This window comes from Protopterus annectens, chromosome 3.part1 (genome assembly GCF_019279795.1).
Source record: "Protopterus annectens isolate FY-2018-M chromosome 3.part1, PAN1.0, whole genome shotgun sequence".
NCBI classification, from domain to species: domain Eukaryota; kingdom Metazoa; phylum Chordata; order Ceratodontiformes; family Protopteridae; genus Protopterus; species Protopterus annectens.
This window is the reverse complement of record NC_056732.1, coordinates 785,105,220-785,177,308: the sequence shown is the minus strand read 5'-3', so window position 1 is coordinate 785,177,308 and position 72,089 is coordinate 785,105,220.

The window sequence follows — 72,089 nt, the reverse complement described above, 5'->3', positions numbered from 1 at the left end:
ACTACTGACAAAAATAGGAGCATTAAGCACTACAAGGACTTCATTGGCTTCTTAGGACCAAGCCTGTAGTGTTCCAGCCTTTGCTGAGAGCAGATGCTCCCAAGCCACAGCTACCCAAGCTTGGGTTCCAGCAAGGGATTGGACTGCTTGATTTTGATTGGCCAGTTTCTACAGGGATGTTCACTGAAATTTGATTGGCTGCCTTCTGCAGGGGCAGATCCATACTAACTTTAAATACCAGGAGGCTTGCTCAGTTCAATGCTCTTTAGTACTATACTACTCTGAAGACAAGAGTACAGAGAAGGAGAAGATTACCGAGCCCTTTTCCATCTGGGATCCTGCTGCTTCATCACACTACAAGGACTTTATCAGCTTCATAGTTCTGGATCTGCAGTATTCCAGCTATTGGTGAGAGCAGAGGCTTTCACATGATAGCTACCTGGGCTTGGGTTCCAGTGAGGGATTGGAGTGCTTGATTTTGATTGTCCAGTTTCTGCAGGAATGTTGGCTGCATTTGATTGGCCAGCTTCTGCAGGTGTCTTTGGAGCCTTACGTACATTAAATACCAGGAGGCTTTTCAGGTTCAACTCACTACTGTGCTTTCTCCTGTTAGATATCAAACAAAATAGCCTAGTCTACAACAGGTAAGGGAACATTTCATCTTTGCTCTATATGATATAAATTTCACTGCCTTATTTTTCACAACCTTGTTGTTCTAGTGTGACTGATTTTATTTTTTTATTTGACAAGGAAATCATAGGTTCATAGGTGTGTACTAAGCTAATGGCCCTGGGGCCTTTACAAGCCTAGCCATAGGATTACCCTAGCATAGTGCCACCTGACCTTAGTTCCAAGTGCCTCTGTCTAGTAGAGCCACTGGAGTTATCCCCAGGGTGAATTTTGTTTCCCATCCACTCATCAAGATTTCTCTTGAAGAGGGTCATCGAGGTGCTCTGCTTGACATGTATGGGAAAGTCTGTTTCATAGCATGGGTATTCTCTGGGTTATGAACCTGTCTCTCCAGCATGTTCTGTTGGTTGTGGTAATGAGGTTGACGTCTCTGGAGCATGTGGTGCTGAGGGATTGGGATTTCTTTAGATGTAGCATTTCTAACTGAGCTGGATCAGAAATGGCTTTGTAAGTCAAGCAGAGATCGCCTCTAAGTAGGCGATATGAGACAGAGAATAGTTGGAGTTTTTTTAGTCTGTCCATATAGGACAAGTGTTTAAGGCCTATGATCATCTTTGTGAGGTACTTTTGCAGCCTCTCCAGTTGTTCAGGTGTATAGTGAGGTACATGACAAATAGGGCATTGTACTCGATTGGCTTAATGAAGGAAGAATAGAGAAAAACAATAACATCTTTCTTCCTGGATGCAAAACCCTTAGTAATGAGATGTGCCACATAGAAGGACTTTCTGACCACAGTGGCAATGTGGTGATCAAAAGAGAGGATGCTGTGTTCCCAGATCTCTTATAACGCCTTCTGGGTTCACTGGACTACCATCAATGTGGTAATTCATGGGAACCAGGTTTTTCCCAAAGGGGATGACAACACATTTTGTGGCATTGAGCTTAAGGCCATAGTTCTGACACCAGTCGTTGGTCACAGTGAGGCCATTCTGTAGGATGTCAACATCACTTGGGGAGTTAATAATAGCTCCCAACTTGCAAACGTCTGCTAACTTTGTCAGCCAGAGTCCCTTTGTGTTGGCCTGGACTTCAGAGAAGTAGATACCAAACAGGAGAGGATCCAGGACCGAACCCTGTGGGACTCCACTTGTGACTAATCAACATTCTGACTTGGAGTCAGTTACTTTCACACTGTGGGTTTTATCTGTGAGCCAGTTTGCAACCCACCTAGTGATATAGAGGTTGATGCCAAGCTTAGTGAGTTTTTCTATGATTCCTGAGTGGGGAATGGTATCAAAAGCCTTAGCCAGATCAAGGTAGGCTGTTTGAACCACCCTGGCTTCATCCACAGCTCTGGTGAGTGACTCAAAGAAGTTGACCAGGTTGAGCAGGCATGATCTACCCTGCACAAAACCAAACTGTGTGAGTTCTAGAGTTTGGAGATTCCCTATATCCTTGTTTATTAGGTCCATGATGATGCGTTCCATAGCTTTGCATATCAGACTCATCAGGCTAATGGGGAAATAGTTCCCAGGGTCTGTAGTCGCTCATCCTTTGTGGAGAGGGATGACTGTAGTAGTGCGCCATTCAGCAGGGACAAAGCCTAAGGTGAGGCTGTGATTGAACAGGGCACACAGGTGAGTTACCAGTTCACTCTGTAGTTCATGAAGAACACAACCAGGGATATTATCAGGTCCCATAGAAGCTGATTCTTGGCATTGGACAGTGCTGTTTTAACTTGTGCAGCAGTGGTGCCTTTGGGGGGGGGGGGGTAAGGTCGGCATTGGATCTGTCTGCCAGTATACTAGCAATATCTGTTGGCTCAGTATAGGAGGTACCATTGTGCAGTAGCTCAAAGCAAATCTGGATATTGCTGTGGAGATTCTTTACATAACTATAAAAGGCCTTGTGATTGTCTTTACTATCTGCTGCAATTCTGTTTTCATACCTAACTTTAGAGGATTTGATAAGGGATCTCAGCTTTTTGTTGAGACAGATAAGGGAGTTTTTCCAGTCTTGGGACTTCACTTTATTTTGCATCAGTTTCCTCTTTCTGTTGTAGAGTTTGTTTATGGCAGGGGACCATCAGATTGGCTTCCTTTTTTTGGAGGAGAGAGTCTTGGTTCTATTGGGTATGGCGAGATCCATGCATTTGTGTACGTGTTCATACAGTGCATTGGTGTATGATTCTGCAGTCATGCAACTATTCTTCATTTGCATGGGTGCCGTGAGGTTTGCACCTCTGTTTTTAGCATCCCAAAGTTAGCTCTGGAGAAGTTTTTCATGGTGGTTACATTTGCTGGGGGGGGGGGGGTTGGGGGGGGTTCCAAGGTGATTAGTTTGTGTTCGGATCTAACCTGGGAGGAGCTGACTATTGGTGTAGAGCAATGGTTGCCCATGTTAGTAATGATCAGGTCAATGATGTTGCTACCTCTAGTGGGGGTAAAAACAAGCTGGTCCAGGGCATTGGAATTAATGAACTCCAGGAAACATTGGGCAAGTGTATTGGTACTTTAGTAGTTTACCCAGTTAATGGAGGGGTAGTTAAAGTCTCCTAGTAAGAGAATGTTAGGTTGGACCCTAATATTCTCTAGGGTGCTTAGGAACATAGAGTGCAAGTCTTGGGACATGGTTGGGGACCTATAGCAGGCTATGACCTGAATCGCTGTCTTACCCAATGTTAGCTGCACCTGAGGTATCTCTGATGCGTTATGTTGGGCTACCAGTCTGGAGGTGTGGGTATCCTTTATGACTATGGAAACACCACCACCTTTGGAGCTTCAGTCCAAGTTCTGGAGCCTGGTAGTGCAGGGGTGCTTTGTGCTGCCTTGAACCAGGTCTCTTTTACAGCACAAATGTCGATGTTCTCCATTTTAATGAGTGCCTCGAGTGAGTGTATTTTGAGATTTAGACTTCTAGCATTGAGCAACATGACCCTCAGATTCCATTTGTAGCTGTTACGGTGGTAATTTGGTCTTTGGAACACCACCTAAAAAAGGGACTATAGGGGTGGCAAGAGCCTTGGCCAGTATCAGGTAGCCCAGGGGTGACAGATGCAGGCCATCTCTGGCAAAGCATTGAGGTGTGTCAATCATTTCATCCAAGGCAGACAGATACTGGATCCCCCTAATATGACACCAGAAACTTAGCCAGTTATTGAAATCAATCATGATGACATTTGTTGCTCACTAAATTCACTCTCGTGGACACATTGCTGAAATTAACACTTTTGTTTTGCTGTTGCCTTTTTGAGTTTAAATGGCATTGCTCTTTTGTGCCTTGTTATTTTACTATTGCTCCTTTTTTGATTTGCTGGCTGTAGTGTTATAAAGTTTAATAGTGCACTGTTGTGCCTTGTTACCTTAGTACTGTTTCTCACCACCAGCATTATTTAAGATAAGACTCCATTGTTGTTTGTTACCCATACTATGTATATACTTATTATCTCACTTACTGACAGCAAATTTTGATTATTGGTGTTTTTTGCATTTCTGCTTGTAACATTACTATAGTGTTACAGTATTTAAAGCTACTGCTCCACAGAGTGCAAGGTTACCTTTGTGACATTCCTTTATTACTTTTCTAACTGCTATACTGTTATTCTACATTATAAATGCTAACTCTCTTTTTTCACAAATAGTTAATCGTCTTAGTAGAGGCCCAAATATCCTTTATCTCATCCTCACAAATATGGCCACTTCTTGCACAGCTCCACATGTATCATCATGTGTTGTTAAATTAGACCATAATTTAGTAACCCTTTCCTTTAAAACTGGTTGTTCTTCCTCTGTAAATAGATATGTGTTTAGGGAATTTTCAAACAGCACATTCTTCAATTCATTGATGACTTAAATAAATTCTGCTGTAATCTTTCTCTGAAGCATCCCATTGCCCAAGCTGCTACCTATACTTTTGATTTCTACTCCCACTTAAACAGTTATAATAATAAGGCAGTTCCTATCTGCACTAAATATAATAAGAAATTTAAAAACAAATCCCTTTATTGGAATAACTGTATAAATAAACTATACAACAAGAAGAAGAAACTGCTTAATAAAAGGTCTCATTCTATCTGCCTTAAGACCACACTTAAGCAAATTAACAAAGAGCTTAAGGGCACTATTAGGAAGCTCAAAGCTGAGTATGAACTTTAAATATCCACTAAAACCAAAAGTAGCTATTAATCCATCTTTAACTACAAAAATAACAAAACGCCACACTGAAAATGTCCACAGCTTCTTTTATTGTCAAAACTAAGCTCTTTCATTCTTGAAATTAACAGAACTTCCTCAACGTTAAAAGAAATTACATCACTGCTGTTTAAATACAACTTTTGGCACCAAAAACAAGAACCAAATTTAAAGGGAAGTGTATGTTTAAAAGCAACTTACTTCAATAATTTAACATTAACTGTAATAAAAAAACAATAGACAACATTGTTAGTAAAAACATTTCATAAAGAAAGATTTTATCTTCAAAACAAATGCTATGGAAACAACATCAATAATGTTTGGGGTATTTTCAGTGTTAAGAATAATATGCCAATAAAGTTCCCTTTCCTCCAAGGAAAGCCTCAATTCTCCCTCCTGACTGGGGGGAAACCTTTTCCAGTACACAAATAGAAAAATTTCTAAAGTCAGTACAGACCATATAATGTTTATAGTCCTTTCCCTAAAGGACCCCTCAGTCTTACCTACATAAAATGTGGGCCAGATGGCACAAAGTGCCAAATACACTGCCATTTTGGTATTGCAATTGTAACTCCCCTTAAGTGAGATCACTTCATAGAAGCTGGTTACTGAAAAATGGGTACCTTGTAAAATATATCTGCACTGTTTACATACCCACAGTGCCTCATACCCAGTTTCTTTGTAGAATTCGTACCACTACTTTGATTTATTTGAAGTATTGTCTTTACGTTAAAACTAATTTTGTAAACAAACCTATGGTTTGGATGCAATTTGGTCACAGGATCGAATGCACCAAAAATAGTGACCAAGTGGGAACTAATAATCTTTGTTAGGGAAGTTATATCCTTACTACACCATGGCCCTGGACTGTTGTTGTTATCAATTGTTCTCTCTGCTACTATGCTCTCCCCATAACATAACAAGGATTTGTAGCATACATGCCTCTTTGTTAGGGAAGTCATATCCCCACTACACCATGGCCCTGGACTGTTGTTATTGTTCTCTCTGCTACTATGCTCTCCCCATAGCACAACAAGGATTTGTAGCATACATGCCTCTGACTTTTCACCCACTCCCTTAAGTTCAACAACATATCTCATGGGTAGCCTCAGTCTAGGAATATGTCACATAGAATCATAGTCTCATTGTTGAAAATTTGGTTGTTAGAAATAAGCCTACTTGACATAATCATCTGCCCCCTCACCAAATTTTTCTTCTGCCAAAATGTATGTTGGCTATCATAATAACACTTTCAATTAGCAAGGAAACCAATTACATCCTAGGCAATTAAAATGTTGGCACACTACAACCAGTACCGACTCTGTTTACCTAAAAATAACTCCTTGCAAATACTGCATGGTCTTACAACTGAGTTCAGTCTTACAACTGTTTTGAAAACTGTATTTCTTTATTTTGACAAACTGAATCACACTGTTCTTACTATTATTATATGCTGGTAAGTCATCTCAAACTGTAGTATTTTTGTTAATATTATTATTAGTTTAGATTACTATACTGGATGTACATTGTACAGTGTATACATTATTAGTATTTGTTAATTTGTAAATTTTGTTCAGTATTGTTCATTTTTCTCTACTCTATGTCAGGACCTTTTCTCCCTGGGTCTCTGCTGAAAATGGGACCTGTGCCCAGTCGGACATTACCCGGTAAACAAATGACATAAATAAATAAAAATAAATAATTGAGAAAGCTATTAGAGTATGTCTCCTTCTTAAAGATGGTTGATTCAGATTTACTGCTCTCAATATTTTTAATTACTAAATCATCCAGGAAAGATATGGAAACCAAATTAAGTTGGTATGTAAACTCCAAAAAATTAGTTGTGCCAATAATATAAGCTATAAAGGGCTCCAAATCTTCAACATCTCCCCTTCTGCAGAATAAAAATATCATTTGGGTACCTAAGGTATAACTGGATTTTAGACTAGAAAGGTGATGTAAACACAAAATTGCTCTCCCAAGACCATAAGACCAGATTGCCAAACATTGGCACGGAAATTGCTCCCATGGAAACCCCTTTCAACTGCTTAAAATATTTGCCTTCAAAAAAGTTAAAATTAGATCATAGCACAAAGTCCATACAATGGTAAACAATATCAATCTCCTTTTTATCAAGGGTAATCCCCATAGCAATTCCCTCAAAAAACATTCAAGGCCCTGATCTGGGGATATTACTAAAAATAAGTCTTTGATATCTATAGTCACAAACCAGACATCGTCAGAAAAATCAGTTCTTGAAAGAATTTCCAAAAGTGCTATGAGTCCTTCAAAATATGTTCCTTGTCGACCCAAAAATCTTTTAACTTGTGGTCAACAAATTTCACCAGTGTTTCAGTTTTAGAGCCAGCTGAGGCAACTATAGGCCTTAATGATGGGTCCTCCATAGATTTATGAATCTTCAGTATCCCAAAAAATGGCTGGAATTTTCAGCTTCTTATCCACCAGATACTCACTCAGTTTTGGTGCCATGCCATGGGTACAGCACATCTGCAAGCCAAATGTCATTCTGCTTATAGGAAATACTAATTTCATTAAGGGATACCTTAGAAAAAAATGCACTTAATTGCAATTAAGTAATCCAACATTTTCTGCTGGTATACGTGGCCATCCGTAACCACCACCACCCCTTCCTATTTCTTATATTTTTATCATTGGTGATCTGGCTCAATAGTAGCCTCTCTTCTCTAGAGAGGTTGTAAAATATATATTTTTTTTCTTTTAGCTACACCAACTATGAATATCATTCTCACATATACTTTCAAAAAGAACAATGGGGGTAACATAGTAGGGTTGAAAGTACTAGTTCTACACAACACTCCACCTGCCTCAACAGTGGCCCTTGGAGCATGAAAACATTCAAGGTTGAGTTTCTTAGTAAAGAATTTTAGCTTGATAATCAAACCAATGGCACTACAGTTGTTTGAAAGGGCAAATTTGAAACTCTTCTTGAAAACAGAACCAAAAACTGGAGAAATGTCAAAGTAGGAATAGTTATAAACCTTAAAATCCCCAAATCAATAACAGTACCTTGAAATGGGCATAAAGCTTTCAAACACTTAGGTCCTAGTTCCTCCATCAAAACTGTTGAGGTAGAAGTTCCTTTGGTGGTTCCTTCTCAGGCTGCTTGAAGGGCCCCTGCCAGCTTTGTCTCATTCCCTGTTCCTCTTCTCCTCAATTCCCCTCAATCTTCTTTGGGTACACTTGTCCAGAAAATCATCATTGCCTCCTTCAACATCCAAGTTGTCAAAACTACTGCTAGTGTCAATCCTTTTATCATAGGGAACTCTTTCCTTCATATGGCTATAATTGGGATCCAGTTAGGCTGTCTTATTGTTATATTCCATCCCATCCTTGTGAATTTCTTTTAAAGATAATAAAACCATAATCTTCCACATGTCAGAAAATGTTGTGCAAGTCCACTGCAAAATCCAGAAACAGTACGTCTTTAATCTCTTCGTTGATGCATTGAATTTGTTGCTCAAGGGTCAATTGTTGTTGAAGATTGTCATGGACCATAAATTTCATAGGTCCGGTCCCTGTTCTCTTAAAAAGCTCCAAAAGCTCATGGTGTAATACTGATCCTGCACTTAACCCATTTGTGAATCTGCAGCCCCTTAGGGATGCGCTCATGTTTAATACGATAATTAAGAAAAGAATTGTCCAGCTGTAGAGGTCGATGCTTTTTCAATAATTTTTCAAAGCTATTAAGTTTTGCTCTGAGGACATTATCATTAACTGGACTATTCCCATTAAGAATAGCAGTCTCAAAATTATACCTGTCGGAGGGCCATGGTTTCAAGTCCAGCTGTTTCCCAATCCCTTTGTTGGGCTTATTCCTCGACACTTCATCACTTCTGTTATTGTGTAAGTTTCTGGTGCAAACCTCAGCATGGGTAGTGTGGTCTTAGAGCCTTCAGCAGATTTACCATTTTTGAGTTCAGCCAAGCTTGCAGAACTGGAACTTCTCAATGCTGCAAAATCATTGTCAATATGGCTCTTTATCATTCCCATACATTCCAGGAGCTGTGTAAGGTCCTGTGGCTCATCTTGACCATTAGCACCCTCCTTATCTCCAGAAAAAAGATCAAGCTGTGACATTCAGGAAAGTACAATACCAAATAATCACAAAATCATCCAAAAACATTACAGGCATACTAAGAAAACATAAAAATAACAAAATGCTTCTCCGAAAATGTCCACAACTTCTTTTATTGTAAAAACTAAATGCTTTCATTCCTGAAATTAAAAGAACTTCGATAGAGTTAAAAGAAATACATCACTTCCTGCTATTTACATACAAATTTTGGCTCCAGAAACAAGAATTAAATTTAAAGATAAATGTATGTTTAAAAACAACTTACTTCAATAATATTAACTGTAATAAAAATAGACAACATTGTTAGTAAAAACATTTCATAAAGAAAAAGATTTAATTTTCAAAACACGTCCTATGGAAATAACATCATTAATACCTGGGATATTTGCAGCATCAAGAATAATCTACCAAGAAAGCTCCCTTTCCTTCAGATAGCTCCCATCCTCCCCCCTTGATTGGGTGTGTGGGGGGGTCTTTTTCCAGTACACAAAATGAAAAATTTCTAAAGTCAGTACAGACTATAGAATGCTTGTATAAAACATCTCTACTGTCTTTTGTATGGATAGTGTAAGTGTGTTTGTAAATCCTTTTCCTAAAAGGCCCCTTGGTCTTCCCTATATAAAATGCGGGACAAGTAGCCAAAGTGTGAAATATACTGCCCCTTTGGTATTACAATCATAACTTCCCTTAAGTGAGATTACTCCAGAGAAGCCGGTTACCAAAAAATGGATACCTTGTGCAATAAATCTGCACTGTTTACATGTCCCACAGCGCCTCATACTCAGTTTCTTTGTAGAATTCATACCCATACTTTGATTTATTTCATGTATTGTCTTTAAGTTAAAACTATTTTTATAAACAAACCTAATGTCATAAGATCGAATCACCAAAAATGCTGGTCCAGTAGGAACTAATAATCTTCTTTAGGGAAGGTATATCCCTACTATAACTTAACACCATGGCTCTAGACTAGTTGTTATTAATGGGTGTCTCTTTTATTATGCTCTCCCCATAACACAACAAGGGTTTGTATCATACATGCCTCTGACTTTTCACCCACTCCCTTAAGTTCAACAACATATCTCGTGGGTAGCCTCAGTCTAGGAACATGTCACATAGAATCATGGTCTCTTTGTTGAAAACTTTTTTGATGAGAAATAACCCTACTCAGCCTAATAAACTGCCCCCTCACCAGATTTTTCTTTAGACAAAATGGATATTGGCTATCGTAATGGAGAAAGCTATTAGAGTATGTCTCCTTGCTAAAGATGATTGATTCAAATTTACACTCTCAATGTTTTTAATGAGGAAAGTTATGGAAACCAAATTAAGTTGGTGTGTAAACTTCAAAAAATTAGTGGTGCCATTAATATAGGCAATACTCCCACTTAAATAGTTGTATTGATAAGGCAGTCTCTATCCGCACCAACTATAATAAGAAATTTAAAAACAAACCCCTTTAGTGGAATACCTGTACAAATATATTATATAACAAGAGAAATAAACTGTTTAATAAAAGGTCTAATTCTATCTACCTTAAGATCACACTTAAACAAACTAAAAAAGAGCTTAAGGGCACTATTAGGAAGCTCAAAGCTAAGTATGAACTTAAAATAGCCATTAAAACCAAAAATAGCTAGTAATCCTTCTTTAAATATGTGAGGAAATTAAGAACTAACACCCAACAATGTTTGGAGCTAGTCCACAATAATACTACTCTATCTGACCCAAAGGAAACAGCTAATATGCTAGCTAGCAAATTCAGTGCAAATTTTCCTCCAATCAGAGTTACAGCTATTCCAGTGGTTCCACAGTCCCAGCTACCCCCTTTAATTACTATGTAACAAATTCTCACAGTCTCTAAAAAACTAAGAATACTATATCCATGGACCTTGACAACATGCCAGGCTGCCTGATTATCAATGCCAAATATGGCCTTTCTGAACCCCTACATAACCTCTTTAAACTAATCCTTTTCTGGGAACATTCCTGAAGCCTGCAAAACAGCTTTTGTAATGCCATTACACAAGGTTGGCCCAACCACAGACCCTGACAACTATAGACCATTTAGTCTCACTAGCCTTATATATAAAGCTATAGAATTTATTGTCTCAGACCTCCAGGGCATTACATATCTCTTATTCCCTGGACCCTCATTAATTTGGCTTTGTCAAAGGAAGGTCTTGTCTCTTTAACCTCATTAATTTCTTGAAAAAGTAGCTAAAATAGTGGATGGGGTGCTATGCAGTGCATACAGCATATCTAGTCCTGGCCAAGGACTCTGATGCTATTCCTCATGCAGGTGCTATTGACAGACTTGTACATTTTTATACTGTGCAGTGGATAGATAATTGGTTGTCTGGCAAAATCCATGTGGTTAGAGTAGCAGGAGCCATTTCTGAAATCAAAACAGATATCAGTGGTGTACTACAGAGCTGAGTTTTGGTCCCTCTCCTATTTGGCATTTATTTCTGAGACGTTCAGGTCTGTAGTCCTGTCCTATGGTTAATTAGGCTTGCAGATTTTTGTAAATTGGGTCTTGTTTTTGATCTTCTACTGACACAATTGCTCCAACATGGGTTAGACTATGCTAACAACTGGTGCAAGGACAATGATCTTATAATGAATCTAAAAAAAAGTGTAGCATAGCTTATTTTGGTAAACAAAACTGTTTCACTTACTATATAGGTGATGCACCCCTCAAATCAGACACCATTGTAGGGGATTTAGGCACTCTTATTGATAATTCCTTATCATCTGCCCAGCATGTCTCCGCAGCAGTTGGGAAAACCTGTTATCTGGCTCATCTCATTTCCAAAGGTATCTTCACTAGATCCAAAGAAGTCTTAATATCCCTTTACTTACAACTTATTAGACCCATTATTTAATTTAACGCACCTTCTGACATATATTTCTAAGCATACCACATAATTGGAGAGAGATTCATAACTGAAAAGATCAGTGGCCTCAAATTCTTAGTTATCGGGAGAGAATGTCAGCCCTCTCTCTGTACTCAGTCTCTTTTATACTCGTCCGTGGAGATTTGTGCCTAGCATTTTGAGCCATGAAAGATCCAACCCAATTTGACCTCCAGTCTTTCGCAGAACCAATGGTACCTCAAATACTTGACTAAAGGAACAAAGCCTTCATCAGCAGATAAGTAAGATGCTGGCATGATAGATTCATATCTCAACGTATTCCTCAGTTTGGGAACAAAATTCCACTACATGTCAAGCAGAGTAGCACCCTTAGACCAATCAAAAAAACAGTAATCAGTGTAGAAAAAAAAAACAAGAACCAATAAACACTGAATGCAACAGAGAAGAGACTCAAAAATGAGTGTAAAACATTTTAATCCATGCTTTTGTCAATCAGACTTTTTCAGAAATACAAACTTTAGTAAAACTTCCATGTGTATATACATACACCCTTCACACATACACATCCACTGGATCTTTAATTACATCAATTCAATGAAACAATTCAACAATAAAATGTAACTCTTAAAAGAAACTAAAACAAGTGAAGCTAAAAAAACAAAGGGGGGACCAAATCCACCTTTATGTGACTGTTTTCCTATCCAATAAAAAATAAATTTATGTTGACAGTGTCATTAAGCCCAGGAGGGCTATCTGCTCATAACCTTAATTGCCACAGAGTCTCTCTCCTTTCTACCAGACTAAGACTAGACTAGAGTAGCACCCTTGCTATCTTCAATGTCAACCTAGAAAATTGGATAGGCAGTCTCAAATTCTTTCTCGGTCTACCTTGTCTTTCCTTCCTTGAAGTTAGAAGTAACTTTAGAATAGGGTTTTTGACTAGGCTTGAATCATCCACAGACTGACTGCCTAGTACTTATCTATGAACCTATGAACCTAAGTCCAGGGGGTATCCACACATTCAGCCTGATTTGCCACATAAATTCACTGAATTTGATTTTTAACTTTCACAGTCCACCCCTGTGTCCAACAGGTATTTGCTCTAAAACCACAAACCATAAACATACATTTTTTGTGTACCCCACAAACTTGCGTGTGCGTATATAGCACATTATTCTCATTGCTTTTTTTTTCATATCATACACGTTTATAAGTATGTTTCAAGAGTGTATACTCTGTCTTATTGACATAATAACAGTGACATGGATCACAGTAAGCTAGGTACCGCTAGCCCCATATAGTTACAATTATATTTACTGGTAAACTTAAAATTATAATCAAGTTTTAAGATGGCAGTGATTTAGAAACGTAAAAAGAGTATGCATGGTAAACACCAGTATTAATGAATACAGTTAAGTCCTCATGTTATTGCTACAGAACAGTGAAAAAGGTTAGGGGCTGCCACAGCATTATTTTATGTGTATATGCAAGAAGATCTTATTGCCACTGTGAACCACATATTGTCACTCTCAGACACACCAGACACACTGTGTCATCTGACCAACCTTAATATTTTCTGAACTCCATAACACCAGCATTGTAGACTGGAACCATGTGAATAGGGACATCATGCAGAACCTGGTGGGCATGTGTCAGCTTCATCTTCAGGCCTGTTGGAGATGTGGATTACCTATTCCAGTGGATACCAAGGTATGTGTGGCCTTATATGTATTAGCTAAAGTGACCTTTCAGCAGAGTCACTGTTCTTGTCTCTCATCTGTAGTAGGCATTGTTGTGTAGGCATGGAAAACAGTGATATCAACATGGCAGTAATGGCTACTCCAGGCAACCCACTTAACACACAGCCATTCCCCTTGTCTGTATACCATCCGAGTTTGTGCTGATAGTCATATGTGTCTGTCCAGACAGTTCCTCTAACATCAGGTTCATACCACTACTAATAAAATTTCCCTGACCACCCTAAACCCCTAAGATTTCCATTTATCATAGTGACATGAGTGTTTTCTCTTATTGTTCCAAATAATTGCACATGTGCTATAGTTGCTTGCCATAGAATCATACTACAAGGGCAGCCTGAAAGTCTTCATATCTGTTCTGAGTACTTGCTGATGGGGGTTTTTCTAATTAATCTTAGCAGTCCTTCACCACAACAATTGTCCTACCCTTCTAATACAATTCCCCTTCCCCCAGCTCAATAACTCATAAAAGTAAGGTCACAATTAATTTATGATTTAACTAACTCAACAGCTTTACTTGGAAAAGTGAAGCTGTAAAAGTAGCACTTATACAAGCTGTGATCTAGATTCTCTAAAGTAATCAGGTGGTGGAATCATTTGGAACAGCTTTTTACCTTCCAGCTCTGTGATTTCTTCCATAGCAGTGAAGCTCGCTGGCTTTCCTCGTGTTTATATCTTGCACATTTGGGTGTGTAGACGTGGCAATTATGTGAATGATGCCACAAGTAGTTATTGTCTCTGAATCACTCAATTAACAAATCACACTTACTGCCAAAACTTCACATCCACTTCTACATGGTATTGTGTGCATGCCTACATACCCATAGGCATAACTGCATGGTTTACGCTATGGCTGCATGGCATACATGTAATTCCACATCTAACCTCATGGAAGTGGAATTGCTATACTACATGCTATATTTTTGGTTTATAAGCAGAGACAGTACACACACATTTCAGATCTAATAGTCCAATGTACAAATACTGGAATATTGGGATCTATATCTGTTCATTGAATAGCTATTCAGTGAATACCCATTCTTCAAACAACTATTTATCGAAGCCGCTCTTCAGCAAATGGGGGATTTTCACTAGGGCAAACAAGCGGTTGTCCAACCGAGTGACTGCAAAAAAAATAAACAAAATAAAATTTAAAACCTGTCAAGGTGGGGGGGGCTCTGGCATCCCCCACACCCCCCTGACTAAATATACCAACTCCAAGATCGCACTAGAGTGGGGAAAAGGGCAAATTCCAGACGGTGGCCAACTGCTGGTTTGCCCTAGTGAAAACCCGCCATTCAATGAAGAGCGGCTTCGATAAATAGGTGTTTGAAGAATGGGTATTCACTGAATAGCCATTCAACGAACTAATATAGACCCAGAATATTGTACATGTATTTGACAGCCCCACCACAGGTCATGCAAAAGAGTTATGTGGCACAATAGCTTGCAAACTGAATTACTGGTATGGGCACAAAATGATGGCAATATTTCCGTTATTTATGTGACAAAATCAAGTCTGTTTAAGTTAAGAGGAAGTGTACCTTGCAGGGCTCAGCGGTGTTATACACAGGAAAATTAAATCATTCCTCTACCTTCTTCACCATGACCACAGACAATGCCTACTGCAAGAGGGGTATGAGGGTCCCTAATATAAAAGAGGCCTGTAATGCTGTGTCAAGTCTGTAACAGGTATGATGGGACTCCTGCATGGAAGCAAGCAATGATGCTATCATTAAAGTGACCTGAAATGACATCATCCTTAATTCCTTGGCCAATGGAAAGCAAAGGTCACAGCTGCAGTATCACAGATGTATTGTAAGTAAAATGTTTCTCACCTACACATGTATACTGCCAGTGTGTGGTATCCATATCATATACATTTCTGTTTCTCTCTCCATAGGGAGGGCCTCATCCTTCCTGCTTCCAACTCTTCTATGCGGCACCCCCATTCTCACTAATCTACAGTCCTCCTTAAAATAAAAACTAGACTCTTGCTACAACAAAGTCACCACATTTGTTACAAGTGCAAAATTTTCTACCCACTACTGCTCCTCTCTGCATCAATTAGATTGGCTATAATCCCGTCACCATCTCACTTACCTACAATTAAGTACAGCCCTCAAGATTTTCTACCACCCTGAAACTTGCCCTTCCCTCTCCTTCATACTGACCACGTACCATCCTATTCAACACCTCTAGTCTGAAAACAAAATGCTACTGTCTGTTGAGAAACCCAAGCTGTCCGCCGGCCAAATGTTGTATTCTTATACTGTCTCTAAGCCATGGAATACTCTCCCTCCTTTACTTAGGACTATCCGCAATCCTGCCTCCTTTAAAAAAATCCCTCAAACTTCATCTCTCCTCTCATTGGCTATGCTCCTGCACCCCAACAAATAACCCCAACACCTGACTTCTCTCTCTGGAATCAACTTTAACCATTTAACTACTAACAACTCCTCTCCTTCTCTCTACCATACTTACTCCTTTGCTGTCACCTTAGCTCGACTCTTCCTCCTTTAGCCCTTCTGTCCCCTCCTTTCTTACCCAGAAGTCAACTCTCCTCTGCTAATACTTCTGCAGATACATTTATACTTGTGTCTCATTGCATGTATGCCGTCTGTTACTCCTATATGTATACCTTGATTGTACACCTCATCACTGTTGTTGCTATTATTTTCATTGCATGTGACAGTACTGCTCCACATACTTTGTTGTGTGTGTTAAATGTCTTTGTATGTAATTAATGTGGAGCTTTTCTCCTGGGGCCTCCACTGAAAATGGGTTCTTTCTAGGCCCAGTGAACCTTCCCAGTTAACAAATGCAATTAATAAATAAATATAAATGTGCAGATGTATAAGAGGGGGACTGATCATCTTACAAGGCTTTAGGGTGAGTACAGCTGCTTCAAAGTGTAGAGGTTAAAGTACTGACACAACAAAGAACAGGTATTCCTGTTACAGGCAGACTTGTGAGTATGTTGACAGCTTATAGCCATAATCTGTCACTGTAAATTTTGTCCTTTACTGCCATTTATGTTCTATGATCCATAGCTCAAAAGTGGCAGTATGAGCGGTTTATTCTTTTACTGCTTGTTTAACTGCCAGCTTAATTTAGATGGTGCAAGTAGCTCAACACAATAAAGCATTTATTTTCAGACTGCATATACTGGTTATGTGGGTTTGATCAAACCCTTGGTTGTATATTGTGTTATAATTGATACACTGGCGCAGATGCTTGTTGTAGTGGTTGAGTACATAACAGTACAACAGGAAAGAATACATATGAGGTATATTTTTTTCATTATATATGTCCTTTTTTTCTCCTACCCTCTTTCTTTCTATCCTTTCTCTTACATGCACTTGTTTTGTTTTGTTTTATTTTATGTTGTTTTTCCTCCATTTATTTTACAATTATATTCAGCAGCATCTCAACTGGCACCCATCACTCCAGCAAACGCTGCCAGCCTCTCATACGTGACATACAGCCTGACAGGGTCACTTCTCCAGCTCAAACAACAGCTGTAGGAGGTAAACCATCCAACCCTGCAACAGAGGTTGGAGTTGTTGTTCCCACTGTTTGCAATGATTGTGGGGATGAGACCATTGTGACACATAGCCAACTGACACAAATTGTGAAGGAGTTGATTGACCAAAGGCTAGATGCCTATAGTGTCCATATAGAGACCCTCTTCCAGTGGCTCATTGAGTTACATCCCTGCCTTGCAGTGGCTCCTCCCTTTGAGCCAGAGCCCAGTGGTGAGGGAGCCTAGTGTGGTGCTTAAGATCTTACTGGGTCATGGCTGGCAGGGAGGTCAACTATGCAACTCCCTACTATCCTCCATCATGATGTTAGTCTCCCTTTTGTGCTCATTCCCACTCTTGTTTGTAGGTTCACAGGTTCATAGGAGGTGACTAGGCAAATGGCCCAACAGCTCTTACAAGCCTAGCCATATTTACCTCCAGTTACCCCAATTATCAATAGTTACATCTGAGAGGTTTGCAGAATTATGAGCCTATGTTTTGTTGTCTAATCTTCCCAAACACCATTGTCTAGCTTCTGTCTGTCTGATGTCTCTTTCTCCATTGGTCTCCCCTCCATCATTGTGTCAGCAACTCATCTGTCAGTCTTGCCTGTCTCCTTTGTTTATTTATGTGCCCCTGCTATGTGCTGTAAGCATCTTACCTTCTTCTTGCTTTCCTTCCTTCCCCAACTTACCTCCTCTTCAAGTATATGAAATGAGCCACAACCAAGTCAAAAAAGAGATGAAAGCGAACCAAAATACCACGAATAAACAACCAGAAGTTTGCTGGAAACTCCAAATGAAGGCTCGCAGCACAAACAGTTGAAATAGTTTATTAGATAACGCTCACAAATTCATACATTTTCGACACACTTCTTCAGAATCTGATCCAAATATAATGGAAATTTGTTATGTTTTCGTGTTGCCTTCCTGAACTAGCAGTAACGTATTGTGGTGCACCACCAGGGTGGTTTGTTTTTGAATTCCCATTATATTTGGTTCAGATTCTGAAGAAGAAGTGTGTCGAAAACGTATGAATTTGTGAGCGTTATCTAATAAACTATTTCAACTGTTTGTGTTGCGAGCCCTCATTTGGAGTTTCCAGCGAACTTCTGGTTGTTTATATATGAAATGAGCACCTGACCCACAAAAAATATTGCCCCCTTTTCATTACTTTCCAAAGATGCAATTTCTACCCTTTATTTTGGTCAAATATAGATAAGCTCACCAATATACTGTCCATTTAAGGCCATTGCATGACTTCTTTTTATGACAGTGTCTGTGCACACATGATTGCACTGAGCCAGTTCAAGGTACATGCATAACCAATGTTCACTGCTTTTTCTTTTCTTTCCCTGTGGCCATACCCCAGTGCCACACGCTCTTCCCACAGACCCCGCTGCAGCCATGAGTAGGATATTTTGTAAGTTTGTTCTCTCCCACTGATTTTCTCCTCTGTTAACTGTCAATGAGCTTGGGACTTATCATGCACTGAGACAGAAACAGGCAAGACAGCCACAATTGCACCAGCCACAGCTGTGCCATCAGTATTGCTGAATCCCAGCCTAAATTTTATGCTGTAGTATTACATTCAGGTCTAATCTTGTTCTCGTGGAATGTGTGGATGAAATATAAATAATGTTAAGGAATTAACAGTAAATGTGGCATTATGTGTGCTGTAAATCAATGTGCACAGAATGATGTTGTTCATAAAACATTTTATATGAAGCTTTGACCATTTGGTCATTATGGCCGACAGTATGGTATGATACAACTCTTGGCTCAAGTACTGACTCTGACAATATCATGTCAGTTTGTATTTGTCTTCCAAGCATTAGTTGTGAAGGGATAACTCCAGTGGTACTTTGTGGACTGGCTTGATGCTCCATGAGAGCTTTTTGAGGATCTGATTGTGTTAGTATTCATTTGGCTATTTATACTGGTGTCTCTCACCTCCACCATTTCATTGCAGATGGTGGGGACTTGAAATAGTATTGGGGAACCATAGTCAGTAACAAACTGTTGGATCTCACCGGACATAAACTATGCAATTGTCTTCAGACAGTTCAATAGGCAGACCATACCATGAGACCATAGTCTTGAAACTAGCTATTACTTGTTGCTAGTTGTGCTTGGTACATGAACTATTTCTATGTCACAAGAGTAATAGTCAACAACAAGAAGTTACTTTTGGCTTCAAAATAACATAGGTCCATGGCTATCTTTTGCCAAAGCCGTGAGGCAAAGGAGTTGGCATCACTGGTTTATGCCTTTGTGATGGTTTGTGCACAATTCAAAACTGACACTTTTACACAAGGGTAGCAATGTCTTGATTAAAGTTTGTACATCAGACTGACATTGTGGCTTCTTTACAGCATTTACTGAGGTTGTAATGACCTTGTGCATTTGACGTAGCTTTTCTGTGCATTGAGTTAGGGAGAACTATGATTTGGTCTTAATAAAACTGCAGGCCACCATGATCTGATAGCTGCACTCTTACTATGTAGTATTCATGGAGTTCTCTTTAAAGATTACATCCTCATGATTCTTTGCACATAGGCAGTTATATCATCTTTGGTATTTGATAATGGTTGGTCACATATAGGATTTTTAGAAACCACATCTGCAACAACTAATTGTTTGAACCTTTTTAGTCTCATTAACAGTCTTTGGTACCTTGGTGGTACTTTGTCTACTTCACATGAAGTAATTAAGAGCTAGTGGTTTACTTTCAGTCTGGAGCTAGAAACCCTTGAACCCTAATAGGTATACGGTGAATTTCTCACATGCTCACCACTTGCAAGCATACCTTCCAACTTCTTTGCTCAAGAATTCTGAACAAAGCCAGAAACAATGGGAAACAAGGGCCCAAAATCAGGGTCAAGTTTTAAATATTACTCTAAACTAATAGAACAAAAGGTATAAAATGTTAATCCTTAACATTACTGACTATAATCCTCAGGGATTTAATAGAAAATAATTTATTTTTGCAATGGATAGGGCAAAATAATGAGGCAAAATTAGAAGCATTCTGTAAACTCAGGGACAGTAGAAAAGTCTGCTTGCAACACATTCCTTATGGATCTGTAATTATCGCTCTTCAGTGTTTGGTAGCATTCTGAAGCAATAGGCAACAGGATATAACTTTTATTCATCCCTTTTAAGTAATGATTCCACTAGGCCATACCAACTTATATTTCAGCAATGATTGTCTGTTTATTGATAACATAGTAATCCTAGCATTGGGGCTGTTGTTAGCATTTCTTTTTAACTTTGCTGAATGCTTGAGCTTGATGATGTTCCCAGGACCATCGCACATTTTCTTTAACAAGTCTGTTAAAGGCCAAAGTATTTTGGAAAGGTTAGATAGACACTTGCCCAAATAAGGAATTAAGCTTGAAGTTTGTTTGAACTTTAGTGACATAAGATAAATTTTGGAACTCAGCTATTGCTTGGAAGTTACTGGTATCTGGTTGAACACCACTTACTTGTATCTGGATTTTGAAAACACAAACACCCCATCCAGGGGTGGTGTTCAGCCATACTGGATCTGATTCTCACTAATATGGGAGAGTGCTGCATACCCCCTACTGTAATGCCTTCACTGGTAAGGTCAGATGACATAATGATCACCATTGAAGTAAAAATAAAACCAGGACACCCCCCCCCCCAGCTAAACCTGGAATATTCAGGAACTATTCTAAGGCTGCCCTCCTGCTATTAAGTGAGAATCTGGCAAAATTTCAAGTCCCCATAAACCCTGACAACAGTGCTCCCTATGCAGAACTATTCACAGAAACCCTGTACAAACATGTTAATAGCTGCATAGAGGTAGCTGTACCCACCAGGAAGAAGCACAGAACTAACTCAAAAAACAAGCCACCCTGGTGGAATCACAAAATCAATAGATTGTATAACAGGAGGAAGAAAACCATGGCAAAAATTAGGAGGTGCAGCACCCAGCAGGATAAAAGCATTCTTATCAAACTAAACAAACAGCTCCAAACAGCTCAGAGGACAAGTAAAGTCTACCAAAGCCAAATTTGAGGTAAGTTTGGCCTGCCAGGCCAAGGACAACCACAGAGCATTCTTTAGCTATGTCTGCAACTTCAAAGGCAATACACAATTATGTGCAGAGTTCATTGTAAATGAAGCCACCTATACTGAGCCAGAAGACGTAGTAAACCTCCTGCCTGATAAATTCAGCTCCAACTTTACCCCTCTCTCCTCCTCAACCTTCCCTCAGGAAATATCATCAAATATAACTCCCCCTACTATCACTAGGGAACAAGTCCTTAATGCTCTCTCTAATACTAAGAACAATTCATCAACGGGCCCAGACAATATCCCAGGATGCCTTCTAAATAGCATGAAACATGACCTATCAGGGCCTCTGGAATTACTATTTAACTGTAGCCAGCAAACAGGCTTTGTGCCTCATGAATGGAGAAAGCAACAGTCATCCCTCTGCACAAAGGTGGGCTATCTACAGACCCTGGAAACTACAGACTCATAAGTCCCATGGGTCTTATATATGGAAAGAATTATCATGGAGATGATCAATAGAGATATAGTAAACCTCCAGACACTGGACCCAACCAAGTTTGGTTTCGTCAAGGGCAAGTTATGCCTACTCAACCTGGTGGACTTCTTTGGGAAAGTCACCAAAGCAATGGATGAGGATAAAATTGTTCACACTGCCTACCTTGACCTGGCCAAGGTATTTGACACAATATTCCACTCAGGCATTGTTGACAAACTGAAGAGGTTAAGTACAAACCCGTATGCCACCCGATGGATAGCAAACTGGCTCACAGATAGGACGCAGGAAGTTAGAATTGGTGATTCCACCTCTACAAATTGGCCAGTCACAAGTGGAGTCCCTCAGGGAACAGTCCTTGGCATTTACTTCTCAGAAGTCAAGCCAATGTCAATGGTCTCTGGCTGACAAAATGTGCAGATGATTGCAAATTAAGAGCTGTCATTGAATCTCACACAGACACAAATGTTCTCCAGGAGAGGCTGACACAGACAAACTAGTGTCAGAGCCATGGGCTAAAACTAAATGCCAAGAAATGCATAATAGTATCCTTTGAGAAGTCATCCATCCCTGGCACCTATCATATTGACAACCCACCCCTTAGAGTTCATCCTGTGTAGTAATCTAGCCTTTGACCATCATGTGTCTACAGTGGTGAGGAAATCATTCTATATTGCACAACTTATGGCATCTAAATCCAAGGAAGTCATTGTTCCTATTTATTTGGCATTCATTATACCTATCATTGAGTACAATACCCCCTTTGGTATGTACCTAACCAAGCATATCCAACAACTGGAACATCCACAGAGGTACCTCACTAAAAGAATACCGGGCATAAGTAAAATGTTCTATGCAGACTGCCTCAAGGCCCTATCCCTGTATTCTGTCTCCTACAGGATTTTGAGGGGAGATCCATGCCTGATATAGAGGGCATTATCAGACCCCACTCTGATGGATCTCCTGCATAGCACAAAGCAAACAGTACCAGAATTACCCATTCTAAAGACTTAAACCTTGCTTGTGAAGTAAATAGGTCCTGCTGGAGAGATAGGTATGTTTCCCAGATACTACCACATCAATGAAACAGGCTTCCCATCCATGTAAAGCAGAGTTCCTCTGTAACCCAATTCAAGTTCAACTTGAACAATTGGATGGAAAATCTGAAATTCATCCCAGGTTTGGCACCTATGTCTCTAATGGACACAGGTAACCTATAAATAGTTCACCTCCCAAACTCCTGCTTACACTTATCAAGGGTATCAGAATTTGGCAGAGATTTGGGATGCATAGCTAGGCTTAAAAAGGCCCTTGTGGTTGTTAGCCTAGTAAACACCTATGAATCTATGAATTAGCACATACATGCTGCTAAAAGCAGTAAAGATTTGTTTTACTAAAATAGCATTTGCCTTAGTTATACCTTTAGACCAGAACATTTAATAGTCTGCAGCACTGCCTCTAAACGCAAATCATTTTTCTCTTTATCTGGACCAAATATTAAGACATCATCCATTAAAGCAACACTGCCATCCAAACAATTCAATAAATGCTGAAAGATTTCAGGTGCTAAGGTTAAACAAAATGCCAGATATGGGTAATGAAGGCTGCCAGGATTTGACGTTCTTTGACTAAAGTTATCTGACAGAAACTACTGGTAGCATCAAGCTTGGAAAACGCTTCTGCATTGTCAAGGTTGGATGCTATGTTTTTACTGTTGGTCATATAAACCTTTCACAAAGAATTTCATCATTAAACTTTGCTAATTTAACAAATATTTCTACGCAACCATTTTTATTAACTACTGGGACTGTAGTAGCACACCACCTATCTGGCTCAGTTGCACTGTTAGTAATGAAAAGGCTTTAGGTTGGGAGGGTGGCCTAATGGTTAAGGTGTTTGCCTTACAAACACAAGGTGCAGGGTTTGAGTCTCACAAGGATAGGATACTAGGCTTTTAATGGCTCGGCTAAGGTAGCTTAGCTTAGTACTAACCTATGAACCTATGAGTTATATCTCTGCCTTATACACCATAGAAAATGGCACTCTTCTGTATTTTTTCAAGGCATATAGAATAAAATTCAGTTTTAACTTAATTTTTACTGGTTCACAATTAAGTTGGCTAAGTTCATCAAACACAACTAAACTGAGTTAATTAATTCTGGCAATTAAGCCCATATCGCATGTCATAGCTCTGCTGAGCAGATTATTTATATATGAACTATCCAGCACATAAATTGAAAACATTTTCCTCTTCCAGTCAGACATGGCTAGAAATCTGCCAATGTACTTGAGTTTGCCTGCAGGGATTCCAACTGTAGACTCTTCTTCGTGCAACTGTCGACTCTTTGATAAAGTTCTATATGTAGTACATGATAGTTCAGTAAAATCAGCCCTGTATCAGTACTGAAGCTCAAAAAAAGTATTACCAGTCTTCATCTGCATCAGACATGCACAGGGATTCATTAAGGTCCCCATCATAGGCTGTAAGACCTGTGATAAAAAGGCCCTGATACAACAATGTAGTATTTTGTGATTTAGATATACACTAGCCACAATGAGGAAAGACCTTGTTATCAGCTAATTTGCATGTCTATGAATCACACTTAAGAACCATGATGTGGTAGTTAACTGTGGGGACCACATCATGTAAGCAGAAATTAAAAAGCACCAGATGGAACCTAAAGTAGGATCAACACAAACGCACAATATAAAAAAGTAGTAAAAGAAGATTTGATTAAACACAGCTAAAACATAAAATATAATATTTGGTAAGTGCTTTTAAGCCAACAAACTCTTCATTAGACCAATACAATACAAAACACTGAAGCAGAAACACTTAAGTACTAAAACTAACAAATCGCATGATAAAAAACAATTAGTCAACAAACTAATCTCCCAGCTTTCAGCAAAGGTCCTAAAAGAACCATGGCATTCATGTAGCTGAGTTTCCTGGAAATGTATTTAAGTTTATGGTGCTTCAGCTGCTCACTAGGGGTCCGAGGGGTGGTGATGCCAAGAATTTCACTGAGAAGGCAGAGACCAGATGCACAGTGAACTGCGAGCTGATAAAGACTATGGCTTGAATGCAACTTGATTACAGTCCTGGAAATTTGGGCTGTTTTAATCAGTTCTTCGGATAAATGTGAACACACTCCTGCATATGGCATAATAAATGGTGTTACTGGCACTGGTGAAGTGGTGGTGAGTCAAAAGACTTTGAGATCTTTTTCTTGCTACAAATGGAGCTTTAGAACAAGTGATATAAAGTAAAGCGGGTACAGTGGCAATGCCTGTATTTGGAGGCATGTCTCCAGCATAAGGTTGTGCCGAGGGGATTATGCATTTTGAGAATGCCTACATAAGGTGAGTTGTATCCCAATTGCTTAACAGTTGGTAAGCCCTGAATTTGGAGCTTATTTCAGCCATATGAGGCTTTTCATAAATTTTTTTCTCCTGGTTGAGAAAGATTATAAGATATAGAGAGACTTCATGAGGATATTTCTGATAAATATACCTCTATTTTTACTTTATGAAAATGGATGCAATGTATGACAATACTGATGCGTATGACAATAAGTTGCAGTAACAGAAGAAGAAAATGATTGAATGTGATTTTACTGATTTTAAAAATGGTAACATTTTTGTATGGCCCAGAAGTAGTTGTTTGGAAGCAGATGAAGCTGTAGTATCTGGTGATGAGTTGAGACCGGGAATATCTACTACCTTGACCACTAGGAAGGCTTCTGCCCCTAAGAATTCCATTAAATCTTCTGTGGTTACATTAGATATCAGCAGTCATTCAAATAGCAAAGTTACTCCTGATTTGGGAGCACATACTAAAGATGTGGAAATCATTTTTTCTAGAGATACCAGATTCAGTCAAACAACTGAAGACACCCAGATGAGTCAGGTCCCAGAGCCATGGGTGCAAGTGGAGGAAAGTGTCAGTAGCACGGAAACAGCAAAAGCTGGCAAGAGATCTCAGATTTTTTAAATTATCTTCATACAAATTCACTGATGCACAGTTAGCAGTCCTTAATAAATGTCTTTCATCCATTCCCACTAAGCTCTCTGTTTTCAGTGACATTATGCTGGACCTTAGACTGTTCACTAGAAATGTATTATCGAAAACTCTTTTTCATACTCAGTCCGCAGAGGTTAGAAAACCTAGTATGTCCCTCCACCTCAACCACTCACTGAAGCATTTTTGAAGGTGTGCAAATCAGACAATTACAAATGTTTGAACAACTCACAGCACCAGTATTTTTATAATATGGCCAAGGAGGAGAGAAGCTCTATTTCAAATATGGAACAACAACAATGTATGGATATGGCCAGTGGATAAAGGAAGAGGTGTGGTCATTTTCGATAAAGATCATTATTTGAAATAGACGTGGGTGATGTTGTCTGATATTGATACTTATTCCTTAGTTAGCAGACTTGAAATCAATTCCTTGATATGGTCAGTGAAAGATAGCCTGTATGATTTTCTAATGACTTGGCTAATTACTCAGGATGAATATGAATTTTTATTGGTTGATGAACCACTTATTCCCACCTTACATGGTTTACCTAAAGTCCACAAAAGTTTAAGTAAGCCCCTGATGAGACCTATAGTCTCTGGAAGGGGGTGGCTGACAGGGCCACTATCAGTTTTTATTGAAAAGAAGTTGAGACCAGTACTGGATAAGTGCCTGAATGTACTAAAAGATACCCAAAATTTTTTATTTGACTTACATGACAGTGTAGAAGGCAAAGTTTTTGCCTCCAGTTGTTTGACGGTTACTATGGATATTCAGTCCCTGTTTATGTCCATCCCCACTGACCTTAGGATGCAGGTGGTGAGATTATTTTTAACTAGATGAAATGAGAATAATAATGACTAGATCAAGCTTTTGTGTTTTTTGCTTGAGTTAGTGCTCACCAGCAATGTTTTTGTGTTTGAAGAAAACTTGTATATTCAAAGGTTAGATGTAGCTATAGGGACACCATGTGCTAACAGCTACACTAACAAGGTGATGGCTAACTGGGAGAAAGAGCATATCTTGGGGAATTATGTTTTTAATGCTACATCAAGTACTACAGGCGCTTTGTGGACAATATTTTTATGATGTGAGATGGCTCACGGGAGGTCCTTGATGAGTTTATTCGCTATCTGAATGAGAGCATGAGTTTCTTAAGGTCTACTTTTGAATGGTCAGACTGTGAGATTAACTTTTTCAATGTTTGTATCCACAAGGAAGCAAATGGAAGCTACAACATTAGTCTGTTTGGGAAACGATGTTGGAGGAATAACATCCTTCACAGAATGAGCATGCATCCTGCACATACCTATAAGAATGTCATGAAAGGCCAATTTATGAGAGCCTCTAGGCTGCACAGTAAAGTATCTGAAGTCCGTTGTGCTCTGGATAGACTTTCTTCCAATTCTAATGACAGGCAATATGGAGCTTGTGAGATAAGACAGTTCTCACTCTAAAGTATCTGACCTTAGAAGTTTTATGAACTTTGCCACTAGCATTGCATTTTACCTCATAGATTTTAAATTCACATTTTGCCTTTTTACCAAGTCTGCCTCTCTGATGATTTGCATTGTGATTTAAAAGTTAATTAATATCATTCAAGTTGCAGTTTTTGAAACACTTCTCTATCAGCCAGCCTGATCAAAATTCTGTCATTATTTCTTCATTTTTTATAATACTAAACCAACAATGCCTTTCAAATTCATAAAGTTGTCTTGCAAACACTTCAGCATATTCACCTGTTTCTTGTACACATCTGTGAAAAAAATGCCCTTTCATATACTATATCTTTTTGGCAGAAAATGTTCATTGAGTTTACTAATTACTGATTTAAATGTAACACTGTGGCCCTCTGCAAATGAAAAGGAACAGTATATGGCTCAGACGTTTGGCCCATTGCACATATTTGCTGGGATGTCATTTGTTTCTTCATCTAATTTGGATGCCACATAAAATCATGTGAACCTCTTTCTCTGGACTGGCCAGCAAAAGGGATTCAAGAAGTCTAATATCTCCAGTGGGTGAAACTGCATTATTAAACCTGACACATTCCTTAAGGGACTAACAAATTCATAGTCAGAGGAGGTATGATTAAATGACCTTTAACAATCTATTACATCAAATTCTTCAATAAACTCATTGACAATGCCAGTGATTTTCAGACACCTGTTATTCCCAGCGTTAGATCTATCTAGCTATGGGTCCTTGTTAACAACATGAATATGGGAAACACATAATGTGAGGGGTGGAAATATTGCAATAGGGTTACATCCTCATTGTTATGTCCAAAATATCTGCTAGAAAGGACTGACGAGGAATGAAAATAAAACCCTCATAGTAACGTATCTACCCAATGGATCATTCCTCCTGTCATTCGTTTACATTTGTTAACAGGGAATGTCCAGCTCAGATGTCCCCTTTTCAGTAATGTCCCAAGGAGGCTAGTCTCAAACATCCAAGAGAATATACAATGAATAAAAGCAATTAGAATAACACATGTATAAATAAGGTACGTCTGGTAGAAAAACAGTTTTCAGAAGGTAGAAATGAAGACAATAAAATGTTGTGAAAAATATGCAATAAAAATAACAATTGCATAAGTATCTTTCAAACTAGGCTCTTACTACTCAGAGAACAGATTTAGAAATCCCTTTTTCAAACTTACAGAAAAGACAAGATTGTCAAGGACTTCCATATGCCTTTGATGATACACTACGTCAAAGGCTTTGAAGAGGTCTAGAAATACTCATGGCAACTTCAGTTAAAGTTTATGCTGTCCAACAGTGTGACATCTCATCTGTTTAGGCCCTGTAGCCAGAATGAGAATTTGAGAGCATGTTATGAGTATATTATGATGATGTGGCATATACATTGTATGTCATTTTAGAGGAGGAAAAAAAGCACTATATGTTGGAAAATTATTAGAGAAGTAGAGTTGCCTCCTTTTTGGTTGAGTACAATATGTATTTGCTTTGATCAAGCTGTGATTCACCCTTCTTTTATAGTACTGTTGCTAGATTGTATAGTTCTATTGATGAACATAGTAATAAGACAAGAATTGGTGCTAGCAACAGCCTTTAGAAATGCAGGTGCTTGTTTGCAATAAGCTATCAAGCCAAGCTTTAGCACACATAAATACCTTTACATTATTGTGTATGTCTATGAGAGAGCAAGAAAAAGCGATACACAAGTTGATTTGCAGTAGCCCTGCAGCAACTCCACAAATATCTGAGTTCCTCTAATGTCAATCTAATGCAATCTCAAGAATAACTCTTCTTGTCTTATTAACATTTAAACTTTTAAACATGGAGTACTGCTCTTCACTGTCCTAAGTACTAGCAACATAACACGTAATTACCCCGTCAGCTCACACAATGAGGGGATTCTAACTCGAAGTAAATCAACACTGCATAAGTAATGGCTGACAGTGATTTCTAAAATAGTCTTAGTGACACAGAGTTCTCTCTCTATCTCTGTCTCTGTCTCTCTCTCTCTCTCACACACACACACACACACACACACACACACACACACACACACACACACACCTAGTCAGAGAAAACATCACCCATAAGTTTCATTTGAAGCTTTTTCAGCCTCTACATACACCATATTGGTACATGTAATGCAAAAAGCATGGTCAGTGCTACAAATAATAAGCTTTCCTTTGTTTAGGTGCATCTTTAACAAATTTCATATAATAAATGTATCTTTCATAAGCATCTCTTCAAGATTAAATTCTCTTAAGCCACTCTAGTGAAGCAGAAAGATGAAAAACCCTACCTCCCATGTGACCCAGCTTCAATTAGTAGCTTGGACAACTGACTTAGAGGCAGGAAGGGAATGGGTGTACCTGTGCTGGGTGGGAAGGCATTCTTTGATGATGCTCCCTTAGGGGACGCATTGTCCAAAGATGGGAGTTACTCTTGAACAAATCAATGAGTGTTAGAGGAGAGGAAACACCAGATGGAAACAGAGATGGCCAAGCCCCCAGGATGCCCTTAAAATCTACAACCAGCCCCATTGGTACCAGAAAAAGTCTAGAGGAGTGGGTAGGAGACAAGTTGTCAAACCGCAGCATAGACATGGGACACTGTGGAAAGGGCCAATGAAAATGATGTCCCAAGGAGGATCAAAAAAAAAAAAAAGATTAAAATCTTTTATGCATTTCCTAATTTATGCACTTACAGTGTATCTGAAATACTGTACAGTAATCAATATCATTTCAATTCTGAAATTTTCTCCCCTTTTCTTCATCTCCCTGTGCATAAGCACTCTCATACTCTTATTCTAGTTTATTTTTTGCTCCACTGTGCTTTAATGAAATCAAATGCAAGTAAAGAAATGAAAAGGAAGATGAAAAGGTCAATAAATAAAGAGAGATGAGATAGATAATGGGATAGAAGAAAAAGAAAACATTTTTAAATCAGCAACCTTTATTGCAATATATGAACAACGTTAACAGCCAACTATCCTCATAACTAAATATAAAAACAAACAATATCATTTGGCACATGAAACCGTGACATGTCTCCAAAGGAGAAATTAAACAGCAACGGTATTGACAAGTGAAAAGTAAAAGAAAGCAATGCAGTACAATTGTTCTTCTATAACTTAGTGCCTACACTGTTATTGTTTCCAACCTTGTATTTTGTTAGATAATGTCCAAAAACAGACAGCCAGTTCTCAGAGATATTATTACCCTGTTTATAAATAGATATTAAATGAAGACATAATTTCCAGTCTAATTTAAACCATTCTGTTTTGTCAACAGAAAGCCCTGGGTTTACATTGTATAAATAAAAAAAAAAATCTGAATAATGGGAAGATGAATCCTAAGCATCCATTAGAAATAACCTATAATTAATTGCCATGTGGAAACAATTTGACACTTCCAAACAATGCGTATATAATCGGATATGAATTGCCCACACCTCCAGTTTGTCACTGATGGAGAAATTTTTAATCTCTTAACTGAAGAGGGAATGTTTGTCACATGTAAAAAAAAGTCTGCCAAACTTAAAGTTAGTGAGTGATGGGAAAAAATGCTCATGGTATGTTACACTGCCTAGTAATTTGGCTATACTCTTTATGATAACTATCATCAACATATCAGACTGTTTTGCCATAAGCTCATTCTACACAGGTATATGCACATCTGTTGAATTCTGATAGTACTGACTGAGCTTAAGGACCATAAATATTGATAGACGGTCCTTAAAATCTCTAAATAATCCCAGATAACCCTTAGAATTCATTTGAAGTGCTAACCTTCATAACAGTGATGTGCAGTTGTAAGTACTGCTATCAAAATAGCTTGGACCCAAATTCCATCTTGCCAAGAAATATGTGATATTGGAAAAAAATAACTGTTCATATTTCAAACATAACATCACTAATAAAATTATAACTGGTGCTGATCCTACTTCACCGGACTGCTGCTTTATTATTACTGCGAACACTGGTGTTACCCAAACTCTGGGATGGAGAATTGCATCCAATGAGATATGAAGGCTTGCATCTCTTTTTGCCATTCCACTTCCATTCAAATCAATATTCTATACCGAGATGATCCCAAACACTTTGTAAAGAGGTATGAATTCTATAGTATTTTTGAACATCATATGTGCAAAGAGAATCAAATATATTTTTTAATTCAATATGGCACCATTTAGTGTCATCCTATAGATGTTATTATATAATGAAATATACTCAGGGGCCCAAAAACCAACTTACTTCTAAATCTAGAGACCTTATTAACACATACAAACCTAAGATTATGACTGATATTGTTCAAAATATTTTGAAAGGATATCATAAGAAAGATGATAAAGAACTAATGCAATTTTGGGAAGTATCAGGATCTTAACAATTTGGATCTTGTTGAGAAAGGGAAGCACTAAGTCACTCTGTAAAATAATGTATTTCTAAGTTAGGCTAAAATAAGTATACAATTAATATACAATATAAGGGATAAGGAATTATTTAGGTAAGAATAGTCTGTAAAAAATACCAAACAGCAAGTCACTGCTACTGGGCAAGATTGTGTGAGTGGTAGATGGCAAGGGGAAATATTTTATTTTATTTTCAATAATACAAAAGTTTGGATGAGTACTCTCTAACAGAGTCCATGTTATCTAGCATTTTTTATAGGATGTGCTAAACAACAACAATCTTCAAAGCAAATAATAAAAAGATATGGAGGGATTGTGATGCTGGTGGCACACCATATGCAATTTTTCAAGCAAAAAATCTACCAGCACAATAAGGAGTGAGCACTGCCATAGTTGTCCTTTTCTTAAAGACTGTAGCAAAAATCTTGCTAGAATAGTATCAATCAGCTTCCTATCATTTATACCATACAAAAAGTGTTCAAGTACTTCAGTCCTGACAGCAAATGCAGTGAGTGCTGGTATTGTGCTCTAGACTGATCCGTATCTGCCAATCATGCCTCCTAACACTTTTCCTCCTGAACCCAACCCTACATAACACCTCTGGGAAGAAGGAAAGAGAACATCTCTAATTAGGCTGTTTAGTAAAACTAAATTAAGATGATAATATATGTAAAAAAGTGGGCTGAAGGTTTGACATATAGAAGGTGGCACTTCTTAATAAAACTATTATAAAAGCCCATAGTGTACAGAACATTCCTGATACATTGCCATGTAATTGTCAAGCACTTTATGGGAATTGATCAGAAGAGCTATGGATGATGTTTTTTCTTTTTCTCAATGCATATTTGCATGTTCAGTTTGGTTATAAGTCCAATTTTTCAGCCATTCGGTCTCTGTGTTTTGGGACTCGCTCTAGCAGGTCCCAACATTTCACATGGTTACCAAGCTAGAGTCTAATGATCTCTGGTCTGCCATACTGAAATTTGAACTTTGCAGTTTTCTAGTAGTACTTATGGAAGAATGTTTTCTAGCCATTAAAATCCTGATTAAAATTTTATTCTCTGTTTATAGTAATGAGGTTGAACTGTAATTACTAAGGTCATTCTTACTTCTGCCAAGTTTGAAAACATTAATACTCTAGCTGCTGTTGAATACAGGACATATTACATAAACTTAGTTTAATGAGTATTGCCTCTCTAGGATACACCACTGCATTTCAATCCCCCTGCCACCTTGACTGCTGTCTGTTCCTATGACTATCTCAAAAGTAATATGTACATAGAAACATTATTCTGGGCTTATCTTCATTGCTTATATATCGTATGTATGACATTATGCAACTGTCTGCACATGTTTTTATATTTATGTTTCATTTTAATTATGTTGCACTCATCTGGCTTTATTCATGTGCTGCATATAACCTAGACTGAACCTACAAATGGTCATTCTTTATCATTCTTCCATCCCAGTATACAAAAATAGATAGCTAGATAGATAGATAGATAGATAGATAGATAGATAGATAGATAGATAGATAGATAGATAGATAGATAGCCAGACAGATAACAAATCTGAAGAATGGCACTGTTGCTTCTGCTTTTGCAAAGAGTTAAATAATGGGAGTGCACAGCTAATCCTTGACTGCTTCATAAAAGTCATGTGTAAGGCCTTATAACCATGGTATTTTAACCAGTGTAAGAATATGTATGCTGGGTATAAGCTCAGCATTTTGAATGCTTTCAACAAATTTTCCAGACTGAGAGTCTGTTGAATTAGGTGATGTTAGATCATTCAGAAAATTATCATGAGCAGAATATTCCATACTATCACACTGGGAACAAGGACTGATATATTTAAAACATCCCTTGATTTATTGTCCCCAGATCTGTAAGTAATTTGCCACTTTTGTTCTATCTCCTGAGCCCCATCCATATGTCATTTGACCAAAGTTTCTGAAAAAATAGCACTTTTAATCAGGAAAAAACATTTTATATCATTCTCAGTTGCCAAGGATTTGTTGCAATTGTAAGGTTTTATACCTTGTGTTTACTTTTTTGGATTACTTACAAGAAGTTTATTCTTACAGCCCACTTTGTTATATTTGTTTCTACACCTCTAACTTCTCTGCTTAAGTATTCTAGAAGCTGGCTTTTTAAGCAGACACACAGACATTCTAAGCCTACATTGGATGTTTTCTCAATGCCTCATAACAACTCATTCATTCATATTGACTGTTGTTCAATAATTGCAGACATAGGATTCAAAAGAACTAATTCTAAAGTCACTTTTTAAGAGTTGCAGGTCAGACTTCCAAGAACTGACTTGTGTGCATGCATAGAGGTCTATGACACAGAGTGAGGGTAAGTATACTACAGTCTAAAAATGAGAATAAAATTATCAAAGTTTTGATGATGTTAGGTAACTGTCCTCAGAAGATTAACCATGAGTCTAAACGAATGACTACTCTTAGAAAGAGACAGATTGATGATGATTCTACAGATCATCTTAATGCATGTTCATATACTTTTGAAATAGTGGCACTGAAATCAAAGTGATTGTTGTAAGGGGAATACCCCCTATGCCCAGCATATAGGGGAAGCCTCCCCACTCCCTTTCTTATAGGCACTAACTCCATGGCCATACAAAAATGAAGGAAAAGGTAAATGTATGGTAATCTAAAAGCTGTTTTCAGTATAACCATTCATAGAATCAGCACCTGCACAAATTTCTGTCAGAAACTTGTCACATTCCTTGACAAACTCACAAATGCCTAGTCAGTAGAAGTAGGATTAAATAATCACCAATAATCTATTAGATCAAATTCATCGATAAAGTGATTGATAATGTGTGCGCCCTTCATATGTCTATTATCTGCAGTGTGAGATCTGTCTAGCTATGGGAGCCTGTGAAATATGTAGAATTTTGGAGAAACAGAATGAAGGGTGCAAATAACCTCAACGGGGCCACGTCATCATTGTTGTACTCATAACATTTGTCAGAAAGGACTAACTAGGACTGAAAAGAAATCTCACAGTAATCTGTCTACCCAATTTATCTTTCCATGTGGCCAAAGGGTTCCAAACCAAGGAGTTAGGAATCAGAATAGCTGCACCACCTTTTTGTCATTAAGGTTATCCATTCCAATCTCACAGACAGAATGTCCGTGCAGCTTCTTCAACTTTGTTTCTTTAAAAAAAGCTATTTTAATAATATGCTGACTCAGCAAGAAAAACACTGCACTGAGCTGAAGCTTTGAATTTAAATCTGTAAGATTTCAAGTAACATATTAAATTTCCATGGACAAAGACACAACTCATTCTACTCATCAGTGATAACTATGTTGCCACACTGTTGTGGAGACACTAGATTATTCCAGTATAAGAAAAAATAACAGTGGTTGGTCATCTTAAACTACAGAACACAAAATTATGGGATACAACCTATAAATACTCCTATGAGGGCCAAGCATCAGGAGAAAACACTGCTGGAAAATAATGCTATACATCTCATTGAGAAAGTTGGGGATATACCCATATGTTAACAAAGGTCCATCCAACCAGGGGGACAGACAAGACAACTAATAAAATCAATGAAAGAATATACAAATAGGTGATGAAGAAAGATAATTTGGAAGACTACTTAATTCAACACCTGATATAACCATAATTTACTATAATACCATAATTTACTATAGGACTACAGTGTAGTTAAGAAGAAAATATACAAATCAAGATTCATATTCTCTAATGAACTAAACTGTAAGCATATTAAAGAAGCAATATGCACAGCTTACAAATACATTTGTCAAAATATAGATAATTTACAAAATGAATAGAAAGACGAAGGGATAAAAAATATACTCCAAGGCTTAGTATTTTATTTCTTGTAAGTAAATGCCAAGCAAATAATGACAGAGACAGCCCACAGAGATATACCAGTAAAGATGAGAAATCACCTCATCAGCAAAGCCAGAGAACAGAAGTACTATATGCATACCAGTTTAAGGTTCAGGAGGTGAAATAAGTATGTTTTTTTTGCCAAGGGACAATCACAGGTGCAAGCATGAGATAGATTTACCATCCACGTACTAATTCACTGTGTACTCATCTCTGTATCCCATCGTATTGGCCAAAGCACCTTGACAAAGAAAGAGTGAAAAATTAGAGAACTAGCTATATCATCAATATCCAGCAAGTAATGAACAAAAAAAAATAACAATAGTATAATATATAACAATAAAATGCTATCTGCTCTTGGACTCAATCCTTCTCCACTTTCCTGTATCCAAACCTACCTCTCTAACAGATCTCAAAACATAAATGACCTAAACACCTACTCTACCTTCCTTCATGTCACAACAGGACTACCACAAGGTTCAATATTTGGCCTTCTGCTCTTTAATATCTTAATAAATTATCTCCATTTAGCTAAAAGCATGCAACTTTGGTTAAATATGCTGATGACTACACACTAATCTATAGTGATACTAACCTTCACATACTAGAGAAAAAAACACAACAGTCACTATCTTCCATTGAATCATGATTAACCAACTTACAACTCTTTGTAAATGTCCCAAAAGACTAATCCTTTCTGTCTTTAGCAATATACTCCTGATAAGCTATATTCATGATCACCTCCTCAAATAATACTAGAGGTGAACTCATCTCACATTCCAAGCTGTTAGGGGTCACCATTGATAAAAAACTAAAATTCTATATTCATATAAATGAGGATGTCCAAAAAATCCCAAACCTGGGAGCCCTGTATAGAGCTGTGCCCTACTTTACTAGCTCTACCAGAAAGCATGTTGCATTAACATTCTTCCTCCCAACCCTGTTCTATGAAAGTCCCATCATGCTTGACCTACGTGTAGCCCAGACCAAGTTGTTACAGCAATTCTGCAATAAGATAGCAAAATTTGCCACTAGCAACCCCTATAAAGCTTATAAAAGCTTGTTACTCAAGCAACTTTCCTGGCCAGAGCTTCCACAGTACTTAGCCATATCACAACATCTAAAATAACATATCCTCAACTACAGTCCTACTCACTATCCTATCCTAGCTAACATTCTCCAACTATACCCTCCCAACAGAGTCCTCACTTCTTCTGATAAGTTACTTCTTTTAACAACCAAAGCTAAAAACCATGATGCTGACTGACTTTACTCCTGTCATATTCCTAGGCTATAGAACTACTTCCCATCTGAAATCAAGCAACGTAACAAAAATAAGCCTTTCAAGGACCAGCTCAGAGAACACCTTAAAATAAATGTCTGTATCCCTGCTCCAACCATGACTTACTTGATTACTAACTACAAGACTCTCTTCTTCACATACAATTTCTTTCTTCTCTTCCCTCTATTCTCTTGCAATCATAGTTTGCCTTCTGGGCACACAGTCTGTCTTCCTCACCACTTGTATCCTTCACCTGTCTGTTCTTCCATAACTGATAACTAAATGCACTACATGAGTCTTATCACACTTTCTCATTACTGGCAATTTTGTCACCTGTTACCAAAAAAAGTGACATTATTGAGGCATATGCTAATAGTTGTTTCTCTTGTTATGACAAGGGTTAAATGTGTTCATATCTTGTTTAAACACAACTTTATACATTTTTGTCACCGTTTCTGAATAATGCACCACTATTACTACAGCACTGTTTCCTGTATCAATTTGATAATGTATGAAAATAGTCTGTCACTATTAATGTTTACATGCTCAGTATATACATATATACATATATATATATATATATATATATATATATATATATATATATATATATATATATATATATGTCATAGATTGCTGTTATTTGATCTTTGTATTGCACTGTCTGTCTATTTTGAAGCTTTAATTCTTTAGTCTCCCCCAAAAAGGAGTAATTTTTATTTGGAACCATGAACAATCTTAACAAATGCTGGTTTATTGAAGGTTACTGTGCCAGTGCATAGAAATAATGCTTTCACCATCCAGGCTTCTTCAGGCTTAGAGCAGATTTCTAATATAAGGTTAGGCCTTAAAATAAGCCTGGATGGTGAAAGTGTTTTTTCTATGTACTGGTGCAGTAACCTTCAATAAACCAGCATTTGTTAAGATCGTTCATGGTTCCAGTTACTTTTGTTTGCTGATACTTTTGGATATAATTTTAAAGAACAGGACTTATCACCACAGTAATATTATTTTCGCCTTGGTAATTTTTATTTGATCAATCAGACAAATCCAGTAAACAAATGCAAAAAAAAATAAATAAATAAATAAATAAAGGAAATCCTATTCTTTCATGTTATCCACCACTGAACTGAATATTTGTTTACAAATTCCTAGTGCTGCAAAGACCAACTTGGGAATAAAATAACAATCAATATGCATTTACCTAGAGTCAAAGAAAATGGAGGTTAGGAGAAACATTTATGTCAATGGAGTAAAGAAGAAGAAACACTTGAAGCATGGCACTGACTGTGGAAAAGAAAAAAAATACAAGTAAAATTCTGGAAGGGTTCGGAAAGAATTTACATTCTCTCATATATAGATCATGGAGTTCGAGTTAGATAAAGAAAGATGATAGCCTACTGCTCAAATTAAATGATATGGCAGATGCAAATCTATGATTTTAAAACCATTCAGAGATTAACATTTAAGGATGTGAATAATTTATTCATTGACCTAATCACTTTTTTGAGAACATTCCAAATATCTGTATGTAGAGGAGAAAGGCACCTACATACAGATATTTGGAATGTTCTCAAAAATGATTAGGTCAATGAATAAATGATTCACATCCTTGGATACCTCTAAATGGTACCCAAAATAAATGATTTAGAGCAGCTTTGTGTTCTGGAAATTTCATACTGAGATGAAAGAGAGATACTGCCAGCGCAGCTATCTGGAATTTTGTAAATAATTATATGTCATTTGTGAATATCAACATGATTCATATAAGATGATTGTGTTACAAATGTATTAACTGTCATATAAGATGGTTTGTACAGACATATGTGCTGAAGTGGTATTTTATAAAGTGCCATTGAAATGTATCCACAGTGTACCCTACTGGAATAGAACAGAAATTTACATACATTATTTTAACTGTTTAAATGTATATATTTTAACAGGGGAAACTAAAATATAGGAAGCTAACTTGCAAAACTTCAGAAAAATAGTTGAAATTAAATTACTTAATGGCTGGGCCATAAAAAAGATGTTATCTTTCAGTTTCAGTGCAGCAACAGTCACAATGCCTGTGCTGAGAAGATTTTTGTATTGTCTTGAAAGTGTTTTATTATATTATGACTTCTGGGATCTGCAAAGATGTGAGGAAAAGCCCCTGTCTATGTATTTTCACAGGTAGTTGCTAAATACTGCCAGAATCAATCATTGGTTGTTTTTGGGCCTAGGGACTAGAAATCAGATGAGAAGAATTGATGTCATTCTGCAAGCTAGCCCAGCAGTAATATCTGAGATATTAATTTGAGAGGTCTCTGAGAGAGCAACTCAGTATTCTGTATTCTGTCTTTGACCTGACAACATCTAGAAGAACCATTCACCACATCTGCCTTGCTCTGCTTAAGTATGTACTAGAGAATATTAGCTCTCTTAGATATAGTCAGAAATATAGTAAAGCTTAATTTAGATGTTTTTCTTTATTTATTTGAGACTGTCCTACAATGTTGTTTTAAATATTCCCTGTGATTTTGAACTCTGATGTCACTGTAAATATATATTTAGTATTGTCTTGTTCTTTTATTATTTATTATTAAATATTTAAACCTTTAATTGTGGCTGATCTTTCTGGAGATATTTAAGCTCTGAGAGTACTTGCATATTTATTTGATGACACTGTGTGGGCTAATAGCCTTGCTCTTGGTCAAATTGCCATTTGTATTGATAGTAACATTACACAGTAAAATTGGACACCCTTTGTTAAGGGGCTTTAAGTAGCTGATAAGGAGCTGGCAGGTGGCAGTGATAACTACCTTATAGTACAGGCAAAAGGGGGCATAGCTAGTAAACCTGTGACAGCCTTTCCCAGGTGTGTGTGTGTGTGTGTGTGTGTGTGTGTGTGTGTGTGTGTGTGTGTGTGTGTGTGTATAACTCAAACCTCAAAGGGTGTGTGTGTCGCATTTATATCACGTTATCAAAAGATGAAAATAGCGACCGCTATTTCATCGGCCCCAAAGCATCTAAACATGAAAATATCAAACATTCAGAACAGCAAATTTTTTCCCATGGAAAAAATTTGCTGCTCCGAAACACATACACACAACACAAGCACATCAAACAAACAGCAACCACACACATACACTTAAATTCCTACATCTAACGCTACACTAAACTAAACATACACTACTATCTACCCACTTACCTTAACCCAAACCCTAACCCTAAGGTCCATCACTATCGCACACTCACCTAACCCGTGACCTAACCCTAACTCACTTAAACCATCCCTAACCCTAAAGTCTGTCTCTATAGCACACACACCTAACCCTAACCCTAACTCTCTTAACCCGCCCCAACCCTAACGTACAAACAATCACACACTTACCTGAACCCAAGCCGTAACTTTCCACCACAGTGCTAAGAATAGCAAAGCCACAGAAACGGCCAACCTAATTCTTTCCTGAGGAAAGAATTTGCTGTTCTGCAGCTTCACTATTCTTAGCGTTCACTGGATAGTGTTCGATATCAGAACATTCGAAGTTTTAATACTTAGATGTTCTGATATAGACCCTGTGTGTCAGCTACTTGGGCAGGGACACGAAGGACTGGTTGGGCAGAGAGGGTGCTGGAGGTCTTGACTTGGCCACTCAGGTTAGATCTAAACTCTATAGCTGTGCAGTGGGGAGGCTTATTGGGGATCTAGAGAAAGAGGAAGAAACCAGCCCCAGACTGACTGTGTTCTCTTGGTGCTCTTAAGGGTAATTGCACTTGATGCAGAGAGCTGCATCCGTTAATATTGTTTGTGAGCCTGAAATCCTCCCAGTGTATGTCCCCCACTGTTGCCAGTGGTGAAGATTGAGGCTCCTTTATTAACAGTCCAGTGGTGGGGCATCACACATACCATGTTAAGTAAAAGGAAATGTATCATGTGCATGTGTAGCATAATTTCTGGACAAAACAAAAATGTGACATTTTTTGCTTGCCTTTTTAGCTCAAGCCATCCAGTTTGATTTGAGTTACAAGTTCTGGCTTTGTTGAAGGTGCACTTAAGTTTGGTCACAGAACATTTTACTAAATTAGTATACAGAATAAAGGCAGTTAGTGAATGGGTAAAACATGCATCTACACCTGATTGGAGACCAAATTTTCTCCAACAGGGAGTTAATTCTGGAAAAAAGTCACCATTTCACAGCAGCATATTAAGGTGTAGTTCAGACACAACAAAAATGTTGCTAATATTTTGAATTTTTTATTTGAATTATTTATTTGCCTTTCCATTCAAAAGAGTGCATTTTGCCACTTATTGACTGTTGTACTGATGTATTTCATCTGAATTCATCATCTAGCTAGCTGTTGGATAAAGTAGTATATTTTTACACTCTAGCGAGCACTTGTTTTCTCATCAAGGTCAGTGGATTTTCCCTCTAGTGTACTGGGAGGTAGCCTGGTATGTCTGGCTTGAGGAAACACTTGAGATTTCTACATGTAGTTTTATTGTCTGAAGAGCTTATTAATCAGCTTATCTTGTTTTTAGCGACTTTATAAATTCTGTACAATTGAGTGGCTCGACTCATTTGTACAAAGCAAAGTACTTTTATTGAATAAACATACTTTTATGAGATGTATAAGACACACTGCTGTATCCATATCTTTAAGTTTGTCTGTGGTAGCACTTCACTCCGGATACTCTTTTACTGTACTTTTACATTAGGAGGACTGGGATTATTCATCTAGTGGCTGTAGGTGTTTACCGGGTCTTTCTCAGCTGGGAAACACATAAAAAGGGCTCTAAGTATTTTGTGTTTTGCATTTCTCTTATATACTGTGACTGTACTTCAGCAGTTAAAAAAATTCTACTGTTTGTTGATGCTTTACATTGTATTTTACTACTGCATTTGTTGCACTTTGACTGTATTTCATTCCAACTGCTGCTTTTGCTTAATTTAAGAAAATATCTGTTTCTGCTGTTTTATTCTGTTGCTGTTATTAATTCAAGAAAAATTGTGCTGATATTTACACTATTGCTTATTTAATTAAAACAATTATCCTGCTTTTTGTTGTTCAGTTGTATTTCTGTTGGTTGTAGTATAGATTCAATTCAGACTGACTGAATTCAGTTCTATTTTTAGACTGAGCACTAAAAATTAAGACATCTGTCTTGGAGAAGCCCCCTGTACCCTTGTGGAAGGAGCGTACAGTAGTACTATGTAATTGAAGGTTACTGGTTCAGGGCTCAGTTTAAGCTATTTCATTGGTGCAGGGCTCAGTTTGAACTTTTTCATTGGTTCCTTTTTATTAGGTGCTTTGCTCTTGCTTGTGCATAGCACACCATTGTGCACCACCATGCAGAGGAGGTAACTTTTGGTAGTTATAGATGCAAAAGCACCAATAGAAGTATTTTCCTTAGAAATGGCTGCTATGTAGCAGAGCAATTCTTTAGTAGCTCTCAGCTGTTCAGTGAACCACCCAGCAGAGATGTTTACCTGTTAACTATCAACATTAGACCCTATAGATCCCCTCATTTATAGACCTCCTATTGTACACTGCATAGGTTAGTCACCCTAAAAATACCTCCCTGTCTGATACCCCATCTTTTTCTCCTTATCTGTTGAGATACCAGGTTCAAACCTTGCATTATGGACTGTCAGTTTCCCTCTGCTTCATTTGCCAGCCTGGTGGACATGTTTTTTTGAGGCCGAGAAGCAACTGCCTCATGTAGATTGACAACCCCTTACTCCTAAATCACTCAAGTATAATTTGCAAGAGATGCTCCTACACTAAGAATCTGGAATTACTGCTCTCTCAAGCCCAGAACAGCAACACTAAACAGGTTGTCAGCTCGCACACCATGACTTCTGTTCATAATATGCATCCAACACATAAACCTTCATATGCAGAGGTAGTCTCCAGAAACCTAACTAAACACCAGAGACCTCCAAAATACAAACATACTACACCTAACACAACACCTAAAGCACCCAATACATATAAAAACAGTAGCAGCTGTGTCTTACCAAATAAGCCCTTGGCAATGCATAACTATTCCAAATGTTTTAGCTGTAGGTGACTCTGTAGTGAGACATATAGACACCCCACTCATTAGGCTGAACGAGGAGGAGGTTGAGGTCAGCTACCTGTCTGGTGCAAGGATTCACCAGTTCACACATGCACTCAAGTCTCTAAACAACAAGTACTGTTATGACTCTGTCATAGTTCATAGTGGTGTGAATGACTTGAGACATAATTCTCTGGATTATATGAAGAGAGACATGACTGAGCTCTCTGAATATGTGTCCCAGGTGGGTATGCTCCTAACTTTGAGCAGCATTTTACCCTCGCCTAGGATGATATCACAATATAAACAGAAAATGACTGATTTCACTTGTCATTCTAAGGGGATCCAGTTCCTGCCAGCCTGGGATGACATGGTGATGACACACTGTTTTGCCAAACAGGGGCTTCACCTGGCACCTCAAGGCTTTAAGTTGCTAGCTAAGGCACATGCCTCCTCCATAATGCCTTTTTTAGGCAAGCTGACAACAACAAAATTCCCAATGGGAAAATATCAAACACAAAGAAACTAAGGGTCATGCTGTTAAATGCTAGGGTTTAAATCAGAAACTGCACTCTCTGGAAGCACTTCTCTCCCTGGAAGATGTTGATGTCTGTGCAGTCACATAAACCTGGCTGAGGACTGCAGAAAGTACCCCAGCCTTGCAAGGCTACAATGCCTTCCACATTTTCAGATCTCAAATTGAAGGTGTGAGAACCAAAGGAGGTGGAGTATCTATCTTCATTAAAGATAATTACACCTCTAGACTGGTTAAACAAGAAAACTCTACACAACTATTCGAAGTACAAATTACCATGGGTCATCATCAGTTACATGTCCTTTTCTATGAACCAGAGATGTCCACACAGCTTATTTAGACATTCGTGGGACAATTGAGGTGCAGCCTAACACCCTAGTCATGGGTGACGTCAACTATCCTTCCATTAATTGGGAAAGTTATATGAGCTCAAATTCACTCACACTAAAGGTCCTGGACTTTGTTAACTCAAATTTCCTGAAACAAATAGTGTACCACCCCACAAGGGGCTTCAATATTCTAGACCTGGTCCCCACCAACATGAGTGACTGATACAGCACCTCAAGTGTAGAGCCCGCATTGGTTAAAGCCGACCATAAATAAATCATTTTTTAAAGTAGCAATAGCACCAGAACTCCCTGAAGGAGAAGTCAGGCTAAAAAACTTCACCAAAGCTAACTATACCCTCCTAAGTGAATTTATAATTGACTTCCAAGCTCCATTTTCCACAGATGGCTTTGATGGCTATACTAAGGTATAAACTGATGCCCTGTATAAACATCTACACAAATGTATAGACCCAGCCATGCTGAATAGGGTTAAAACAAGATCCTCAAGAAAAAAATAAACCATCCTGGTGGACATGTCACATTATTACATTATACAATAAACAAAATAATCCAATGTCTAAAAATACAAAAGTTAGATCCCAGAACTGGAACAGCACTCTCCTCAGCCTAAACAAGCAAATAAGACAGCTTGTAAAATCTTGAAAGAGAAGCTATGAGAAACATTTAGCAACCATAGCCAAAGATAACCATAAGGCTTTCTGCAGCTACGTCTGCAACTTAAAAGGTAGGACTCAGATGTGTGCTAAACTAATTGAGGATGGCATCACATACACTGATGCTGCTGAAATTGCAAACCTGCGAGCTGACAGGTTTGGTGAAAATTTTACCCCACAATCCCTCCCAAGCATACCACAAACCAGGTCTTCATCATCTCCTCTTCCCTGCATCTCTAAAGAGCAAGTCATCAATGCTCACTCCAAGGTTAAGAACACAGCATCCATGGGACCAGATGGCAATCTGGGCTACATTCTTAATGTTCTAAAACAAGATCTAGCTACTTCATTAGCCACTCTATTCAACCACAGCCTGCATACTTGTTTTGTCCCCACTGAATGGAAAATAGCAACTGTTATCCCCCTCCTCAAGGGCGGCTCGGCAACAGACCCAGATAACTATAGATCCATAAGTTTAACCAGCCTTACTTTAAGGCAATGGAATGAATCATTATGGACCTCATAAATAAGGATATAGGTGACCACCAAACCGTGGATCCATCCCAGTTCAGTTTTGTCAAGGGCAGGTTATGCCTGCTAAACCTGATGGACTTTTTTGAGAACGTGACCAGAGCCATAGACAAGGGCAAAGCCATGCACACAGCCTATCTTGATTTGACCACAGCCTTCAACACTATTCCACATTTGGACATCATTGACAAACTAACCCAGTTGAATATCAACCCCTATGTTGTTAGATGGGTTGCAAATTGGCTCACAGATTGACAACACTCAGTCAAAATGGGAGGCTTTATCTCTACCAGCAGACCTGTCAACAGTGGGGTCCCACAGGGGTCAGTGCTGGGCGGGCCCCGTCTTATTTGCCATATACTTCTCAGAAGTCCAGACCAAAATGGAGGGGCTATGACTAGATCATTTTGTGGGTGACTGCAAATTAGGTGCTATCACTGAATTCCCTAGTGATGTCAGTGTACTTCAAAAGGGGCTTACACAGACCAATGACTGACGCCAAAGTCATGCTCTTAAACTAAATGCTAAAAATCATTCCCTTTGGTAAAAATAATGTCCCAGCTGATTATAAAATAAACAATAATACTGTACACACAAATTCAGTAATGAGAGACATAAGAGCACAAGTTGATTGTGCCCTCATCTTTAAGCACCGTGTGTCTACTGTGGTGAAGAAGGCATTCTATGTTGCTCACCTTAGCAAAGGCATTGCCTCAAAAGCAAAACAGGTTATACCTCCCTTGTACTTGCCCCTCATCAGACCTGTTTTTGAATATAATGCTCCCTTTGGTATGTACAGTACCAGACACATGCAGCAACTTGAAAGACCTCAGAGATTTCTAAGAAAATTCAGGGTCTCCAGCACAAGTCTTATATGGACAAACTGAAGTCGCTGTCACTGTACTCAGTAGCATATAGACTACTTAGAGTCTGGTTTACAGGACTATCTCTGACCCAAATTTAATGGAAATGCTGTGTATCCATAAGTCAAATGGAACTGATGTCACCTGTTCTAGGGACCTCAATCTAGCTTGCAACATAAACAAGATTTGCTGAACAGACAGATACATCTCTCAGAGGCTGCTACTCCTCTGGAATAGGCTTCCAATTCATATCAAGCAGAGCACCTCCATGACCCTGTTTAAGCATAACCTGGATGACTGTATGGGAAACTGGAAACTTCTGCCGGGGATTGCCCCAGCTTCTCTTCTGGACATGAATAGTCCTTGCTAGAAAAATCTTGGAGATAAACACTATGTCTCCTCTAGTATTATACTGGGGTGTAATGGCTAGGCTTGCAAAGACCCTCAGTTCAATAGACTAGTAACATCCTATGACCCTATAATATCTGCCATACTTACACTTGTTAAACGTGTGTGTGTATCTGGGCATGTGTGAGAGATAGAGAGGAAGAATAGAGAGTGAGAGTGAAAGAGAGAAAGAGACAGAGACGGCACATACTAGTTTCTTTTGACTGCAGCAGGCAGTCCTTTAGCACATGTTAGCTAAACAGTAAAAAGTAAGAAACTTCTAATGTATGGCATTTCTGACTGACTTTAATACTCATAGATTTACCAGCAAATCAAAAATTCTATGAGGGACAGAGTAGAACTATGCAGCAAAATCATGGGCAGTTAAGGGATGTGGGAGGGCTGCTTGCAATGCCTTGCATTTGATGATTTTTATTCACTCATTTGATTACAATGAGATGTTTCAGGTGTATTCACTTAAAATGGGTATAACTCCTGGGTACAAATGACGGCGTGTGTGTGTGTGTGTGTGTGTGTGTGTGTGTGTGTGTGTGTGTGTGTGTGTGTGTGTGTGTGTGTGAGCACATGTGCGTGTGTGAGTGTGTGTGTGTGCGTGCGTGTGTGTGTGCGTGTGTGCGTGTGTGTGTGTGTGTGTGTGTGTGTGTGTGTGTGTGTGTGTGTGTGTGTGTGTGTCTGTGTGTTTCTATACATGCACCAATTCCCTGATAAGGCTCAACCTGCCAAACATTATTACTTGTATAAAGCTTAGAGAGGAATGAAGAATTAGCATGAGATAAAATATTTATAGTAGCTAAAAAGTTGTTTAGGATTCTAACTAATGTGCTAGACATTGAAACATAATGACCAAATTTCAGTTTATTGCCAAGGATGGCACAGAGATATTTACCCAAGTCAGTAGTTTGGATTAAAGTGTCATTGGCTGAAACTGCTAATGGTTTGATGGCATGGTTCGTGCTCCAGTTTAATTTAATTTTATTTAATTTTCTCTTTCTTTCTTTCTTACTTTCAGTTTTTCTTTCATAGTTTCCTTTTCTAAATGTTTAAGGATAAGCACAGATTTCTTTAGATGGGTATATAACAAACTGAAATATCATTTCACTTATTTTAACTGCGGTGACAGATCAGTATAGAGTTAACCGTCTTGGACAACATTAATTTCAGTCTCTCCACATATTGTAAATATGCATGTTAAAATATTAGGGGTTAGAAACTGAATCTCTGAGTCTTTTAAGAATGTGACAATGTACTCTTTGTACATGTTATTTCCAGTCATGTGAGTCAGTTTTGAACCACATCAGTGCTGATGTTATGAAATCTAGATTAGTAAGCATCTGATGAAATAATAAATGGTTACACATGAGACAACTTGAAGAACTCCAGATATGTGAGTAAAACAGCTATTTCCTTATTTACTTCTGTCCATATTCTATAAATGCAAAATTGTTTGTTTCCTATACCATATCCTTTGCTGAATCTGTTCTGGCAGTCTAGCAGCAGCTTGTGTGACTGGGCTAGCCAGATGCTGTTTATGTACTAGCTTTTCAATTATTTTTGCCACTGAGGAAAAACAAGGGGATTGGTCTGAAAACACTGGCAAAGTCAGAGCAATGACAACCTTGGGCCAGATTCATTAACAGCTACAAGAAGTATAGTGATCATGTTGGTGGTGCAGTAGAACCACACCAAACAAAGGGAAATGGGGAAATATTCTAATGAAAGCATAAAGAGCCAAAGTATGTGCTAATTAACCAATCCAACATGATGGAGCTATTCAGGAAGCTATAAAGCAATCATGTGCACTCACTGTAGGTTTTTGCCCGTATATCAAAATTCTTCAGAATACAGGAATGATTACACTTAGAAAAAACATGTTAGGTGTTATTGCTGCTATTATTATACTGTATGTGCAACAGGCTTTAAATCAAGGTGTAGCTGCTGCCAGACCTCTGGCAAGATGAAGAAGTGTGTTTAGAACTCATTTGACTTATCATCATAGACTTTTTGAAACAGAAATTGATGAGAGATATGGGGTGGACAGGAAAACACTGAAGGAAATATGCAACCTCTGCAGTCCCCATGTCAGGCCCCAGAAAAATCATGGAAACCCATCCAATTGGAAACAAAGGAACGTGTGGCGTTATGTATACTAGCTACTGATACTTTCCAGAGACCCACAGGGGATATATTAGGATTGTCACAGGCATCAGCCTGTAGAATATCACATTCGTTTTTAAATGTAATGCTTATACATATAAGGGAGTATATCTGTTTCCCAAGAACCCCACAACAAGAACTATGCAGCAATTCTATGCAATAGCACACTTCCCTCAAGCGTTGGGTGCCATAGATTGCACACACATAGAAATAAAAGCCCAACCCAGTAAACAAGAAAGTAGGCACATCAACAGAAAAGTTTATATTCTGTAAACAGTCAGGTTGCATGTAATGTCCGAGGGATTGTCTATGATGTCTGTGCAGATAACCCAGGCAGTTTCCATGACTCACACATATGGCACACCAGGTTTGTTAGGAATAACATTCCTCAAGGGAATCTAGTGGAAAATGCAGGTTAATCACTGGAGCCTTGGCTTATGACATCCATGAGAAACCCACACAACCTTCACTGAGCAAGGATACAACAAGGCCCATAGTCAAACTATGAATATCATAGAATGTGTTTGGTTTGCTTAAATCAAGGTTCCAGAGTCTAGACACATCAGCAGGTGCACTGCAGTGCAATCTAGGCACCTCTTGCAGTGCACCATGTTACACAATATAATTCTCAGGAAACACCTTCAACAAGGACAGCAAGGTACAATACCATAGAGGACCATAGGCATGGCCAGCAACAGCAGCAGGCATAGATGAAGAGTCTGAGGGAGAACCACCAGCTGCAGATGGTGCTGGCAGACAGAGGCATGCACAGTATAACCTGTCTCTGGCTAAGACATAAAGGATAGCACACAAAGTCACTATCTAGCTCAAATCCTAAGTTCCCACACTCATACAAATAGGAAAACTGTTGCATGCCAGACTCCACAACCTTTACTTAAAACTCATTCACTCCAATGGAGCTCAGGAAGTTTGCACTGTAACTTACAATGAGTGGAGCCTAAGCCTTTTTTCAGAATCAAATTATGTTCTCACATTTCAAACAAATGTTCATATATCTGGAACCATAGCAGTTACGAAAGAGGTGTAAATGGCAAAGCCTTCAGCACAAACTATTTTTATAGCCGTATTATTCTTTAGGTTCTAGGTCTTAAAATTAATTTTATAATTCACAGTAAACATAGTAACTATTATGTTTGTAATATATTGTAAACAACTTAAAATATCTCAGCAATTACTTGAGTTATACATATACTGTCAGCAGCATTTTATTTATTTAGCTGAGAGCTTTCACATGAGGCTAAGGACTTCTCTCTGTGTTACTTGGTTGATGAGATATTTAGAAAAATGCTGAAATGATATCTGTATAAATTAATATCATAAAACAACAGTTAATATATCTTTACCTGCATTAGACAGAGGTCAAATATTAATTCAGTTGAGTTTGTCATTGTGGAAGCTTTAAGATGAGGTCTTTTAAAACCTTGTACATAGCATGGTTTTGAAATTATTGATGCAAATATGAACAAGTATTTTTTGACGCCTAGAGGTGTCAGTAGGAGTTAACTGCAAATGCACCTGGAGGCATCACTCGGATGTAATGAGTTAACCATATATTGGCTGCGTTCTGATAGCATCAGACAGTGACACCCCCTCCCCCCCAAGGACACAATTTGTAACTGCAGTAATAAGTTAAGAGTGGAAACTGTAAAAAAAAAAAAAGTTCTATAACTTGAATACACGCATATGGAAATATGTGTATGCCCCTAAGCAGAGCATTTGTCTGAGGTGTGAAGTTATGTCAGTAATATCTCTTCTGAAACATTTTTTGCAATATACAGTTATGTATACAAGCAATAGTGTGCATCAAGCATTTCAATTGTCTACCATCTATAAAACATGGAATACATCAGTAAAACTTTCATTATCATGATTATACCAGAAACAAGACTGAAATGCCAAATGCCTCCACTGCTGCAATGACAATACTAAAAGAAATACAATACAGTTCAACAATTATATAAGCAATCATTCACAAATGAGTAGCAACAAGAAGTCCTCAACTTTTCCTCTGCAATACAGATTGATAAATCCACTCTTGTGAATAAGCAACATCAGCTATCCTCTGTGTGCATCAGACATATATGCAACCCTAAGTTAGAAAAACGTGTGCAAAGAGCAGGGCACAGTCTTCATCATTTGAACACAGTGGGGTAGGGAGATAGGAGGGCAAGGCTGACACCAAAGAAGTGAGTGCATGCAAGCAAGAAACACATGATTCTATCAGACTCTACAACAGTTATGGCCAGTAGCAACAGATGTATGGCACTCAATAGTGTGGTTTAGATAACTTGCATGTGTGTGAGGTGGTATGGGCAAGTAGGCATTTTTTTGTTTCTGTGTGTGTGTTGTGTGTGTGTGTGTGTGTGTGTGTGTGTGTGTGTGTGTGTGTGTGTGTGTGTGTGTGTGTGTGTGTGTGTGTGTGCCTCTGCATGAACACAATCAAGCACTGCGCTAGCATTATATAATGCCATCTTGGATAGGTGTGAGCCATACATGGTAGAGTAGTCAGTTCAGAGTTACTCCCCCTGACCATGAGAACCACCACTGCCATGAGTTGTACTGCTACTTCCATGGCCCTGGCTAGAAGAATCTGAATATGAATAATGCCTGCTGGACAAGCTGTCTTCACAGCTATGTTCAGAACTATGACTCCATGGCTTACCATGTCTGGGGGTGGACACCACAATCCCTGATGAAGGAGTGGATGTAGTGTCACTGTGGGAGTAGGATCTTGCACAGCCACATCTGCTAACACAGATGATACCCACCCACCCCCAACAGATGTTCCATCACAGAAACTACCCTATCCAGTGTGTCATTCATCCTCTCTAAGGAGTTGCCCACATTGTTCAGGGAGTTACTCATATCAGAGTGCATTACATTTACTATTCACAATATCTCCTTCAAGTCCTGGGACAGCAGGTCACCTCCAAGCACCCCTACCAACCATCCTGTCTGGCACCAATCTCTCATGATGGCTACCAGGAAAAGCATCTGGCTCTGCAACCTGAGTAGCCATAATAGACAGATCAACTGTGTCACCCTCAACCTTCCCTATATAAGAGGTCTTTGTATCCTTGGTATGCGACTGTGTCTGAAATAGGGGCAGTGGATGTGGAAGTCACAACCTCAGTGTCAGACTGACCCTATTCATCCCCAGATTATGCCTTTTCATCATCACCACCATCATCATCAGAGGCTACCAATATTCCAACATCAGGTGGTAAGGAGTTCTACAGTGACACTCTCAGGATCACCTATGATAACAAGCAATAAACACAACAAGCAGAAAAAATGGGGAATAAAATTGATCATATATTTCATTATAGTACTGTATGTTAAGCTTCTTCTAAAGCTACACAAACTTTACTCTCATATAGACCTGACTATACCTTATATACAGTATTAACAATAAAAAAATGTGTACTTACCATTTGCAGGTGGACTGACAGCCTGCAATCTAGAAGCGGCTGTATGTGAACAATGGATAGGAAAGTAGTTTTCTAAGTATCACTATGCAAATGAAACAATACAAGAGAACATTCCCCTTCACGAGTGTAGATTAAAAATATTCTTATTAAAAAAAAAGTTAGCCATCAGTTAGATTTCCCCCAAACACAAAGCAGACACCATTATTTCTGTACAAATATAGTCTGCCTTACAGTTATCATTGGCTTTTTTTAGATATTTATCTCAGACATCTTAGCTATATTATATAAAGATATAATGACACTTTTTGCATACCTGGAAGGTCTGCTTGTGACACTCTGGGTCTGTCATCCACATCTGCACCTATAAGAATTCTGGTGGTACCCCCTGCCAAGCTATCTGGATCTCTGACAGTGTACAAATTCCTCAGTTAGTGTTGGTTTGGTAGCAGGATTCCCTCCTATAATCACCTGTTCATGGGCATTTGCAACAGCCCTACATGGGGCAGAAGTTATCATGTCAGTTGTCTACTGCAAAATCTGGAATTAGTTTCCCCCTTGCCCTATGACAACATTAATGTCATCAACCAACTGTTGCAACTTCCTGTCACAGGCAGATTGGTCACCTTTAATTCTCCCTAACAGAAAAGCTTCACCATGATATAAGGTCTGGATAATGACATAATTTTCTCCATCACTATATAGTGACTTACAGAGTACCTATTTCTTCTTGGGTGCCATGAGATGAAACATAAATCAAACACACAAAAATAAATAAATACATAATACACAGACAGGATGGTTGTGAGCTGAATTCCTTATTATATAATTGCCTTATCCACTGCAGTGGTGTTCAATAAGGGTTCAGTCAGGTAGAAATACACAAACAGAACAAGTTTTAATTTTTCTGACAACACAGATACAAATGCCAGACTTTCCACATACTTAAAATGCAGTCATCTGCAATAAGTGTGCAAAGATGACATACAAACTAAATAATTTGTCATGTATCATTCAGTAGTATAACTGTAGAAAAGCAAACATGGCTATGACAAAAAGAAAGGGGTAAAATAAAAAATGTAATATAATATAACTGCTTTTTATTGATCACTATAATTCACCTTTTAATGTTAAAATAAAGGCATTATTTAAGAAATAACAATACATGTTGTTTGACTGTATAGCACTGTAGAAAAAAGATAAATCTCCCAAAGTCTTATTTCTCTAGTGGTATCAAGCTCTATATTTTAAAACAGTCTCCCCAGTATGATAAAAGAGCATTAGCTAAATGATAAACTTTATATAGAATGCAGAGTCAGCTCTCAAAGCACTTTGAGTATAAATGGGGTGTGATATCTTTAGCATTCCTGAATACCAAAAGCTGCTCTAAGTGTAGGAAATGTAAACATGGTGTAAGGACCTACATGCTTGCACAGACATGCCCTAGCAATGCAAAGACAACCATCTTGAAGTGTTCCCTATTAATGGTTTGCAGGAGCTAATGATTAGTCTGACTAGAGGAACAATCAGCTTTCATTGTTTTCCACTCTTTGATATACACCTACTGAGGGTGTGTCAGGGAGAAGAGCCTTAGTCTGAAAGTACATTGAGTGATTTATGAGATTGGCAGTCCTAACCTTCAAATGCTAGCTCTAATGTAATGAGCAGAGTTACTGCCCTTTAGTAAAAATTGTTGCTCACATTAAAGGGAGTACTTAAAGCATTGGTATAAATAACATATGGCAATATAACAGAGCTGCATGTGCTATTATGAAATCATAGATAATGAAATGAGGCACAAGACAGAAAGTATGGTATAAACCTGCAATGTTTGCAGTCTTTTATTGATATCATGTGAGTACATGTCTATGCTGTTTGCAGTATCCCAACCATCCAGATATTCAAAGTCAAATATGAAAGGATGACTTTCATAACTTATTTCTGTTGCACTTTCAATGTGACTTGATCATATATCACATTAGCATTACATCTAAACTCTTTTTCACCTTGCTAATATATTTCTTTGTCTATGCCAACACTGGGAAATATGTGAAATGATTGCTCTCAATATCCTTGTATTAGGGTTCAGATCCATACAGTTCCCTGTTGCAACATAACAGCTGTGGTTAAACATGCAAAATGTACATGTAAACTGTTTGATGTACAATATATATATATATATATATATATATATATATATATATATATATATATAAGTCCCACGGTAGTGGTGCTGCGGTAGCATTGTCGCCTCACAGCAAGACATTGTCCCGTTCGATTCTCACCTAGAGCGTCTTCGGTGTGGAAGCAGGCATGAATAGGCGTGCCTTCGTTGAAGGTTGTGCATCAGGGCTGGTAACTCGGCACGTAAAAATCCACTACCAAACATTAGCGGACCGGAGTTCCACCGTGGCGACCCCAGACACAACAACAACAAATATATATATATATATATTTTTTTTTTCCCCCTTATACCATTGTCATGCCATTTGACATGACACTGCATTGACTGGCAGTGGCCAATAGCATTGAACTGCATTTCACTGTCTAAGGTAAAAACTGGCAAATTCCATATGGACTTCCATTTTTGTGCTTCACTCAGTAGTCTGACTAGCAATGAGTGACTAATTTAAAGTTGTTTCACTTCTGTCTCTATGGCATAATGTGAAAGGGTATTCAGCTTATAACTTACAGAAACAGTACAGGTGATGCAGGTATCACAACCTGTTCCCAGATAATTTGACTGATGGCATTCATAGTATTCTTGACACTCATTTTGTTATATAAATGCGTAGATGTGGGAAACTCAAGTAAGGTCAGTCTTGACTAAAAGTGACAGATAGACAAGTCATTTGAAAGGATGTGTGTAAATATGAATTGTGTGTCCTGTGTGAATAATAAAAGCATTTCTGCTTGTCCCTGTGACTTTCAGCATTCCCATGGCATTAGCTATTATGACACATACATGATGGCACAGATGTGGTAATGAGATGTGAGACAGCTGAATGTATCAGTGAAATGCACTATTAGCTGTGCTCATTACTACATACACATTGTGATTTTGATTATCCTTCTTCCAGCTGTCATTCACCAAAACCTGTTGGAATGCTTCTGCTAAATATTGCCTTCTGCATTTATGTGCCCATTGGCAGCACAAAAGTGTGTTTCACAGATAGGGAGAAAAATGAAAATTTTAGTTTAGGCTGCGTCAGGTAGTGCCAATCAGTCTGGCAGCATTGAGAAGCAATCAGTGCTCTGGATAATAGTCAATGAAGAAAATACACCTGATAGTTAACTTTCTCTGCAGAACAAGGTGTAAGTGCAGTGAGCTTATAGATAAAAACATGTAATTCATGGATCAAATCCACTGAAATGATGCTTTCACAAAGGGCTGTCTGAATACATATTTAATCACATGTAATACTATTCAGTTGTTTTTAAAAACAAACTATTGTCACTCTTGCTAACAACATGTGATCATTAGTCTAAGTTTCAAACTATTTGTCATTAACTGCAAATGTGATAATGTGTTACATAAAGTGCATGTCTGACATTGTAGGGAGATGTGAGATGGAAGGAACTGTCACTTGAATGCACTTATTGCTCTGGTCATTTCTACATATACACATGCATTGCATTTAATTTACTTTCTGTATTTTTCTATGTCATATATTCATGTTCAGCCAGCCAGATTCAATAAACCCTACATGGTCCATTTACACCAGTGGTGCATAACCTTTTTGTTGGGAGGGCCACTGCATGAATTCTTAATGCATCTGCGGGCCACCTCAAAACATAGTAAGTCATTACAAGTTAACAACAGGTACAGGCAGGGTTGGCATTTCTGACAGGCCAGGTAGGGACAAAAAAAGGTCTTTCACACTTAGTGAAGACTAAAAAAAAAAAAAAAAAGGTCTTTAATGCAGAGCATTGTAGTTCCGCATTAAACACAAGTAGCTCCATGTTTTGTGATTTTTGATTGGCCTGTATGCTGGTATACAAGCTAATCAAAAAATTGCACAGTGAACCCTCTTCTGTTCAATGCAGAACATCAGGCAGTTCCAAATAAAACAGAAGTAGCTCCGTTTTGCAATTTGTTTGATTGCTCATATACCGGCATATGGGCCAATAAAGAAAAAAAAAACAATGCAGAGGCTGTTTTGCCTGGCTTTTAACCAACACTGCAGGACTCAGGATTGGGCTGCTGATCATGGGACAGTCCCACTCAAATAGGGATGTCTGGCAACCCTGGGCACAGGTGACTAGCATTTTTGTTTAAGACAGCAGTCATGAAATTGCCTGTTTTCTACATCAACTTTGCATTTAACTTTATTCTGGCTTGCAGCCATGCCTTATTACAAACTCTTGCAAAACATTACTACTGTTTAAAGACTATAAGTTATAAACAAGAAAGAATAGTTACTTTTGCAGCTAAAGTTAGAGGTGTGTGCAACTGTAGTCAATTAGGTAAGTAAGCACATGCAGGAACGTTTGCACATCTGGGGTAAGGCATAGTATTTTCTCACTTTTTTTTTATTTTAATTTTTTGATTACTGTCTGTGGGCTGGATGGCATTGTGTGGAGGGCCAGAATTAGCCCCTGGGCCAGACGTTGTGCACTATTGATTTACACAGTGTGCACGTGGGGCTGTGGTGCACACATAGTAGAGCACTGTTTTAGATTCAGTAATTGGCTCTACATGGTGTGTAGAGCCGCACAAACAAGATAAGCACTGTGGTATGCTAATACAACATAAGCAGCTAAATTGTATGCTAATCAACCAATCCATGATGGAGGAGCTATTCAACAAGCTGTAAAGCAACCAAGTAGACTTAATGCTGCTTTTCCCTAAAAACTCAAAAACCTGTTGGAATACAGCCATGGAAAGGAGTCTACACAGAAAGAATGTTAGGGGCTGCTGTTGATTTAATTCATGTGTATGTGCAACAGGCTGACGTCTATGTTGTTGCTGCTCTTAATAGACTACAGCCAAGAAGGAGAAGAGTTTTCAGACCCCTTTTAACTTATCACAATCTGCATGAAATAGAAATTGTAGAGCACCACGGGGTGGATAGAGACACACTGCAGGAACTCTGCAACTTCTGTTGTCCTCAACTCAGACCCAGGGCAAACCGAGGGGAACCCATACCAGTGGATAGAAAGGTATATGTAGCATGTAGCTACAGGAACCTTTCAGAGACCAACAGGGGATATGCTGTGTGGTGTCACAGGCATCAGCATTCAGGAGCCTCCATCAATTCCTGAATGCTATGCTCCAACATGCCAGTGACCACATATATTTTTCCCATACTCCTGAGGACAGGGTCACAAATATGCAGGAGTTCTACCCTGTAGCATACTACCCTGAAGTACTTGGTGCTATAGATTGTACACATATAAAAAAATTAAGGCACCATGTAGGGAACAGGGAAGAATCTACATAAATAGACATGGCTTCAACTCTATTAACTGCCAAGTCATATGTAATGCCAAGTGAATCATCATGAACATGTGTGCTGGTAACCCAGGCAGTTACTATGACTCACATATGTGGCAGACTTCCAAATTGTATCAGATGTTCACTACGGAGGCTATCTCACAGGATAATTTACTGGCGGATGGAGTTTATGCATTGGAACCGTGGCTGATGATGCCCATCAGAAATGCACACACACACCCACTGAGGAACACCATAATAAGGCACACACTCAAATCAGAAATATCACAGAGCATGTGTTTGGGCTGCTGAAGTCAATATTCCACTGCCTAGATACCTCTGGGAGAGCCCTGCAGTAAAATCCATCCACATGCACTGAAATACTCACTGTCTGTGCCATGCTAGACATCATCATCCTGAGAAAGCAGCTTCATCAGGATCAATAAGGGGAAAAGGCACACATCCCACCACCAATGGTATGGTCATTAGAGTCACACACATGTGAGGCATCAAAGGGGGAACCAGCAGCTGTTGTGAGATGTAGGCATGCTCAATATGCCCCTGCATTGGATAAGAGGCAAAGCATAGCACACTCACTGGTCACCTAAGGGGCTAAAACCTTCATGCTATGCACATACATACAGCCAGACAACACTCAAAACCTTTACCTACCCATGTAATGGCTGTGTGCTACTAGCATCAGATAGAGTCAGCCATGAACTAAAACTGTTGCAACTGCTGGATTTACATGGTAAGTGTTAAACTGGGAGTGTGTTATGTAATTATAGGAATGGATGGCATATCCATGGGTGTTGTGACATGGTAATTTAAGCAAGTAAAAGGTGGGTGATTTGTAGAGAAATGACTTTAATGTGTGACAGCAGTGGCTTATGTGACTACATGTGTCCTCTATGAAGTAGTAGGCTTCAGGCATCAAAGATTCACACATTCATACCTCTCAATAGTACTCATGGTCACTGAATGTCTTCAGTTTTGCATCATACTTTTGTACTGGAAAATCATTACAGAGAGAAGTTAGAAAGTAATGAGACACATTTCAATTTCAGACTTTACCACCCTCAGAAGATTATTAAAAATACTGATGCAAAAAAATGTTTGATTCTGTCAACTGTCTAACTTTCTAACATGAAAATATGTCAAAGATACAATTAGCAAAACAACATCACAAATGTAAATATACTAAGCACTAAGTCAGCTATGCACCCTAAGCATTAGAGATAAATGTTATGTATTCCTGAATCCAAAATACAGCAAACAAGGATATGGCACAGTTATCATCACTTGCACAGGGTGTTGTGGGTGGAGGGCAGGAAGCCTAGGTTGACACAAAAGGTCAGTGAGTATGTATTAGTAAGAAAAGTAAGCAGGCAGACATTCAGATAAAGTTTCAAATGGCCAGTGAGACAAACTGAGCTTTACACTTCATGGATGAACCATGTAACTGTTGTATCTGTGTCTGTATGGGTCCTGCAGGTAAAATTGGTGTGTTTGTGTCTGCATGAACACAGGCAAGCTCTATGCTAGGTCTATGTCTTGGTATGTTGGACAGGTTTGAGCTGTGCATGGTAGAGGTGGCAGTCCATCATTGTCGTAACTGACAATGAGAAGTGGCCTCTGTCAAGAGCTGGACTAGTGTGTCCATGCCCACGTCAGATGCACTGCTGCTACCTGAAAGTGACCAACGTCTGCTGGATAAACTGCCTTCATGAGGACACCCAGGTCTACAATCTCATGGCCTGCCACTTCTTGGTGTGGACTGACAGAACAGTGGAAGTAATGTCATTATGGGAGTATGATCAGGCACGGTCACGTTGGCTAACAGCAGATGATGTATTTGACCTATGCCCACATCCCCCTGCCAGTAGACATTCCATCACAGACTTTCCAATGTGTTATTCATCCGATCTATTGAATTGGCAATGTGGTGGAGACAGTCACCCATGTCAGCCTATGCCACATCTACAATCCAATGCATTTCTCTGGAGGACCTATGGAAACATGTCTGTGCCTCCATGATGGCCCTGAACATATGTTGAGGGGCACGGGAAGACACACCTGGATCAGGTGGAGGATGGACAGCAGGCCTCCTTTTAGCACCATTAACAACCTTCATGCATGGCACCTTACCCACACTTTGGCTACAGCAGAGATCAACGCACACTGAAGCCACAGTAAACACACTTCCCTGATCAAGTGTCTCACCCACCACCTGTCCAATATCTGAGGGCTCACTGGAATGGGTTGGCATAGGTCTACTGGCTGTATCCACTGGAATTACAGGAGATGGCTGAATGTCAACCTCAGTGTCATATTCAACCTTTGCACTCCCTTACTGTGCCTCTGTTTGGCATCAACATCAGAGTCTGTCAATACTCTGACATCAGGTGGTAAAAGTCCTACACTTCCACTGTCAGGATCACCTTCAATAATAAGCAACAAGCACATGAAAGAAATTAATAGCTACACTAGTATAGTCAAATGTATGCTAACAAACAGTGGTGCCACTACTACATACAGTATAGCAATATACACAACAGCCCTGAAACCCACATCACACATATGGAAAAAATATATTTCTTTGAACTGCTTATTACTACTGACAAAAAAATATTTGACTGTCCATGTGCAGATTATGCTATGCTACACATGGATGATGGTCCTGGAAGAAATTAAGCAAAAGGTAAGGACAACATCATCACAATTAACAGTGATACAGGGGGTTAAAACTTTTTTTCCCTTTATATGTCCATTAGCAATACTTTTAACAAGAACTTGGATGACAAGTGTGACCTAAGTCCATGTATAATCAGACAGACTGTGCTGTTAACTGTATCAATCTACAACACCCCCTCCCCAAACAAATTGATTGTTAAACATAACTTATGTATTGTCAATATTTTACTATACAAGAGTATTTAACAATTGAGATACATAAGTCTATGTGGAAACTCCTCCTGGACATACTTGTTCTCCCTGAAAGGTGACACCAATGTCAATTACATGCTTTCTGTACTTTCCAGGCAACTGTCTGGATCCCTGTCAGTGGCAGGAACTCTTCATTTGCTATTAGTGGTGGCTCTGTAGCAGCCCTCCTGATGTCCATCCAATCACGGGTTACTACAGCTGCTCTCCTTCTTGAAGATGAAATCATGTCAGTGGCCCTATGGCACACCTGATCATAAGCCTTGCTGTGGCTGCATACTGCATTCACATAAGCAACTACCTGGGGCAAAATATTCATTCTGCCTGACATATTTCTACATCCTCTTTTCAAGCAGAAAGACACCATGTCACCTAAAAGCTTTCACAATGACCAGATTCTCAGGGTCAGTGAACTGGGGTTTTCAGGGATTGGGATGCCTGGGTGCCATAGTACTAGATGACCTAAAACACAGCAGAAGGATAATACACATAAGTATCACATAACTAAGACTTCTGTGTTCAGTTAAACATAAAAATGTAGCATTTTACTATTACAAACTGGAGAAACATAAAACAGTCAAGACACTGAAATATTAAAAAGGAGTTGTGTGGCTGTAACATATGACAATCATGAATGAAGTAAGGTTGGCTCTAAAACAAGGAGATTACCAATAGCAAAATATCTTCTTTGTGCCAAAGCAGAAATGCAACTTTGATCCTACACTCCCAAAAGAACAGGCAAATGACACACATTGCTAAGAAATTATCAGTGAAATGCTAAAACTGCTATCAAATAAACTGTCCCTGAAACACGTGCACAGATTTAACAGAGAATATTCCATTTTAAGCTATTGCCAGTCATGTCTACCTGTAGCCATCACTCCTTTAGAGGTCTGTGTTGTCCGTCTTAGAAGGCTAACACCCCTCTGTCATTGACAATATAGGACATTTACATTTCATAGAAATAATAACAGAAAAGTGTACACAAAACATAGTTGTAACATTAGCACTTGTGATGACAGTTAATAAGGCTGTGCATTTGAGGAAGTGAAATACCCTGACAAACATGCTCATGCCATCAGTACACTTCTAAGAAATGTATACAGATATGAAATAACATTTCCCAATGTGTGTGTGTGTGTGTGTGTGTGTGTGTGTGTGTGTGTGTGTGTGTGTGTGTGTGTGTGTATGTATATATATATATATATATATATATATATATATATATATATATATATATATATATATTTAGATAGATGGATATTAACAGACTTTTCTTAATGACATTTCAGCATATGCAGTATATAGCTGAAAAATGCAAGAATACCATACCTAGGTTACTAGTCTTCTGTGTAGATACATCCCTCTTCTGTGTTATCCATATAAACAAGTCTCCTCATCTTCAGGTCCGTTAGCTACATAGCTCCCTTAGATTCAGGGCTGTGAGTACAGTGAAGATGCAAATGAAGTGTGAACTCATTAGAATTGCTGAATCCCAGTTACATGACTCCATGTAGCAAATGTAAACATAGTGCAGGCACTCCCTCACTGTTTGCTGCTAATGGATTGCAACTCTGAATGATTACTGGCAAGGAGAAGGAAAACACAGCAGCAATTCTGACTGCCCTACCTCCAGTGGGTGTGTCAGCCAGGTTAGAATTACAAAGTGTGAAAGTAATTGTATCAAGGTTTTTTAAATGTAAGCAGCACACATGTTTGGGGGGTGGCCTAATGGTTAAGGTGTTTGCTTTACAAACACAAGGTGCAGGGTTTGAGTCTCACAAGGGACAATTGGCTTAACTTAAAATGGCTCGCAAGAGCAGTTAGCTTAGTACTAATCTATGAATCTATTACATTTCTCAGTTTTTGATGAGTAACATCTAACCTCCTCTTTATTTGTATACAACTGTATATTATTGTCTTTTAATATCTTCACATATTTTCAGTACAATGATACAGAATGCTTTACAGACTGGATGTCTCAGATTACTGCTCATATAAGACAAGAATGAACAACAAACACAGAGAGATAAGACAGAGATGCATTTCTACAAGCAATAAATGATTGTGTGATCACTCAGTCAACTACATCTGAAAAACATGAACAAACTGTCATATATTTTGTTAGTATTGTGGATGATGTTGCAGTATGTTATATACAGTAAGATTTGAATTCCTTGCTGCAAAACTGTTTGTCTGGCAATGAGGGATAAAACACCCTTACTTTGTTCTGAAGGTTCATTGGAGTGAGATTTCAAATCCAGACCTGTGTAAAAATATTTTATATGTACCAAGAACAATTTTATAGTGCTTATATCATAGATTGCTTTTCTTCATTTCAAAAAATTTTCCCTTATTTATTTTTTGTATTCTTTATGCCAGTGTTTATGCAGTGAGCATCTTAGCTCAAACAAGGGAAATGGAGAAACATAATGAATGTCAGATTTATCTGTGCTTATCTCATCTGCATGATGCTTAGTAGTGCACATGCCTGGATTACTAGCCCACACAGGAAGCAGACAGAATGCCTGCAGACAGGGCATAGTGTAAAGGTCAGAAAGGATACATTGTTTCAGTCTTTGCTTTCCAATCAGCAACACCATTAAGTGACACTGAACAGAGGTTAGCAAGGTTCCCTAACACCTGCAGCCATTAAAAACCTGCAGACAGAATCCAGTCAATAACTGAAAACAGATACATTCTATTAATTCTGTTGGGCACCACAAAAAACAAAGCGGCATTGTGCAGTGGTTAACAGAGAAAATTTAAGAATGAAGAGGGAATTATGGAACTGTCATTTGACTATTCATGTGGCAGCATGTGTAAGTGTAGAGCTGTAATACAGATAGTCCTGGGTTCAAATACAGGGAGTGTAACATATGTTTACTGTTGTGAGAGTTGAGTTTATAGCAATAAACACAAAAATACACAAGTGCTATTTCAACATTCTTGTGGCAACAAGTGTTAAGTGTAAGGCTACCATACACATAGTCCTGGATTCTAATACAGGACATTCCAGACATTTTTACTGTTGTTCCATCTCACATTATATTCAATCTCACTTATAACACTTTAGATACTGGAGCTGATATGAATTATATGTATAAGGGATAAGGCACCCCTATTGTGTTTTCAGATGTATAACTGAGAATACACTGTCTACTATTTTTCTGTAAGTATAATTCTGCTATCTGGACTTGGATGTCCTTCACACTTAATAAGACACATAACACAACTTAATCTATATACAAGAACCTTGTCAGAGTAGACACATACTCTGAACCCCACACTTTAAAAATCAGTTTTATCACTGTATAAAGCCAAAATAAAAATGGTTCAGTTTATGGAATTTATGCCCCCAGTGCATGTCTACAAAGTTAATTCACCTAACAGTTATAGCAGCAGACACCCCTCAAACTAATGTCAAGTGTCAGATTAACCTTCCAATTTCAAAAATTGCTTTCCTCTCTGCTTGGCACTGCTGCTCTCCTCTTAAGATTGTGCGATCATGGTTGGCATCATTTCTCGGGTTTGCCCACTACCAGTAAATATGATAACAGGAATTGGCAGGAAATCATCATTTGCCATTCCTCTACTTTTGGTATTAGACATGGCTGGCATTAGAGGGGAAGGTGCCCAGTTTAGGGTGCAAAGGTAAGGTGTCCAGGAGTCCAGGATATTTATTGGACTCATGGTAAAGCTCCACGTCCAAAGGCTTCTGCAGAGAGATTATTCTGGCTCCCATTACAAGTCTGAGGCTTGGAGTAGTTTGTCTAAGGCTGCATCCAGTGAAACTGGCATCCTATGAACTGGGGAACAGTGTAGGCACCACTTCAATGACCTACAAAAGCATGAGAGGGACACACTTAATCAGTGGTTGACTAAGTTTCAAACTGGTGACATCTCACAGTTGGGTAAGTATGCTAAAGAAAGCTAAATATAGGCAAGACTGGTATGCGTGATGCTTTTCTGTCTTATTTCTGTTTGTTTCTTTTCTTTTCTTTTCACAGCTAATACCAAAACTGAGTTGAATCAGCAGGTTCATGCTAAATGTCTGGAGAGACTGAGAGAAGCAAGTGGTATGTATGCAGCATAACAGAAGTATTATTGCAGCTTTAAAAGTTAATGCTAGATTTTTGTGTTCTATACGGTAGTAGCAAAGTGAACATGCATATCCTAACTGTAAAAGCAAGTATTATGCATAAGTCTGTAGCACAAACCAAAGAGTCATGTGTAAGAATATAGTCAGAGGTTGTGGAATCAAATACCACGAGTAGCAACTATACAGTACTGCATTTCCTTCATAATATTACATAAATCAAACTCTATACAAGTGGCATAAATGCATTCCTGTTAACTGTAATCAGTATACTTGGTCGAGCATATGTGCAACATATACACATTGCAAAGATTATTCTGAGCAATCCATAATTATAGTTTGTACTTGATAGGATGTATACGTAAATATAATAGTTCAGATAAAGTTGTTGCATAATTGCAATAGTGCATTGTATATCACATATGATGGTGCTAATTTTATATCTTATTTTTCTCTCACCCCAGCCCTTATCTTTTTTTTTTTATTTTCTATTATGTGTTGTCAAAATGTCTCCATGTCATTCATCTATAAGAAATTACTAAATGCTTCACAGTACAGTGAGGTAGGCCAGCCCCAGTGGTTTAGACTGTCCCCTCTCCACTGGTTCCAGCTCCAATGCCTAGCAGATGTGGGACCCAACCTTGCAGCACTGCCTCTGCTGCCCCTGCACTACCTGCACCCTCAGGTTGCACTACCCCAGCAGTTGGCACTGTGGTTCCCTCTGGTAGTAGTGGCACAGATGGGGATTTCATCACCTGCCAAGAGATGCCAGGGTTGGTGCATAGTGTTTTGCACTGCACCCTTGCTATACGCCTATGCCAGATGAAGAAGCTGCTCTCCCTCTTGGTCCATGGGAAGAGAAGATGTCAAGCACTCCAGCAGCCAGCAGAGTAAGGGGGCAGTGATGACAGTCCTGTTGCTGAGGACTAGATTCTCACTGTCTCCTTGTTTGACAGTCATGAGCTTGCATTATCCCCTCCCTTACCTTAATCACTGTGTCCCCCAAACTTTTGTGTACATCACCGTTCCTGTGTCTTGTCATGTTTGTTTGCATTTTCTCCCTCACCTACCCAACTTATCTGACCCAGAAATACCAACATCCCTTACTCAGCATTCCTCTCTTACTGAATTAAAAAAAAAATGGGCATCTGTCCACAAAAAAAAAAAAAAAACATTGTCCCATACATAGCTCTCCTTTTGGCACGTGTCTTCTTGAAATACTTGATTTGGTCCAATTGGCTATACAACATGATTGTGTTGTTGTCACCCCTCTCTCTGGAGGTGACATTCCAAATTCAGTTAATATTATGTACAAATGTTCAGTTTACACTGTTAAAGAAATCGATAGCTATGGTTCTTTCCTAACTTGCTCCTATGCATTCCTGTATTTCTTTCCTTCTATTCTTCTCCCTGCTTGCTCCCCATTTCACCACTTTCCTATCTACCACATTTTAACACCCATAATCTGGTCAAAACATAGAATCACACACAGCACACAAAAATACCAAGTAAACCAATGGAGCTCTCCACTTTTTGACCTCTATGTTTGCCTGGAGTTTTGCATCACTCACCAATGCCAAGCAACAATGAACACCTCTTTGATGGTGTGGTTTACCTCCTCGCAATGCCACTTAGACAAGCCATGCTAATGTAAAACACAGTAACACACAGTGACTGTAGTATAAAGAATAATTTCATTGGATTATCACTATCTATTTAAAACTATTACATACACCTAGATTCAAACCCAGTATAATCTGGGCTCAAAAAGAAATGTGTCAATGCATTTACACCTGCTGCCACAGTGTCGGCTAAGAAGCAGATGTGTTTCATACTAACTCTCATAATTTTAGCAATGAGCCTTATGTTTGCACACTACTTAACTATGTACAAACAGGGAAAGCAGTAGAAATGTGTATCCCACATGCGCAAACACTTTGCCAACCATTACGGAAACCCACTGCTCTCTGTTGTTCTATGCAAAGTAAATAATAGTATGTATTAATTTTGTTTACTGTCCATTTAGTCTTCATACCATGAAACTACATATGGAAGCATAAGAAATGAAGGCCCTATCTAAGAATGTGTCACATATGTACAATACAGCCATGTGTTACCTCCCCATGCACTGCAACTCTGGTATCTCAGTATTTGTTCACAAATATATCAACTAAACTACATACATTGATAACAAATGTTGTGTGATGTACCATGCACATCTTTATTTTTATTTATTTAACATTTGTTTACCAGGATGGTCCGACTAGATAACAGTGTCCATTTTCAGTGGAGGCCAGAGCAGAAAAGCTCCAGCAAAGTACATTTTCACAACTACATGTCTAGTACAACAAAGAAAGAGTTTACTATACAGCTTATATGTATCTAATTACAGGCTAGCAGAGATCAGTAAAGCAACGTATATACATATATACGTGAGAGATGATATTAACACATAAATAAAGTACAAATACGGTACAACGTCTTAGATTTTCTTAAGCCTCTACAATACATTTAGTATGTCATCTGACAGAACACAGTTTACAACTGCAAGGAAGACAAGGGGAAATAGGTAAGGGAGAAGGAGGTTACAGGAGTTATGGAGTAGATAGAAGTGTAGTTAGAGGTTATATCTGAGTGAGGAAGACAAGGGAATATAGGTAAGGGAAAAGGAGGTTACAGGAGTTATAGAGTGGATAGAAGTGTAGTTAGAGGTTATATCTGAGTGAGGAAGACAAGGGGATATAGGTAAGGCAGAAGGAGGTTGCAGGAGTTATAGAGAGGATAAAAGTGTAGTTAGAGGTTATATCTGAGTGAGGGAAAGTTATTCAGGATTAGTACATGAGCAGAGCCAGGTAGATTTTAGGTGATCTTTTAGTAGTTTCTTAAACTTGGTGGTGCTGGAGGTGGATCTAATATCGATAGGCAGGGAGTTCCAGATGTTGGCGATACTGTTTGAGTATAGCGAGTTACCAGCATTATTGCTACTTTTAGTGATGTTTACTAGGTTTTTGTTACTGGACCGCAGGGTCCACTTATTGGAATAGTGAGTAAGTAGGCCTTTGACAGCGAGTGTTTTTTCAGGTTGGTTGAGTATTTGGTGGGCCATGCAGAGCTGGTTAAAAATTAGTAGGGTGGGGAATTCTAGCCATGAGAGTTCTTTGAGAGCATGACAGTGATGGGATCTGTAGCTGGCATCTGTAGCGAACTTTGTTATTTTATTATAGCAGCTATCTAGTTTGTTTATGTAAGTTTTCTTGAGGTTAGTAAGGATGAGATACGCATATATGAGTGTGGAGCGAAGGTAGGTTCTGTCAATGGAGAGTTTTGATTTGTCTGTGAGGAAAAGTTTGTTCCTGTACAGGCTACCCATTTTTTTGAGGACTTTTTTGATTGTTTGATTTAAGTGGAGATCAAAGTTCATGTTTTTATCTATTACTATTCCCAGGAATTTGGTGTGGGAGACTGGGGTAATAATTGTATTGTTTTCTGAAGTGATTTTGAATAGCAAATAGAGATTTGGGGATCTTCTATGGTAAAACAGGATGAGTTTTGTTTTGTTGGGTTTGAGTATTAACTGGGCATTGGTTATCCAGGTTTGTACTTTAGAGAAGGCTTGCTGTGTTATTTCCTGAAGACGATGGAGTGTTGGGGCTGCAGAAATTAAGGTAGAGTTGTCAGCATATTGTTTTAATATGGCTTCTTTAGTGGTAGTATGTAGGATATTAGTGAATAATGTGAAGAGAAGAGGGCCAGGAATGGATCCTTGTGGGACTCCTAAGGTGACTGATAGCAGTCGGGAGAGGGAGTTACCCCATTTGACTGTTTTCTGCCTCCCAGTGAGATAGCTCTGGAACCAGGTGAATGTGGAGTGACTGGTTTTAAATTCTGATTTGTTTAACAGTCTGGAGTGTGATACCATGTCAAATGCTTTTGATAAGTCCAGAAAGATAGAAGAGACCAGGTTACCTTCATTTCTGCAAAGGTTGGCAGAGTTATTGTAGCTTAAAAGGGCAGTGGTTGTAGAGGAGAGGATAGCAATTGGACAGTAGTTGGAAAGCTCTATAGAGCTGCCATCTTTATGTAATGGAATGATGCGGGCTATTTTTCCAGATAGTTGGGACTTGTTGTTCAGCGATGGAGCAGTTTATAAGGATGGAGACAGGGTATGCGATAGCTTCTACAGTGATTTTGAGATAGTCTGCGAGTAGGTTGTCTGTAGCTAGGGTTGTTGGCTTCAGTTTTTTCAGGTATTTTGTATGGTGGCAGTAGGAATAGGCTGTAGTGAGAAGTTATTGCCATTTTTGTGTTGGTGAGAAAGAAGTGGGGGCAGTGGCTAATGTTTGCTAGTTTGAGTATAGAATTGGTGAAAAATGTGTTAAACTGTGTAGGTATGTCATCTATGGTGTTGTCAGTGTTTCAGGAGGGGGTAGTGATTTGACCAGGCTGAAGGATTTTCTTGATTGCTGACTGGAAATTTTGTGGGTTTCCTTCCTGTTCTAGTTGTATTTTAGCATAATGTTCTTTTTTGTCTTGTCTTATATGTTTTTCTGGCAGAATTTCTTAGTTCTAGGTATTTCTGATTATTGCTAGTGATTTGTTATGGTGCCATTTGTCCCAGGCTTTGTCTCTTGCTTTTAGTAGAGCTTTGGTTTATTTGGTTAGCCATGGGATGTAGTTGGGTTTTATCCAAATTGTTCTAGCTTATTTATGATGCTAAGGAATGTGGAGTTAAATAACTCTACTGCCTTGTCTAATGGGAGGTATTTGAGAGGTGCCTATCTGCAGCATTTGAGTGTGTATATGAACTCTTGAAGACTGAATTTTTTTTGTTTCTGATTTGCTGATATGATGGGGTTTTGGAAGAGTATATTTGCTGCTGGAGTAGAAAGGTTGGGTGGTGGTCACTAAGGCTGTCAGAGAGACAGCCTGTGAGTTGAGAGAGGTTGGGTTGATTGGTGAGTATCCAATCTAGGTTTGATTCTTTTCTTGATGTTTTGTCTACCCTGGTAGTGTGTTAGATTAGTTGGGAGAAGCCCTTCAGAGAAATGTTGTTTGTGGGTGTGTTTGAGTTATGGGAATACCAATTGATATTAAAGGAGAGCCACACCCACATACTCAAAAAAACATTTTTTTCATCATGGCTTGGTGTTTCCTACATTTTAACACCACTCTGGGACTATTCAGAGCTTTTTAGATATTTTTATATGCAATTTCTGACTCTGACCACTTGGGGTCTGGCATCTTGAAATAATTCTGATTGTTTAGTCTGCCTCTAAGTATCCCAGAATGCATTGTTTGTCTCCAAAAAATTGCATCATGTCTGCCACTTTTTCCCTAAGGCTCCTGTCAGTGCACTGATTTTACAGGCATTCAATGCTGTGTTATAGTCACCTACTTTTGGTTAGCTCTTTCTTCTTAGAAATGCTAACTTGATTTATTTTGTGAAGACTGAAATCTAGTTCTTCACGGTATCTCCCTCCCCCTTCACAACTACCTTCAATAGCTGTCAAAGAGCTAAGGGTAATTTGACACATTATCTGCATGTGATTGACAGCTCACAGCAGGTGACCAGACTAATCTATTGTTTTCTTGTCAGTCTTTCCTTCCTTACAGTGGGAGACTTTTTTGTTGCACTCCTGTTGTCAAATTTAGAACTAAGCTCAATAGCACTGGGAATAATCACTGCTTTGCAAAGCATCAAACTCCCACTTATTTTTCCTTCCTGTTTGGTTAAATAGCTAACAAATGGTACACTATAAACACACACACTTTCCCCTAGCTTGCATTCACTCACACACACACACACACACACACACACACACACACACACACACACACACACACACACACACACTTGCCCCTTGCTTGCATTCACATACACACACTTGCCCCTTGCTTGCATTCACACACACACACACACACACACACACACACTTGTCCCTTGCCCCCTTCCTTGCATTCACACACACACACACACACACACACACACACACACGTCACACTTGCTCCTTGCTTGCATTCACCCACCCACAAACACACACACACACAAACACACACACACACACACACACACTTGCCTCTTGCTTGCATTCACACATACACAACACACACACACACACACACACACACACACACACACACACACACACACTTGCCCCTTTGCTCTTCAAAGAGGAAAAATTGGATTCAATCCCAGCTATTGCCATGCATGCATGCATGCCCAACAAAGACAGCTACTTAGCACTTGCCATTATAATTTGATAAAGATATTTATCATAAAATTATTTCTGGCTTCAAAAATGCAGCCTCCCAAATCCCAGAACTGGCAACTCCTTCAAAAGATTTCACATAAATCTATTATAGACAATCAACAAAAGTGCAAATTTTGTTCACCCTTATAGGGTATAGGGGGCTGGGCAAGGCAGCTCTGACATCACAATGTGGGAGGTCCACTGGCTCTTCTACAGAGCATGCAAATCAGGCAGTGCTTACATCACTTTGGGGGAGGAAATTTCCCTGTAACTACAGCAAGAGCTCTGGCAGATATTACATCATCATTTAAGAGCCAGCTAGAGGATTTCCAACTTGGTTTTCAAAGTGATAGTAAAATAGTATGGAAAGGTAGCAAGCCTAAGAGGTAAAATAGTTGAGTGGATTACTTTTTAAAGCTGTGGTTCTGCTTTTTTGAGGCTGTAGCAACAAACAGGGACTAATAGAGACAGCAGGTTGAGCAATCTGCTTGAATATACCATTGCTGTCCTTTAAAGTCTCCAAATATAATTGTTTCTTGAGGAAGGAGCTTATTTGCCCATTGTAGAATGTGCTGTAGGGCAGGGATATTATTCCCTGGTGGGATGCAGACACCTACTATATTTATTTGCTTTTTGGAATTAAGTAAAAGTTTAGTTACTAATAGTTCTGCATTAGTGACATCTGGGATGCTTATGTCTATAGCTTTGAGGGTTAGATTATTTTTGTATACAATGGCTACACCTCTACCTCTTTTTCCTATCTGGTCTTTTCTATGTATGTTATAGCCAGGGGGCATTTTCTCATCGTTGTTGATCTCTGATTTAAGCCATGTTTCTGTTAAGACAACTATACCGGGTGAGTAGTGTGAGATGGTGGGATGGAGTTCACTGGTCTTGCTGAGAATATTTCTAAGGTTTATATTTAATATTAGGAAACTGGCAGTTATTCTGGTGAGGTTTAGTGGGTTTGATGGTAGGTTGATAAGTTTTGTTGGGGGACCAGAGTTGGGCTGCATATCTCCACTAAGAATTAGTTGTGATGCAATGTTAACTATTAATTTTATGTATCTTTGTAATGCTTTATCATGTCAATGATGTAGGTGGTTGTGTTTTGAGGGGGAGAATGTGCAATGTGCAAAGGGAGGTAGTGTCACTATTAAAGATGTTAGAAGCAATGATAATGGAGGTTTCTATTTGTTTAGGTGGGTAGGGAGTTGTAAGGGGTTGCTGTTGCCATGTGGTGTTGAGATGTGCATAATACGATGTGAGCTTTGCAGCTATTAATAGGAAGAGGACGGTTGAAATTTGACAAAGTAACATATTGTACTGTCTGTAGATGTAGGGTAAGTAGGTATGTGTTTTTGTTTAATGTGGGATTAATGTGAGGATAGGGTATTGGTAATGTATGCTTAGTGATTGGGTGTGTATTGAAGGGTGTTTGTTATGTACTAGAGAGTAATTTTAGGTTTTGATTAGCTACTTTAGGTTATAGGGTGGGTATTTGGTGTGTGAAGTGTTATGATTGGAGGGTGGGAGGAGTTATATAGGTGCAAATGCAAGAGTAATGATGGTGGGTATGAATTGGGTGCAGGGTAGGGGAGTGGAGTTAGCCCATAGGGTGAACAGAGCAGTATGAGCT